This window comes from Amblyomma maculatum, unplaced genomic scaffold (assembly GCF_055883805.1).
Source record: "Amblyomma maculatum isolate TAMU_Amacu unplaced genomic scaffold, ASM5588380v1 scaffold_13, whole genome shotgun sequence".
Lineage (NCBI taxonomy): Eukaryota > Metazoa > Arthropoda > Arachnida > Ixodida > Ixodidae > Amblyomma > Amblyomma maculatum.
In genome coordinates, this window is record NW_028146738.1 from 37031543 (window position 1) to 37103631 (window position 72089).

Genomic DNA, 72089 nt, shown 5'->3' on the forward strand with positions numbered 1-72089 from the left:
GCTGACCCGGAGAGAATACAGACACGTTCATACAGCTGGTGTCTAGCGTCGTCTCCACGGCGGGTCAAAGTAGTCTCTCTCTCCGCGGAGTCGGCCGCTGCTTTTTATAGGTTTTCTAGTTCACAGGGAACGGGAAAGCCCACACAGGAAATGGAGAGCCCGACAAGTCTGGGCAAGATGGGATGACTCAATCGCAGGTGGTCCGAACGCATCTCCTCCACCTCCTGCAGACGGGCGAGGGCGGCGCACTCTCCCCCGAGCTCCGGGCTTGGCCGGCGTTTGCACACACACGCACGCACACACATTTGGCGCGTGGCAGGATCACGCCGAGACTTGCCCGCGGGAGGAAGCGTTGCGCGGCCGATGAACGGCGTCGAAATGGCCGATCCGCTCGCGGTTCTGCCTGTTGCTATGCGGTGGCCGCGTCAGCTGTCCCACTTGTCGGTGGAGAAACGTAACAGACTGCCCCGCCGTGGAAGGGAGATCCCGAAGGGCAGGGGACTGCACCGCTGTCCGGAGGGATCGGGATGTTGCTGCTAGCCGGGGTCATCCGACTCTGTTTCTCTTGAGCCAGTCAGCCTGAAGAATTCCTTGGCAAGTCCGGGTTTCCAAGGCACTCTGCAACTTGTCTTCAGGAGAGATTTCTGACAACCCACAACATCACAACCACGCTAAAAACTCAACCGGTCAGCCAGCAAGCACGGCACAAACTTCACTAAGTTATGCCAGACTATTTCCCTCTTATGCCCCCATCTATATTAAAAAGCAGCTTAGCAGCACTTGGAACGCGTCCACAAATTTGCAAATCGCGCTTTCAAAAACGGCCCTTCAAACAAAAATAATGCAATACAATATGTTCAAAATCCTATGTCAGGAAGAAAAACACCAACTAGTGAATACAGGCTTCTTCTCACGTCATGGGCTCCGACTTAAGCCAACGGCGTTACCGTTGAGATCACCCTTTTCGCTAAAGCTTTGGCTGTCCGTCTCCCGGAACAACCGTACCTTCCTGTTTCTGTACCAAGAAACAGACGAGCACGAGTCACTCGCTTTTCTAAACAACCTATCCCTCTCTTTACGCTTGGCGCACCAGTCACGCGATTTCTCGGCACGGGCGCATTTGTGCCTTCGGGATAGTCGCTTTCGTGATAGCTTCAACTGGTTCCATTCTTTCTCGCGCCTGCCTTTCCGCTTTTTTCTGCGGCAGCACTGGAACACATGCTTTCTGCTTTCTTTTTGCAATCGTTTGAGTTTGCTCTCCTTACGATGGCAGCATTCTTTCTCGCGCCTGCCTTACCGTTTTTTTCTGCGGCAGCACTTGAATACTAGCCTTCTGCTTTCTTTCTGGGCCATCTCTGACAAGCTAGAGGTCAACGTTCTAGCGGTAACCGGAGCTAGTTGGACATGGTTGTCGTCGAAGGGGTCAAAGTGCGGCGCCGCGTCTGCATCGTGGCCAGCAGCGCATGACTCACTTTCAGTCAAGTCCGAACAGCAACGGCTGACGTCAGTCGCATCAGTCCCCCTTCTAGGCATTTGCTCTGGCGGCTCGCCACTCAGTGCGTCGCCAGCGTCGCCTCGCTCAGAGCTAACCGGAGCATGATCAAGCTCCTGCGACAGCTGGGGCGCTTCGGATTGTGTGAGGGTCATATGTGCCACGTCCGCGTTCTCACTGGCGTTGCTTTCGCGAATACAACCTAGCGTGGTATTGGGGCACGAACGATTCTGACTTTGCTCTGGTCGTTCACTGTCGCCTTCGCAAGTCTCGCTCTCTACAGCGGACGCGCACTCCTCGCCGGTCTGCCCTGGCTGATCACAACTCGCGTGCTGCGGAGTTTCCCTGATTGACACTTCGTTTTTCTGCGTGCCCTGCTCTACGACACAGCTGGTTTCGGAAACTGAAAGTTTCTCCTCTCCTAGCTCATTTCCATCTCCGTCGCGCTCTACACAAGCTTCTGCTTTCGACTCGAGAGACGGTTCAGTTACTACCAGTTCCCCACTCTCATTTGTATTTTGTATTGTATTGGTTTTTTTTTTTTGGCGCATAAGCAACTGAGGCTATCATGCGCCAAGAGCTAGGTTAAAATCTGTTCTTATTTGAAAAGGGGAAGAAGGTTCGTTAAAGTTTACAGTTTATTCAGAACGTCTGCTTCTTTTAAAAAACTAAGAACAGATGTTAAGTTTATTATTGCTCTTTCTCCTAAAAGTAATTTGGGATGGAAAGGGATGGCACGGTCATAAAAAATACTGAAATGCTTTCTCCGTAGTGTCTCTAGTTTTGGGCATGTAATCAGGATGTGGTTTACTGTGAGTACTTCTCCGCATTCTCCACACGTAGGCTTATCTTGTTTCATTAGTAAAAAGTTATGTGTGAGATGTGTGTGCCCGATGCGCAGACGGCATACTGTAACCTCCATGAAGCGTTCCTGATGAGTGCTTGTTTCCCATTCTTCTATTATAGGCTTTACGAGGTGCAATTTATTAATTCCTTGGTTATTTCATATAGACTGCCATATATCCTTTTGTTTTCGTTTAATTAACTTTATGCAATCCTTATGAGATATGTTTACTTTCTCTATTTCTTTCCTGCCTGCTTGAGCAGCACACACGTCCGCTCTCTCATTTCCTTCAATGCCCATGTGGCTTGGAACCCAACAGAATATTATGTTATGTCCTTTGGTTGATTAATATCTTTATTACATCGTGTATTATGTTACCGAGTAATGTCATGACTGCATTTCTGGAGTTTAGAGCTTTGAGTACACTCAGTGAATCGGTATAGATAACACTGTTCTCAGTGCCCTCGTACACAATTTTTGCTTAGCTACCAGGACAGCATAACACTCGGCTTCAAATACTGATGCACATTGAGGGAGTCGAATAATTTTTTCGGAGTTCCGATCCACTACAGCGCTGCCAACATAGGAGGCAGTTTTGATCCATCCGTGTAAAACTCCGTGCATTTGCTGTATTTCTCTTTTAGTGCGCGATATTCTTGTAATATATGTTCTGTAGGAGTTTCGCTCTTTTTGAACTGTGTAAGAGTGAGGTCACAGACTGTTGGAAAGTTTTACCATGGGGCCAGGGGCCTATTTTCTTGAGCGACATCAAGCAAGGTGTCCAGAATATGGAGCTTACGGCAAATGTCTTCAAATCGCATTATCAATGGTCTTGTTGTCTGAGGCTTATTTGAGAATATTGTTCGGGAGGGGCAAGTTGCGACAATCGGATAACAGATGTGTTTTTTCCGTGTCCTTATTCTGAGGACATATGCGCATGTAAGTAAAGCTCGTCTATCTTTCAGTGAAGGCGCGTTAGTTTCAACATAGAGGCTATGCACAGGAGACGTTCTGTATGCACCACAAGCAAGGCGGAGGCCTAAGTTATGCACTGGATCTAATTTCTTTAAATATGATTGCCTAGCTGATCCATAAACTATGCTTCCATAGTCCTAGGAGGAGCGCACAACAGAGCGATATATATGCAAAAGGCATGCCCTATCAGATCCCCAATGTTTGCGTGAAAGGACTTTTATAGTGTTTAGGGATTTGGAGGCTTTCTTCTTTAGTGCTTGTATGTGAGGGAGAAAAGTGAGTTTTTGTCAAAAGTAATGCCCAAGAATTTATGGTTATTGTTTATGGGCAATTTGATTTCATTTAGGTATAAGATAGGATTGGGCTGTATGCCTCGTTTGAGCGAGAACATAACTGCCATTGTCTTCTGCGGAGAAAATTTAAACCCATTTTCACTGGCCCATTTTGTTAGCTTATATATTGTTAATTGGATCTGTCTCTCACATGTGGACATGTTGCATGATGTGTAAGCTATTTGAAGATCGTCCACATAGAGTGAATACATTATGGAATTTGGTATTAGTTTACTAATCGTATTCATTTTTACAACGAAAAGTGGGGTGCTTAAAATGCACCCTTGGGGCACACCATTCTCCTGCAGAAAGGTTCTTGATAAAGTGGTCCCAAGACGTACTTGAAACGACCGATGTGACAAAAAGTCACTTAAAACCTTTAGCATTCTGCCACGTATGCCTATATCCCATACCTCCAAGTTGTATCATATGCTTTCTCAAGGTCAAAGAAAACGGCAAGGCAATGCTGTCGGTGTATAAAAGCCTCTCTGATAGTGTTTTCAAGACGCACGAGAGGGTCAGTTGTTCAGCATTGTTTTTTAAAACCGCACTGATGAATGTTTAAAAGTTGATGAGATTCTAAAACAAAAGTTAGTCTGATGTTTAAAACACTTTCAAAGGGTTTTGCTAAACAGCTGGTGAGAGCAATGGGCCTATAACTACCAGGAGATGTCGGCTCCTTTCCGGGTTTTAAAAATGGTACAACAGCTTTTTTCCACGCCTCTGGCAATTTTTCTACGACCCATATTTTGTTAAAAAATTTTAATAGTGCCGCCATGGCAGGTTCGGATAAGTGGGCGAGCATTTTGTAGTGAATTTGGTCAGGGTCAGGTGCAGTTTGTTTACCGGCAGTTAGGACATTTTTTATTTCTTGTAGTGTAATTAAGCTATTATAGGGTTCTTTTGTACCACTACTTGTAGGGAGTTTTTGTTTCTGTGCTGTGTTTTTGTGTTTTAGGAATGTTTGAGTGTAGTGTGATGAACTGGAAACTGCAGAAAAATATTCACCTAAAATGTCGGCCTGTTCTTGTATAGTTGTCTGTACTCCGGGGGCTGTTAGAAGGGGAATGGTAAATGGAGAGTAGCTGCCATTTAGCTTTCTAACCTGTTCCCACATTTGTTTTGATGTTGTTGAGCTGTTTATAGAAGTTACATTGTTCTGCCAGGAGGCTTTTTCGGCGCGGCGGCGGATGTAGCGGGCTTTTCCTCATGCTTTTTTAAACTTGCGAAATTGTCCTGTGTTGGGTATCTGAGAAAAATTCCCCATGCTTTGTTTTGTTCTTTTCTTGCTTGTTTACATTCTTTTGAATACCAGGTTTTGTGATTTTGTTTCGCCACTCCTGAGGACTGAGGAATTGCTATATGTGCTGCAGTAAGGATACAATTTGTGTAAGCATCATTTAGTTCATCTACATTATATTGTAGCATGCGTTGACGACAAAGAAGCGCAGAAGTGTGAGAGGAAGAAGTGCGCTAACCTCGAGCCTGAACTCTGACGCTGTTCGTAGAACCTTTGCCACGCCTTGGACCTCGGACGCAGCTGTAAGGGTCGCTGTTTACGCGACATCTAGTGGAGGTGCTGGGTACGATTTTCATGAGCTGGACGCCCCCTACAAGCCCAGGACGCACCCCTAAGGTGGAGACCCCAGTACACCAGAGCAGCCGCCGACTGCAAGGTCTGCCTCCCGAGTGTGGTCCTCTCCCTGACCACAGACCAACAAGGAGCGTTTCTGTCAGCACGATGAATCCCCCGGTATCGACAACTCCTGTCCTGCTCCACCACCAGCGGGATCCACCACATTTCCACGGCCTGCCCCATGAGGACGCTGAAGACCGGTTGGAGCAGTTCGATCGGGTGGCAGCCTTCAACGCCTGGAACGCTGACTCGAAGCTTCGCCATGTCTACTTAGCACTGGAGGATTCTGCGAGGACATGGTTCGAAAAACAAGAAGTCGGACTCCGAACGTGGGACACATTCAAGGCAGAATTCTTGCGTATGTTTACCAACACGCTTCGCAAGGAAAAAGCGCAACTGCTTTTAAATAGCCGTATACAACATCCGAATGAAACTGTTACGGCCTACGCCGAAGAGATGAAGCGACTCTTTCGACGCGCGGACCCAACCATGTCGGAAGAGAAAAAAGTGCGCCTTTTGATGCAAGGTGTTAAAGAGCAGTTATTTTCAGGCCTGGTGCGAAGTCCACCAACAACTGTCGCCGAATTCATAAGTGAGGCGTCTACCATCGAGAAGGCACTTGACATGCGCGCCCGGCAATACCAGCGCACTACAGTGTCTATGAACGTCAGAATCGTTGCGTGATACGATCCGGGCGATAGTCCGGGAAGAGGTGGCCAAATACCTGCGGATTCCTCCACAGCCACAGGTTGCTACAGTTTCCGATATCATCCGTGAGGAAGTACAACAGGCGCTGGGTGTTCCCGCACCCGTCACCGTGCCCGCACCCGTCACCGGGCCCGCAGCCGTCGCCGCGCCTGAACCCGTCGTAGCTACACCGCTGCCCCAGACCCTGAGCTACGCCGCGGTCACCAGCCGCTACCTGCCGCCTTCGACAGCATCCTACGAGCCTCGCGCACCGGTCGCCCATGTGTCTTCACGGCCGAGCGTACGCCGCCGAAGGACCGATATCTGGCGAACGCCCGATCACCAACCGTTGTGCTACCATTGCGGCGAAGCTGGACACCTGTGTCGCCGCTGCCCCTACAGGGAACTCGGCCTCCGTGGGTTTTCTTTTGATGCCCGTCGTCCGTTGCCTGGCCAGCAGCCACGCGAAATCGCAGAATACATTTCGCGTTCCAACACAGGCCCAAGCCGCCTCCGATCGCCGTCGCCTCGCCGTTACAGCTCTCCTGGACGCCAGGAGCAACTCCAAAGTCCCCATAGGGGAAACTAGATGCAGCAGCCTCTGGAGGTGCGGCTGCTACAGTGCGAAAATTTCAAGATCCTCCACAGACCCACGACAGTTCTTCACTGCAAACGTTCGTTACATACGGCCACCAGCAGAATCGACGCCGCTACGAAATTCCGCTGATCCTCAACGTAACCACGACGCCGACATTCGCCCCACCACTCCTTCAGAGCATCGAAGTCGAGACCGAACCCCACGAAGCTGTCGCCGCCCGACACAACAAACTGCCGACCTGCAGATCTCCGTTGATGGCGTAGACGTCACTGCTCTAGTCGACACTTGCGCTGATTATTCAATTCTAAGTGCACACTTCCCCAAAGCTCTCAGAAAGGTCACAACATCATGGGGTGGCCCGCAAATATGCACAGCTGGCGGACATTTAATTATGCCCACGGGAGTGTGCACGTCGAGGATCACTGTACAAGGGCAAACCTTTCTGGCGACGTTCATCGTATTGGCTCAGTGTTCCCGTGACGTCATCCTCGGTATGGACTTTTTAACCGAAAATGGCGCCATTATAGATCTGCAGAATAAGTCCGTAAGATTTTCAGTTGAGAATGCTATCGAATCCAACAGCATGCTCCCCGCTGCACTCCACATTATTGATGACCATGTTAGTGTGCCCCCACGTTCAAGCATCATGGTCTCCGTGGGTTCCCTCCCAATGCAAGATACAGAAGGTGTCGTCGAGACAAAACAGAAACTGCTTATTGAAAGAGGCATCGCCGTTGCCAGGGCAGTTGTTTTTGTTGAAAATGGCAAAGTTGATGTTCTTCTCACGAACTTCAGCAATGAATATCAATATCTGAACAGAGGGACAACAGTCGCATATCTCGACGCCATAACTGACACTAGTTATGAATGCAATTTCACCAGCGCTTCAGCAACAGAACCCTCCGACAACACTGAACCTCTGTACGATATAAACCCGGCCTTACCTCGAAAGCATCAAGAGAAACTACGGCACCTGCCCCGTCGCTACTCTAATGCATTTGCCAGATCATCACGCGTCGGTCGAACCCACCTCGCAAAGCACCGCGTCATTACAGACGAAGCTGTTCGACCACTCCGCCAGTCGCCTTATCGAGTTTCCCCTAAAGAACGTACTGCCATCCGAGACCAAGTGAAGGAAATGCTCGATAACGATGTCATTCGCCCTTCCCGCAGCCCCTGGGCGGCACCTGTGGTACTTGTGAAGAAAAAAGATGGCACACTTCGTTTCTGCGTAGACTATCGCCGACTGAACAACGTTACGAAAAAAGATGTTTACCCTTTGCCCAGAATAGATGACGCCTTAGATCGTCTGTGCAACACAAGATACTTCTCCTCCATGGATCTCAAGTCTGTATACTGGCAGATAGAGGTCGATGAGAGGGACCGCGAAAAGACTGCTTTCATTACACCTGACGGGCTATACGAATTCCAGATCACGCCCTTCGGCCTTTGCTCCGCGCCCGCAACCTTTCAGAGACTCATGGACAGCGTTCTTGGAGATCTGAAGTGGACGACATGTCTTGTATACTTGGACGACGTAATTGTATTTGCCCCGAATTTCGAGGAGCACCTCCGTCGCCTAGACGCAGTACTAGACGCCATCCAAACGTCGGGCCTCACTCTGAAAGCCGAAAAATGCCATTTTGCTTATGAAGAGCTGAAGTTTTTGGGCCATGTCGTGAACCAAGCGGGAGTTCTGCCGGATCCTGAAAAAACAGTTGCCATCGCCAATTTTCTGACGCCGCGGGACCAGAAAGAGGTGCGACTCTTTCTTGGGCTATGTGCATATTATCGACGTTTCGTGAAAAACTTTTCTAAAATAGCCGCCCCCCTTACACTTCTTACTAAGGCTGATATGCCGTTCACATGGGGCGACCAGCAAATGGACGCATTTCAGGAGCTTCAACGTCGCCTGCAGTCACCTCCAGTTCTAGCACATTTCGATGAAACCGCAGACATCGAACTCCACACGGATGCAAGCAATGTTGGTTTGGGCGCTGTCCTAGTACAGATACGGAACAGTGAACAACGTGTGATCGCCTACGCTAGTCGGGCTTTGTCTAGGGCTGAGACAAACTACTCTGCCACTGAAAAGGAATGCCTGGCCATCGTGTGGTCTATTTCGAAGTTTCGACCATACCTGTACGGCAGACCCTTCAAAGTGGTGACCGACCATCACGCGCTTTGTTGGCTGACAAGCCTTAAAGACCCTTCTGCGCGTCTCGCCAGGTGGAGCCTACGACTTCAAGAATACGACATCACTGTAACCTACAAGTCAGGTCGTAAGCATTTAGACGCTGACTGCCTGTCTCGTGCTCCTGTACAACCAGCTTCGGACGCGTCAGGTGACGACGACGCATTTCTGAGTGCAATTAGTTCAGACAATTTTGCCGATGACCAACAGAATGATCCCGAACTTCGCCAGGTAATCGAATTTCTTCAAGGTGCCGGCAGCATGGTCCCTAGCGCTTTCCGTCGTACTTTGTCTTCTCTGTGTCTCCGTGATGGCGTTCTCGTCAAGAAGAATTTTACAGCCAACAGTCGCCAATACCTCCTCGTTGTACCAGCAAGCTTAAGGGATGAAATTTTTCAAACCTGCCACGACGAACCCACATCCGGCCACCTGGGAGTCACTCGGACGATATCCAGAATTAAAGAACGGTATTACTGGCCTCGTTTGTCAAGCGATGTAACGCATTATGTTCGAACTTGCCGTGACTGCCAACGTCGAAAGGCTCCGCCTCTGAGGCCAGCCGGTCTTTTAAAGCCCATTACGCCACCGTCCAGACCATTCCAGCTAATACGGACGGACTTGCTCGGACCGTTTCCTACTTCCACCTGTGGGAACAGGTGTATTATAGTAGCTACTGACTACCTGACCCGCTACGCAGAAACCGCTGCTCTTCCTTGTGCTACCGCTTTTGAAGTTGAGAAATTTTTCGTTCTTCAAATTGTCCTGAGGCATGGCGCACCAGAAGTACTCATTACTGACAGAGGAGCTGCATTTTCTGCAGAGCTCATCCAGCATATCCTTGTTCTTAGTCGCACCAATCATCGTCGCACGACTGCATACCACCCGCAAACAAACGGCCTGACAGAACGTTTGAACAAGACCATTGCCGATATGTTGTCAATGTATGTGGACGTCCATCACAAGACATGGGACGAAGTATTGCCGTATGTAACATTTGCGTACAATACCGCCGTTCAGGAAACTATCAACATGACTCCATTCAGCCTAGTTTATGGCCGAGAAGTGACGACCACGCTCGACGCCATGCTGCCCCACATAGACGAAAGTCCAAATGATGATGTCGCCTCTTTTCTACAGCGTGCCGAAGAGGCCCGTCAACTTGCACGGGTGCGAATACAGCAGCAGCAAGGCCGAGATGCACAACGCTACAACCTGCGGCGGCGGACTGCAGACTATCTGCCAGGTGACCTTGTCTGGGTTTGGTACCCCATTCGACGACGCCGACTCAGCGAAAAACTCTTGCGCCGTTATTTCGGCTCCTACCGCGTTCTTCGACGCGTTAGTGAACTGGACTATGAAGTCGTTCCGCACGAGGAACCAGAGCCCCGGCGTCCCAAGCGTTCTGAAGTGGTCCACGTGGTCCGCTTGAAGCCTTTTCATGCCAGATAGCAGCCCCTTTTACCCTGTCCCTCTTTCAATCTATCATCGGGACGATGCCTTTCGCACGGGGGGGGGGGGGGCTAATGTAGCATGCGTTGACGACAAAGAAGCGCAGAAGTGTGAGAGGAAGAAGAAGTGCGCTAACCTCGAGCCTGAACTCTGACGCTGTTTTATTATTTTTATTATTTTTTTTCCGATGTAGTTATACATCTCAAAATCTAATATCTCTGCACCCCAATTCTTGGCCGATCCCCCTGTGTGGGTATGTGCCATCACATTAGAGGAGAACAACAACAACAACGACGCTGTTCGTAGAGCCTTTGCCACGCCTTGGACCTCGGACGCAACTGTAAGGGTCGCTGTTTACGCGACAATATTTATCTGGAGTAATTTTTTCTAGGCTGGCCTTCTCTCGGAACAGTGCCCAATCGGCTAAATGTAGTTTCCAGCGTCGCGGCTTGGATGGGATGATTTGTGGTGAAGATGTTAAGCTGATTAGTATAGGTAAGTGATCACTTCCGTATGGATTATCTAAAACGTCCCATTTAAAATCTGTAAAAATTGATGGTGAGCTGAGGGATAAATCAATACAGCTCATTTTTCTTGAACTAGATGAACAGTAGGTTGGTTTCCCGGTTTTAAGGAGACAGATATTATTACATAGTATACAATCCTCGATGATTTCACCTCTCGTATCTGTTTTTCTACTGCCCCAAAGGATGGAATGTGCATTAAAATCTCCTACTATTAAAAATGGCTCTGGAAGCTGCTTTAAAAATTCTTCTAATTCATAACTACTAAATTTAAGGTGTGGCTCTAAGTATATGCAGCACACAGTTATAGTTTTAAAAGCCTGTAAGGTTACCGATATAGCTTCAAAGTTAGTTTTAAGTTTGTGTTCTCGAACTGCTACTCCATTTTTTACTATGATTGCAACGCCACCTGAGAGCCTGAGAGCTTGCTGTCGGTCGCGACGGAAGACTGTATAGTTTTTGAGTATGTTCTTATGTTTGGGACCTAAATTTGTCTCTTGCAAACACAAAGCTAGTGGTTGGTGAGTGGCCAATAAGTGTTTTATGTCATTGATATTAGTTAAAAGTCCTCTGCAGTTACATTGTAAAAAAGCCATTTTTTATTAAATGAGTAGAGAAATCTATGTTTTGTTTTCAGTCCCTCTGATTCGGGGCTTTTCTCGTTTTTGTCGATCCAAGGAGCTGCGCCGTCCGTCTGACGTCGACGGCACAGGACTGCCTTGGCTTGTGTCCATCGCGTCTTCTGACACGCTGGACGCCCGTGCGGACCGCACAGGTGCGTTTGTATTTCCCCTCACCGCGTGGGGACAGGCCTTGAGGCCGGCTGACCTGGGGGTCTGCGCAGCCTGTTTTTCTGGTGGTGGCGCAGCGCTGGCCGCAGCCACCAAGGGCACGGATGGCCCTGCTCCCGGTTCACTGTGTGAAACCTGGGCAGGTGCCAGAGTCTGTTGTGGCTCAGTGCCCTGTTGTGCCACAACAGAATAGGCAGGTTTTTTTGGCAGAACACGATTTCGTGCTTCCCGGAAAGTTATGTTTTCTTTGACCTTGATGGTAATATTTCCTTTTCCTGTTTCCATATTTGGCATGTGCGTGAATAGGCAGGATGAATACCCTCACAGTTGGCGCACAAATGTGTTTAACCACACATTTCTGGGAATCATGTTCATGGGAAGCACATTTTTCACATCTCGGCTGGCTGCGGCAGGTCTGGGAGCCATCACCATAGCATTGGCACTTGAAATACCGGCGAGGATTTGGAATATATTTCCTGAGTTGAAGTTTCACATAGCCTATTTCGAGTGGTTCGGGGAGGATACTTTGTGGAAATGTCAGGACAAGATGCTTGGTCGGAATCTCTTTGTCATCACGCCTCATTTTTATTCTATAAACATCTGTTACGTTTTGGTCTTTGAGGCCTTCTAGAAGTTCCTCTTCGGTTAGGGATCTGAGGTCATCGTCAGAGATAACTCCGCAGACAGTGTTCAGAGAACGGTGTGGACTGATGGTCACTGGAATTTATCCAAAAGACTTTAATGTGGACAGTTTTTCATGTTGATGGTTATAGAAGATTTCCAACAGAAGATCTCCGTTCGGAAGTTTCTTCACGTTGTAACCCTGACCTATTACTTCTGTCAGTGTCTTGGTCACTATAAAAGGTGAGATTTGTCTAGCCGTTTTCTCGGCGTTGTCACTGTGTACTACATGAAATCGTGGGAACCTGTTTGGGTTTTTCAGGAAGAATTTAGAGGTTTCGTCGGTGCGACCCCTTTTTCGGGATCGATTATGTGAGAGTAAAGAAGCCATAAAATAATGTTGATGTTCGGCCAGGGTGGCGGCCGCCCACCACCGAGCCCAACAAGGGGACGGGACAGGAGCTTCCGAGAAAGTCCAGCCCACGCCAGCCTTACACCCTGACTATAACCAAATATGGCGTAACACATGGTGGTTAGCCACACAAGTTAACCCTTGCCGCCTGGAAAATGCCAAAAAAAAACCAAGAAAAGAGGAGGAGACACGACGATGCCACGCACGACTAAACGTGGGTGCTCGGGGTCCGTGGTGTCGCACAAAACACACAAACACCTGCTTTAACAGGTGCCCCCTGCGGGGCCCACTCTCATTTGATGGAACTGTATTTCCTACAGCTACTTGGATCGGCATGCAGTTCACCTCGCTTAACGGCGTCACTTCGGACTTCTCGCCGATTAAGCCTGTGCTAACCGTCTCAGCTAGTGGCTCGACCAATGTAACACGATGCTCTTCTGTTCGAGGATCGGTCGGCACACTACTGCGGTTACGTTTCTCGGCCGCTTCCCCAAGCTGTGTCTTACACTCCAGTGCAAGTTCGATTTGCTCCGGAACTTCCGCACTGTCTAGCCATTCGCTTACAACTGCTTTCAACTGATACGCCAAATCAAAGTACGCCATGTTACAATGTTTCTCACTCTCATATCTTTTCCGAAGATCCTGAGGCGTTATCTGATATCGTATCAGCAATGGCTCTTTTAGTGCATCGCAGTTTTTCAAGCGGTCGCTACCAACGTCTGCGCCCAACTATGTCGCTCGAAGCGTTTACTTCTGCAGACATTCTCGAAGTCTGCCAAATACTCGGCCACATCCTCGGCAATGAGGAACGGTGGCGGGCCATCTCGCGGTATTGAACCGTTACACTGAATGGCATTGCAAGCGTTAATCCTTTCCACGCTCATTCTATGTGCTGAAATCTCCAGCTGCATCAGTTTCCTTACGCGGGCATCCTCTTTCTCGTAACGTTCCCTACGTTCACGTTCACGCTCCTCTTTCTCTAGCCTTTCCTTACGTTCTTCAATGATCTCAAGGTATTCCAAAACCTCGTCATCTTCAGCTTCCAACGCAAGAATAGCCTTTAACACTTCTGATTTTCTGAGTTTGTCTGACAAATCCAGACCAAACTCCTCCGCAAGCTCCAGCAATTTCGGTTTGCGCAACGACTTCAATTCCAAGCCCATGGCTGTTCCGAGTGCTGCCTTCTCTACTGCCCACTATTGCCTTGCTGCAATTAACCCAACAACAACGACAACACAATTACCAGCTCTGTTCTCTACTTAACAAAAGCCTGGCAAAACTCAGTAGAAGAAAGTCCCGCACTCACCAAACCTCGCAACCAAGAATCCAACGCAGTCGTTCCGCTGCAGGCAACCAGTCATCACACAGGGCTCGTTGCACTGCTCCCGCCTTTCCGCTGAGCTGCTTGTTGCACGGGTCACGCCTCAGACATCTCCGCTCTTCCCACCAGATGTTGCACCTCGGTCAGGCCTGGCTCGTTTCACCGACCACGGTCACTGCTTGGTCGTGCTCGTACCTCCGCTGTTCCCGTTGGACGACGGTATCGCCTGACTCCTCCGACCACGGTTACGGCTTGGTCGTCGTCGTCCCACCGCTGTTCACCAATTGTTAGGTTTGGGTCGCGAGTGCCTGAGTAGCGCACCGCTGCCACCAGTTATTACGTGCGGCTCGCGGCCCCTCGGTAGCGTTGGCCTGGCGGCTCCGTCGAACGCGGACGGCATCAACGGTGCCAGCAAAGACGAGGCGTCTTCCAACGAAACAACCTTTACTAAAACATCATGAAGGATCGGGCAGAGAAGCTGACCCGGAGAGAATACAGACACGTTCACACAGCTGGTGTCTAGCGTCGTCTCCACGGCGCGTCAAAGTAGTCTCTCTCTCAGCGGAGTCGGCCGCTGTTTTTTATAGGTTTTCCAGTTCACAGGGAAAGGGAAAACCCTCACAGGAAATGGAGAGCCCGACAAGTCTGGGCAAGATGGGATGACTCAATTGCAGGTGGTCCGAACGCATCTCCTCCATCTCCTGCAGACGGGCGAGGGCGGCGCACTCTTCCCCGAGCTCCGGGCTTGGCCGGCGTTTGCACGCACACGCACGCACACACATTTGACGCGTGGCAGGATCACGCCGAGACTTGCCCGCGGGAGGAAGCGTTGTGCGGCCGATGAACGGCGTCGAAATGTCCGATCCGCTCGCGGTTCTGCCTGTTGCTATGCGGTGGCCGCGTCAGCTGTCCCACTTGTCGGTGGAGAAACGTAACAAGTGCTAAAACCTGGCTCCTCATCTCTCTGGTATATGAAGTAATCAATTACAGCCTCTGCATCCCAAATGTCCATATATTTGAACCTTTGAACAACAACAGCATCTGGGGACTTTACATGCAAAGATTTGAAAATACGCAAGCAGACAGGCTAAAGTGCCACCCCAAGCTAACCTCATAGTGTCATTACGTGGTTGACTGCTGTGATTCACTTAAAGTGCAGACATGTCTGAATTGTTCTTTATATGCCACAGAGCTAGACAATGATAATGATGGCAACAGGCAGGTGCAGTACCTCGGGGTGTATGCGGTGCCACTGTATGTTGCAGATTCCATTTCCTTCTAGATAACAGGTTCCAAATTTACAAGAAGTGGCTCATACATAAATGTAGCCCCTAGTCCAGTGTGAAAGGCACCCTATGTTTCCTTGGTATGGATGATCAGATTGTTTAGGCTTTCTGAGAAAATGCATCGCATAAAAGGGTTGCCTTTTTTCAGTATTATTTGCACTCAACAATGTGCTAGACTGCATTATGCAAAGATAGTCCGCAGTGTGCCTCTCCCTTCTTGCCACCCTGCTCAAAGATATCTGTTGTCTGTCTCTAGCAATGCATCCGTCTGTTATTTCAGGCAGCTAGGGAAAGTGACACTATGCACAGGCAACTGTAATAAGCATACGTATTGCGTCCCCACTAGCGCCACAGTGCCCAGCGCATGAGAACACTTGTTGATTTTTCGGTCTCAAGGGCCACTTCAAAAAGTATGCAACCGCAAACTAACTCAAATGCAAGACCGAGTCCGAGAATTTGAGTTACATGAAGATGTTTCGTCATGTAGCAGTGCTGAGCAAGTTTTGACTTTGCAACGTTTCGCACGTAGCGGAATTCATATTCAAGTGCATGTCGCGAATATCACTTTGACATATCTTGTCGATTCAGGCTTGTCTGTTTCAATTCTGTCGGTGCAAGAATACAGTCGATATTTTCAAAGCGTTTCACTCTTATCTGCTCCGCATGTCACTCTGTTCGACTGCTCTCAACTCGCGATTTCCGTGCTAGGTTGTTTCCAGGCAGACGTTCAGTTTAAAGGCCGCACTGCTTCACTACGTTTTTATGTTGTTCACTGAGGAACTTGTCTGATTAGTCTGGACGGTATTCAAGCCTTGGATCTTCGCATTGAGGGTTCTGCTCTTAAATGCTTGCACACGTTCGTTGATCTGCTGCCTCCTGCCACAGCACAGCCCCGGTCTCCTGGCGTGCTGCCTCCTGCCACACCGCAACCGTGGGCGCCTGGCGTGCTGCCTCCTGGCACACTGATACCCTGGACTTCTGGCATACTGCAGCCTGCTGAGCTGCAGCAGCCTTCCCCGAGGACGCAGGCTAGGTGTCCTGGCGTACTGCAGCAGCCTGCGAGCCTGTTAGCAGTGTCGCAGTGCGGCGTTCAAAGCGAGAGCGCCGGCCACCGGCCTCGCTCGAAGATTACCCGGCCCATTAGTTGGGACTGACATGGACAAATATGTAAATACGTGTAAATACGTACACTGTGCATGTCTTGGGATTTCCCTACTAACACCTACTAACAACTAATTATTAAAAAAAAATAAGGGTGGGAGTATAATATATTCAGTTTCATTTTTGGGTTGCATTCTTTATTCCCCAGGGGAATTTCTGTTATTTATTATATATATATATATATATATATATATATATATATATATATATATATATATATGTGTGTGTGTGTGTGCATAAATGTGTATTCGTTCGGGACGGCTGGAGTTTGGAGTCTGCTTCTACCTTCGAGAAAAGCAGTAGCTCTTCTGATGCCATAAAGAAACAAAAGCTGCAGTATTTGGTGAAAAATTTTATTGCCAACAGCATTCAGGAAAAGCTCGTGATTTGCTTTTTAATAAGCGTGGATATTTGACTGACTATAGAACACATGTGTGCCACATGTGGAAGATGGGCTTGAGGCTTGGCTTCTTTTGGCAACCTCTCGATCACTTCATGTCTGCGACTGGTCGGATATGCGGCGGGTTCTATCTTGGTCAGCTCTACAAAGACAAGTTTTTTTTATTAAATATTTCATTTTCGCCTAGACTTTTATATTGCCGGAAATTATAGGGTGGAAAGGTGGAATAAATAATGTCTTTGCGCATTGCCACCAACGGCACTATCACATCAATATATTATATCCGCCTGACTTTCATGCGACCCGACTGAAAACGCATTAGCGCTGGTAATCAGGATCTGTGAATCGGCGAGAAAGGCGCGATCACTTCGTTTTGTTGGAGTCATGATGTTGCAATTTGCAGCCGTAGCTCACTCAAACCTTATCCTCCCGAAGTGCGGTCTTGCATGCTAATGCTGCAATTAAATAATTCTTAAAGAGTGCGTATGGGGAATTCCAACATGGCTGAACAGTTTCCGCGATATTTACATGAAACCTACAATAAGTTTAATTCATAGAATACAGCTTAATGTTTTCAAACTAGATAAAACTTTTACTGCAAAAGCGACCGGATATTAATTGATGTCACCTCATTTATTTTTGGTATTTAACAAAATAGCATTATTTAAAAAATTACATCATCAGCCAAGAGGACTATTTTGACAGCCGAACTCGTAGAAGCTTATAAAACCCGTTGTAAATTTTTAAAGCTTGAAAGAAGTTAGCTGAACACCTCATGAGCATGTGAGCAACAGGAAATAGTCTGCATGACGAAAATACAACTGCTTGCCCAGAAAGGAAGCGCACAGTGCAAAATGAATCATATGGCAGTTTGAAATGGCTCATTCTGTGGGCATCACATATATAATTCCAATATCCACAAAATCAACGCGCTGGCTCGCTTACCTTGCCAGCATACCGCACCACTCAATCATCAAGTTTCACATATAGACATGATTACAGCAGCACAAACAAAAAAAACTTGGCATAAATCTTGTACTCAGTCCTGGCACCAGCTTCGACTAGGCAGCAGCGATGAGGCTTGTACAGCTTCTGATCGCTCCTATGGTGAGGGGTGCTGCAATATTTATATCAGTGATAGCATTTGATATTTAACTGGGTTGCATGCATCCGATTGATGTGAGTCGGATAATCGAATTTACCGAACAAAATCAGCACTAATACCTGTCCGACAAGTGCACCGCCATGAAGTGACAGGCCAGCGTTTTAGTGTAGAGGAGACCAAGGACCTCGGGCTTCGGCGAAACGAGCTTCGACTGTCGCAGCCAGTTTCCAGATCAGCTGATAGTGCCTCCCTGCACGATCAGCGCAAGGCGCGCTCACCAATTACAAAATATGCATTTGCAATAACAAAATGCACATAAGTCTCAAAACAATACATAATTAGTTGCAGTACATTATTGTATAGAAGAAAATCAGCGCTAATTTGACTTACCTGATCGTTATACATGTCAGTGAATGCACCTCGATACGAAGAAGTGAAAGACGAGCGTTTTGGGGCAGAGGAGATCGGACCTCGGACTGCAGCGAAAAGAGCTAATTCCGCCGCAGCTCGTTTCCAAGTCAGCTCAGCACGTGTTCCTGTGCAATCAGAGCGAAATGCGCACACATTGATTATAAAAAAAATTGTACTTAGTAACAAGATGCGCATATATATACGCGCTCCAGAAGCAATTGCAGTATATTGTATTGAACAAAATCTGTGCTAATTGGACTTACCTGATCGGTATAGTGAGTGTCCCTTCATAATAGGGAAGGCGAGCATTTTGGGGCAGGAGATACTCAATGACCAAGACCGCAGCAAAATGAGCCAGTTCTGCCACCGCAGCTAGCCGCAGCCTTGTTTCCAAATGGCTCAGCACGTCTTCCTTGGCGATCAGCGCACACACCAATTATTTAAATATATTAAAAAAGGTGCAAGAAGTATATAACAAGATGAGCATATGCTCCAAAACAATACATTATTATGTGCTGTATAATATCGTATCGAGCAAAGCTCCTCTGATCAAGACCGAAAGATCATGTACTTACGCATGTTTTGGTGAACTTCGGCACGAAGAATCTGTACAGAGAAGCTGCAATAATCAGCTGCATATGTGGGCTTTTCTTTTCAAACGCCGACTGCTGCAGGAGGTTGAGACCGATTGAATTTGCGCGAAATAAAAGCGGACGATAAAATTGGGCAGTAGGCATCGCGCCTACATGGAGGCTAGCTCTCGACTGAGCGGCGCTGCGTATCTTATCTCACGCGGGAGGTGTTTTCCCGCCATTTGGACACGTGACCTCAAGAAGGGGGGAAGTGGGGGAGTGGGAGAAGCTCAAAAGCAGAGAGAATCTGTGTGCGGCGCATGCAATTCTTTTTTTTTTTTCGCCGCTATTTCTCTCCGCTTCGGCATTCCTGTCGCCCCTGCAGTAAGGTGCCTCGATGCTTTTCGCCTCCCCGTGGTTCTTTCCGCTTTGCTGCAGGGAGAAAAGATGGACCGATGGACTCGGTGGGGCAGCGGGTCCCGCGCAACGAGAAGCAGTTTTCTTTCTTCTTCACGTCCCCTCCCCCCTCCCTGGTTGTTCAAGACCGTCGTTCAAGAAGCGTTGATGTCGTTTCTTTTTTTCTACAGCTTCTGTGGAGCCCTCGTCTTGATACCAGCGGCTGTAGTTCTTTGCATGAAGAAAATATGGCTTAATGTGAATGCATGTAATGTTCTTTTAACAGATTATCTTCCACACAAACCAAGTGTGGGGCAGTAGGTATACCCATGCCAATGCAAAACCAACAGTGGTTCCTGCCGGACTCCAGGCCAGCTTTTCACGCAACAGCACCATGGGGAATGACGCCGGTTTTCCCAAGGGGCCCACACCTAGCTTTCCCCAATATCTACAACCCAGCGGGGGAATTGATGCGCCAACACATCTTGCTGAACAATCGCACTCCGCAGTAGTGAGTAGGCGCAGAAGTCACCGACATCGCTACAAACACAGCGACCACCGTCAACGGGGGGGTTTCTTAACCCTCACGGAGCGAGAAAAGCATCCAAGTGGGCGGACCTGTTTACAGTGCTGAACAGCGAGGATATCAGTCTGTACGCTGTTGCGGAGACCCATCTATGTGACCTAGAAGAGCCTCCAATACATCCGGAATGGAACTGGGCAGGACGCAACCGCTCTGGTGCAAACCGCAAAGGTGGTGGTGTGTGTGTGCTGTGGCAGAAAAATTCCACATGGGCGCAAATGGCGGGCGTCTGTGATGAACATATCTGGATATGCGGAAGCATCGTCGGTATCCCGGTGCTTGTAAGCGTCGTGTACCTCAGGGTTGCACACGGGTGACACGAAGTTAATGACAGTGTCCTGGAGTGCATCATTGAAGACGTCAAGCGATGGGCTGCATAGCGCGAAGTACTCTTGATGGGAGACTTCAACGGACATATACAGCCTATCGAAGGATACCAGGACCGGAATGGTGAGCGACTGATCGGATGTGCGCGGGAGCTTGGAAGTAGCCAACCTTAGAGCTGACTGTGAAGGTGAATTCACCTGGTGCGCTTGCCACAGCCGCACCACAATAGACGATGCTCTAATAATGTCCCCGAAACTGGCAGCGCACGTAACGCAGGTCCACATCAACGAAGACAGACGCTTCAGCCTAGGCAGCGACCACAACCGACTCCGTCTATCGTTCTCATTTTCCTCTTGGCACAAAAGACTTACAGAACCGCGACCCAACCCGTCGATACCAGCCCACATCATACGAAGCTGTGGCCAACCAATTCGAAAAGAGCTAGATGCCAACACAAGCCACAACATATGATGCGTATGTCACCGAGCTGAAACGGATTATGCGCCAGCACGTGCACACCAGCTCGAGGGGTGGCACGCAAAGGAAGCCGTGGTGGGACCTAGAGGTGAAACGGCACTGGGAGCGAGGCGAACTGCGAACAGGGCACACCGTAAGCAGCTCAAACAGCGCCAATACTGCTAATGGCCCGACTTGGCTAACCCTAAATTTTGTCGTCATTTCCGCCACACTCTCCAATGCATTGGGAATGGCAAGGGCCTCTCCTAAATTGTTTCCTTCCTCCATGTTTCTGCAGCTTTGCCCAAACCATTGCCTCCTCTAGAGGAGGCGATGCCCAAACATGATGCCTTCTGATCCTCCTATATTGCGCTCGGCCGCGTGCCTCATGTTACTGAGCTGCGCTATACCCGTCGATGGCATGATAGCTCTTCTTTCGGAACTATCAAGACCAACAACAGTCGCGGGTAGAATTGCGTATGAAGGGGCTAATAATGGTTCCACATTAAACTAAAACGGTGCGCCGATGACACCGAGAGAAAACGGCAATTGCGCCTCGCCGATCAGTTTGCGTCGACCAGCTGCGGAGGTGTAGCGAGATCACTCGGTGGCGGCGTGCAGAGGTCTCTAGGACAGCACTCATTGGACACTGTGTCTTGAACGTGCCGCCCCCACCCCACCTTAGTGCTAATAAAAGATCTCATTTTTGATCTCGCCAAGTTGGCAGTAATGCGATGGGATATTTTACGACTCTGTGCTAATGAGTGTGCATGGGATCGGTGCACAAATAAGACTACTGATTAGGCAAGTAGCAGAGTGAACGGACGCGAATGAATAAGAGGAGCTGGAAAATGGGAGCCATTAATCATTAAAGCTGTCGCGTCATACCTTCAAAGACCGAGCTGAAGCCTCCTACCCCATTTTTTTGTCAGAAGATTTTGTCAGAAGATTTGGGGTCACATGAGGCATACAAAAAGTGACATAATAGCTGCGTGTTCATTTGCATGATAGCCACCGATCGACTGCTGAAACTGGTGGCTCTCTAGTAGAAATTGAATTATTCGTTATTTGGCAGAAAGTTCTCAATTTCATGCTTATTTTGTTGTGCAATGAATCATTGAAACAAGAAAGAATGATAGCTTGAAATTTGGCGTCAACACTTGCTTAAATTAAAATTAATAACATGAATGCCTGTGCAATGAAACAACCTGTATAGTTAGGGCTTTCTAATGTTCCAGTTGAGCCTCTTTCACATCTATGGCACTAAAAAATGAAGGAATGTTGGCAGCTGTTACTGCTTTACAATGAACTCACATAATGGGGCTGTGCTTGCCGGCCACTGAGCTATGCCTCATATAGGGACTTGGTTGAACAATTCAATTTTAGTTTTAAGGTAAAGGTGAATGGCTCCAACCAAGTTTTTGGTTCGTTTTTTGGTTGGAGTCATTGACCTTTACCTTAAAACTAAAATCTTGACGAATGACACTAGTACTTCCTGCCGCCAAAAAAACTAAAACTAGGAAAAGCAATCTTCATGCTCCCGCGTGCTGGTAGGCACTAGAAAACTGAACAGCAAGTGCAAACATGCCGACGGAGCCAGTGGATGTAACCGGCCATTTTGCATCGATCCAGTCTGAAGGTGACAAAACGACACTTTAATGAGCACTTGCCGGCATTTCCCTTCTCCCTGCTTTTTTTCCTTTTTTTTTTGCTGTACTTTTGTGTTGCTCTTGGATTTCCCCATGGAGCATGCCATGAACCTGGATATGATAAGGATCAGCTACAGGTGCACATTCTGTTGGAAGAAGTGCCCGGCTAGAAGAAAATTAACAAATTGTTTTATGAAATAGTTCTTCAGCTGATGGTAAATAAAGGTTTTATTTTGTAAACATGCTTACCGTGCTCTTTTTCATGTGATACAGTGCTGTGTGCATGACTTTTACAATGAAGCGACCTGTATTATGAATGATTTTCGAGGTCGAAACCACTTCATTACAAAGGCATTTGATTGCACCAGCATTGCATTTACCGGAATGCATTACTACAGCCATTTTCAGTTCTGCTGCTTTTAGTGACATCACATATAAATAAGTTTATCTCTGTACTTTCATAAAGTTTTCAGCAACATTTCAATAAATTGACATCCTGGTGCAGTTGCTCCATGGATAAACAATCGACTGCTGAACCAGAGGACCCAGTATCGAATCCTGGCCGCTGCAGTCGCTTTTCGATGGTGGCAAAAAGCAAGGAACTCTTGGAGCTGCTTGGAGTGTTTGTCGATTTAAAACTGCCCTTTCAATATGTGTAGCTGGGACATGCTATTTGAAAGGGTGATTATAGTGAGCCTTCTCTTGACACTCTCTCCTGCCTCTATACTTTGTATACAGGCAGGTTATGCAGATGCGTATACAGATTAAAGTTTGCCATAGTAGGATGCAACTTAAGAAAACAGCAGTTGCTAACTATGCTGTGACTGCTGGCACATGTGTGAGCCATGATGGTGGTGTTTTATACAGTAGCATATATCATACAGCACATGGCACCTAAGGTTTTTGTTTTTGTTTTAAATTTTGGTGTCGGCTTGGCCCAAATTGCTAAAATTTCATAATGTGGCAGCATGGGGCAAGGTAAGCTTTGCGACTCAGTTTAGCATAGCACTCGCATCACTGCAGTCGACTTTCTAACATGTTGTGCACAGCATTTATGATTCTTAGAAAAAGTGGTTTCAGTCCAGCTAGCATCTCCATTTATTGGAGCCTGTATGGAGTCTGCACCTTTCTACCATGTGTCGAGCATTCAGATTTGCATTAGTATACTCTTGGCACATCCGCCTAAGAAATGTCTCATGTTCACTAATTTCAAATGGCTTGGAACAATATGAATTGTATTTCGTTTTTTTACTGTAGTGCAGACCCCTTTTTGTTATGTTGTGCACTTGATGCATATTGTAACGGATGAAATGGTTTTAATACAGGTGAACTTCGTATGAAGGACGGACGCACACGGCTCAGGAAAACCTGGATCAGTCTGCGCTCGCCTCGCTTCTTCCGCTTTTTCTTCTGCGGCTTCTGCTGCTTCTCAGTGCGCCGCTACGCGGCGTAACAACCCTCCCCGGGCAAACGATTCTCGTCCTCGAGAAAATTAGGTACATCGAAGATCGTAGAACTTCATGTGAGCCACGTGAACAACTTGTGTCTTGCGGGATCGGCGGTTACGCGTCGTGACTTTGGCGATAACGTAATTCACGTCATTCAGTTGGTCCAACACGACGAAGAGGCCATCATACTTGCAGAGAAACTTCTCATATAATCCTCACTTGCGAAGAGGCGTCCAAAGCCAGGCGTAGTCTCCAGGGGAGTAAGCAACTGCACGATGATGCAGATCGTAGTGTTCTTTCGAGCGGCTTTCAGAAGCCAGTGTGCGTAAACGGGCTATACGACGGGCCTCTTCGGCAAGGCATAGTATCTGGGAAACAGATGCATCGTCGTTGGGGGAAAATGGGAAGAAGGTGTCTAAGAAAACGTGGGGATTTCTTGCATAGAGTAAATAGAAAGGAGAATAGCTGCTAACTTCTTGATTTGCAGTGCTATAAGCGTACGTCACATACGGTAGCACTGAATCCCAGTTGCGATGATCAGACGAGACGGACATGGACAGCATGGTTGTCAAGGTGCGGTTGGTGCGCTTGGTGAGACCATTGGTCTGCGGATGATACGGTATCGAGTGTCGGCAGTGTGAACCACAAAGTCGGAGCATTTCTTCCACGATATCAGCAGTGAATTGCCGACCACGATCACTTATAATAACCTGGGGTGCGCCATGGCGAAAAATAATGGAATGCGAAAGAAATGACGAAACATCAGCAACCTTTGCGGTAGCGAGAGCAGCGGTCTCTGCGTATCTGGTAAGATAGTCAACGCAGACAATAACCCAGCAGCAGCCCTCTACAGTCTTTAGAAAATGACCGAGCAGGTCAATTCCAATCTTATCAAAAGGTGAGGTAGGTGGATTGATGGGTTGTAAAGGTCCGGCCAGTGTGGTGGTGCATGCCTTAAGTTGTTGGCATTTTTCACATGTCACAACGTATTGCTTGGTGGTCTTATAAATTTGTGGCCCCAAAAAACGCTGGCGAATTCTTTGCAGGGTACGACAGAAGCCTAGATGTCCAGAGGTAATATCATCATGCATGGCATGCAAAGCTTGTGCATGGAGACTTTTTGGGACGACCAAAAGGAGGGTAGCACCGTTAACTGAGTAGTTTTTGAACAAAACACCATCTTTGATAGTAAACTGCGTTGACTCCACTCTTTCTTTTGCCTCTTGTATAAGAGGCTGTAGTGACCGGTCGTTGCGTTGTTCTCGCCTAAATGTCACCATACTAAGAAACGTCGACGTGATTGAGGCTAAACACCCATCGAAGCCATCTTCATCGTTAACGGAAGTCGGCAATGGGTGCCGTGACAAGCAGTCTACATCACTGTGATGTTGTCCACTCTTGTACGCGATACCAAATTTGTATTCTTGGCGTAATGCCCAGCGCACCAGACGACCAGATGGATCGCGAAGTCCGATGAGCCAGAATAGCAAATGGTGGTCAGTAACTATGGTGAAGTAGCGTCCATAGAGGTATGTCCCGAACTTGTGCACAGCGAACACAATTGCGAGGCACTCCAATTCGGTAACTGTAGTTCCGTTCACATTTTGTCAACGTGCGGCTGCCATATGTAATGTGTTCAGCCCCACTATGCAGCTGCACAAGCACCGCCCCAAGACCGACGCCACTGGCGTCAGTCCGGACCTCCGTCACAGCAGAAGGGTCGAAGTGGCGCAGCAGTGGTGCTGAAGTTGGATAAGACTTGAGCAGATTGAAAGAGGATTCGCACTCTGGGGTCCACACAAATCGCGAATCCTGGCGCAGTAGACAGGTAAGGGGATGGGTAATTTTCGCAAAACCGGCAATGAAGCGACAAAAATTAGAAGCGAGGCCAAGGAACCTCCAAAGACTTTTCAGTGTGCGTGGAGTTTCGAAGTCGCGTACTGCAGCAATCTTCTGCGGATCCGGCCTGATACCATCCTCGTTGACGAGGAACCTAAGAACTAAAGTTAGTCGCTCTCCAAAATGGCACTTCATCGAATTCAAAATGAGGCCCGCTTTGCCAATGCATTCAAGAACTTGATGGAGCCTCTCATTGTGCTCTTGGAAGGTCTTTCCAAAAATGATAACATCATCAATGTAACACATGCATATTTCCCATTTGAGGCCACGAAAGATAGTGTTGATAAATCGCTCGAACATCGCGGGAGCGTTGCATAATCCAAAGGGCATTACATTCAATTCGTATAAACCATCTTGTGTTACAAAATCAGTCTTCTCACGGTCGGATGGATGTAGAGGAATTTGCCAATAGCCAGATCGCAAATCAACAGAGGAGAAATTTGACGGCGAATGCAGACAGTCGACAGCGTCATCTATGCGAGGTAACGGATATACGTCTTTCTTTGTTACCACATTCAAACGATGGTAGTTTACACAAAATCGCTAAGAATTGTCTTTTTTTTCGCACCAGGATCACAGGTGCGGTCCACGGACTAGAAGATTCTCGGATGATTTCTTTGTGCAGCATTTCGTCCACCTGTTCTTGAATTATCTTGCGCTCTGCCGGGGAGACTGTAAGGTTTTTGGCGAATAGGGGGTGCGCTTCCTTTGTTAATTGTGTGCTGTAGCCGAGAAGCTGGGAAATGGCTACCCGATCCATTTGAGCAAAGTCGAACACTTGGGCATGCGTTGTCAAAATGTCTTGCAGAATACGATGTTCACTAGATGGGAGCGATTTGTTGACCATGCCCTCAAACTCGGCACAATGTTCAGACTTGTCTTTCGCGGCTCCTCTGTAATCTAAAATAATTCCAATGGTATGAGTCCCATAATTCTCAAATCTCGCAAGTGTCAAACCAGAAGGAAGACGAACAGGCTCTTCTGACACGTTCACAGCCCAGAGGTATGCGCGACCATCCTCCGCCTCCTCGACCCCGGAGCGTGGCACCAAAATATTTTTTTTCGCTCCATTCGAGACGTCTGGCTCGACGAGTATTGAATGTTTACCCATGAAGGATTCAGATGGCTTCACGGGGAGAAACGTCGCTGTCATCGCAGGCAGCAGCACATCTTCCTTCAAGGCAAGAACTCCTTGATGACTCTGAGACATGTTTTCTACTAATGCGGGGATCATGTTCACCTGCAAACAAATTTCACCGGCACTAAAGTCCAAAGTCGCACCACCCTCGCGCAAAAAGTCAACACCCAAGATAACGTCATGCGTGGCACGTCTAAATACAACGAATTCTGTCCTATAGCCCTCGTCACCAATTACAACTGAAACTGAGCACAGGCCAACCGGAACTAAAGTTTCACCCCCAACTCCTCAAAACGTAATGTTTTCGTAACACGCAAACATAACGTTCTGTTGGAGGTGGTTTTTAAATGAAAGGCTCATAACGGACACAGCGACAGCAGTGTCAACCAAAACATGTTTTAACATTGTCTATACACACTGACACTTTGTTCTTTAGCATGACGATAAGAAGTATGCGTGGAATTGACCGTTCGGCGACCTTACCTCCATCGGTCGCACCACCTAGTTTCCCAGCGGTGGAGAAACAAAGTGGCGACGTGGGGATGGCGAACGGGGTTGGCGGTGCTCGTTGGACAGGGGGTCGGGTAATTTGACGACGCGGGCAAAAGCGGAAGATATGTCCGCTGCCCCCACAGCCGTAACATACGGTTGGCAGGTGGCTCTGGTAGTTCACTTCGGGATCCCTTGGAGGCCGAGATGGGGCGACAGAAGCGCGACGAGGAGCACCACGAGGCACTTCATCCGGATGGGCTGGACGCTGCTGGAAATAAGGGTGCGATGTTGGTTGCAGGGTCCGCTCCACGCCGTTGTTGCAAAATGGTTCACCGTGATTTTGTGCAACCCATAGCGTACGTTGTTCCCATGATGATACGGATCTCGATGTCGAGTGGTAGGGTACATCGAAATATGTACGTTGCCGCTGAATATCCAGCTCCTCGCGTATAATCCTCCTGACCATAGAAGTGATGTCTTCAGCCTCCTGAATGTCGATACCGGCAAAAGTGATAGTTTAGTACTGTATGCTAATAAGAATGTGTGATATATTAGAGGCACAGTCCAAGAGACTGGTAAATAAGTGAGGACTACATGTATGTAAATGAACTGTATGGGGAGCAGCAGATACTATAGTCATATGCTTAAAGGAAGAGCTTAAGTGTCCCTAGAATTTGCTATCTTCTACACACTATCAGAGATAAATTTGTTCTAGAAAAATGAGCCGAGACAATGCCATCCAAATTTTGCTTTTAGTTGAAATGAATTCTGTGACTCTTTCTGGCTATGATGATGTTTCCCCAGCAGCAGAAAAAAACAAAAAAAAATTACGAGGGTTCAAAGCTGCTGAACCATATATTGAGCGAAAGCATTAGCGGCGGGTGACCGAGCGTTCTTCGCTTTTCTTCTTCCTCAGCTCACATATAAAGCCCCACTTTAACCAAGCCATATGAACGCGCCTTAGTGGCCTATAGGGGTAATGTGAATGCCAGGGTCCTAGCAGGCTAATTCTGACATAACCGTCCCATGTGAAATGAGAGACTCAAGTTGGCAGCTCCTGCCGACCGCTTGAGTTGGTAGCCCAGCTCTCACTCTAGTGTCAGGTGGGGTTTGACGCCACAGCTTCACTTGGGTAAGAAGTGGCTACCGGCCGCGCTACGTTGAAGGCTCGAAACCTAGAGTAGTATTGCTTATGCAATAAAACTCATAAATTAGATTTGAAAATTTCCTTGACACTCAGTTCAAGAATATGCCACCAAACTGATGACTCCACAATCACCATATGAAAGCGAAAGGTGATGCAGCCTAGCCTCAAAGGTGTGCGAATAAAGTTTTCTTCCTGTGGCCCACCTAGGCCACTGCTTTGCTAATAAAGGGCCACAAATGGGCTTTATAGCATAATATAGATTTAAGTTTCAAAGTGGGATAGTATGAGGCCCTTTCCACAGTCATTTCAGCACCCCCCAAAAAAAAGTTGTCCACTATCGTGAGGAACTCTGCACGCGAGGCAGATGCTTGAGCCACTATGTAATCACTGTGCACCTTAGTTTGCTTACAGAAATGGCCAGTAATGGTGACAACTGTTTTTAATTTGTAGACATTTTTATAGCTTATAAAACCCTTCTCCAGGAGAATGTGCACCCATCGATGTGGGGCTCTGAAACAAAGAACTGCTTAGCTATGCTCTTGATTAAACTGCTTGACAGTGCTAAGGAGCATAATTCTGAGTGGTTCATTAAAGGACCATTGTGTTGTAAAGTCCTGAATGAGATCTTATCACTCCAGGACCTTGTTCACACCATGCATTAAATTGCCTATTCTGCAGAACAGCGGGCTTTCTTGTTCCGGTTGCCATTTTTGTTGGCAAGTAGGTGATGATCACATAAATACTAATTTCATTATTGAAGTCGTACTTAAGTTTCAAACTGCCACAGTAGAAAAGACAAAAATGCAGACTGCTGCTAGGTGTGTAGTAACCAATGAAATATTCCAAGTTTCTTAAAGTACCCTATTTCACCTAGCTGGGTACGAGGGTTTGGCAACTACAGCTAATCCATCTTTAGTAGGCAACATTAAGGATGGATACAGTGAGTTTAATTATAATGACAAGCGACGGCCAATACCTACCATGTTAGTGACTTGTGCTTCACAAATTGTGCTTATATATTAAATATGTGGCAGCCATTTGCTACACTACATACCAGGCTTTGCCCACTGTATCAAGCATACTGAACCTGTGCTTTTCGATCCTTTAAGTACAGTTTTTATGTGGACAGAACCAATGCAACCATAATAGAGTTGAACATTGAGCTAGATGGTCACACATCTCTTGGAAGAAGGTAGCAGAGCAGGTAACAACACAAAACATAAGAAGCACGCACAAACACAAGGACAACGCTGCACCTATATTGACCAGAACCCACACATCTTCCTTCACTTCTATGGCATCAAACAGAGCTAAAGGGATGTGTATGCAGGTTAACCACCAGGACTTCAACTCTAAATGCAAAACTTCGGACTGGACTAGGTACTCCAAGTGTATTCAGGGGATTGTTTATCAAATTTTCTTGCAATGTGGAAAGAAATATACTGGACGGACAGGAATATGTATCAATGACAGGATTAGAGAGCACGCTATGGCAATATCGGACAAGTCTGGCTCTAATATCGCAGTGCACTGCAATGACCGTTGTTTGTAGAAGCCAAAAATGGGTTCAGCTGATCTTCACTATGTTAAGGTTATGAAAAAGATGAAGGATAAGTTAAGAAGGGAAATTTATGAAGCACATGCAATCAGTGGCTCGGAAGACCAATGTGTCAGTATGCCTTCAGTGGTATTGTTGAAGAAGAAATTAGAATTTCTGCGCAAATCGGCAGGACGTTAAAGACAAGGAAGAAGTTGGCTGCAGACGTGAAGTGAAGAGAAAAGATGTGCGGGTTCTAGTCACTATAGTTGTCAGTACAGTGTTGTCCTTGTGTTTATTTGTGCTTCTTATGTTTTGTGTTGTTACCTGCTCTGCTACCTTCTTCCGAGAGCAATGCAACCAGTATAATTTGAGTTGCCAAACTTCAGGGTTTCTCTGGCTCAGTAGAGGCTGCAAAGTGGCAGCCTCTAGAATTAATCTGTGAGGCTTACAATATTACAACGGCAATTCAAAACATACCTCCACAGTTGAAATCATCAATACTTCAGCAAGAAAACGTAGCCCTACTTTGGTATTGTGAAGTGACCTCCATGTGGGAAAGAGAGCTCTTTAAATAATAGGCTGTGTGACATGTTGCAATAGAAACAGTATGAAGGAAATGACTGCACCCTTAGATTTTTATACCGTCAGGGTGGTGAAGTGGTTAGGGCACTAAACTCTGTGCCCAAGGCTGCGGGATCACATCCCTGCCTTGGCGGCCGCATTTTGACCGAGGCGAAAAGCTAGGAGCCAAGTGCTGCACGATGTCAGTGCACGTTGAAGAACCCCACGTGGTCACAATTTGCGGAGTCCTCCAATACAGTGTCTCTCATAGCCTAAGCTGCTTTGGGACATTACACCCCACAAACCTAACCAAACCAAACTTTAGATTTTCAACATGTATTGTGGACCATCTGCAAATTGTTTTAGAAGTCAAAAGACAAAATCTTGCACAGTAGTGAAACAAGGACGATACCAGTGTCAATGAAACATTTGGACATGACATCACAGACACTTGTAATGCCAAGTTTCCAATATGCAAGGATTAGGGCACATAATAATGCTCATGCCAAAAATTTCTAGTAAGATTCCTTGTATCTAGTTTTGTTGTGATAAATGCTACTTTGCAGTGCAACATGGAGCGAAACTGAGCACGAGTGGTGATGTCAGTCAGTGTGTACTACATTACTTATTTTCCTGAGTACATTTCACAACTGTGTTGCCTCCCAATGTTGGAAGCCTGAGTATTTATGTTTGTATTATACTGGCACTTAGGAGCCCTTTCAAGTAATGCTCAAGTCAGTGCGGCACCCTGCAGGTGTGCTTCTGCTGTGAACTGAACAGCATTTCTTTTTTATCCAACGACCCATACACCTACGTCAGTATGACTGGCCAGCAGTGCTGCACTCTGGTGGTATCTGCAGAATAGCACTGCAGGCTATATGCCAGCACAAAAGGTATTTCCGCGCATTCCAGAGATTCGACGAAGTGCAAGGCTGTTCACACTTATATGAATGTTCAAGATGATAAGCTTCAGATAGCACTGCACTATCAGACAAATGCAGCACTTTTTTCCTTCAATTCGCTTCACACTCCAATGGTGCAATCAAACGCAATGAAATGGATGGTAAAGTACTGCCACGAAAGTGCCCTCAGTCTCCTGCAATGAGAGAGCATGTGTCGTTCATGGTGGTTTCATAGCCTGAACAGCAGCAAACCCCATCACACACGACTGCCATGGCATGCAATAATTAATGGCTACATAAATTGCGTGCACTGAGAACCACGGTCTCTGTTTATTCTTACTATCTGGAGCAAAACATTGGCAGTATTGCAGAAGCAAGCAACTAACGTTTAAAACCGACAACATTCTCATGCGTATTAGAAAAACCAGCAATTGATACAAGTTTCGCGACCTTGAACTCTATCTACCCGTCCTTAGCTGTGAGCATACCCAAAGCGACCGAAAGAGAGTCGACATAGATCACTGTTTCTGCAGCACCGAAGCTGTTCGTTAATATGCCTTGATACCCCAACCAGCACGAGCAGAATTGTTGCGCTGCCCCTGACCAGCAGCTATTGATAATACATAAAATACAAAGGTAAAGCAATGCTGAACTATTGCAGCAGTACTGCGCGGCACACATATACCACTGTGCTCATTTTAGCGCCTTTCTCGATATTGTATGCATATCCTCAGCAACACCCATTATATCCTCTGAAGCATGGCTAGGACATCAGGAAGTTTGTTTACAATGCTGCACAAAACATTTTAATTGAATATGCACAATTTCGACTAACTCATGGGAGTCTGCCCTCTCGATGGTGGCATAAGGGAAGCAAACTGTTTCTGACGATGCTCTTAATTAAATTCAAAGTACGTAGCGGAAGAATGATCTGTAGGCGCAACGAAAGCAATGTTTGTTGCAGGAATTATCGGAAGCTTCTGACGTACACTACAGGGGTCATTCCCGCACAAAAGTTATGTTGTCAAAGTATAAGCTCACATTTCTCAAATCTCTAGCAACATTTTTGTGACTGTTTCTCACCTTACGAGGCTCCCCGAGGGTTGCTAGCATGCTGTTTGTGATGCGCGCATTGTTGCTGGTGCTCCGACGCCAAATGAGCCCCAGCCTCCAACCGAGGCAACTGGCTCACGACCGTGAGCAAGGCTGTGAGCGCGATGGCAGAACACTGTAGTGAATGCGAACATGCGTGACGCTATATGGCATTTTGGAACGTATCTGTTGCCACGGCAACCAGCGGCAACCGAGAACGAAGGAACTGACGTAATGTGACGTCTTGGCGATGGCGACGATGATGATAGTATCTGCCCTACTGAAATAGACCCATATGATTTTTATATAGGCCACATATCGATTGATATGGGGCCAAATTCACACCATATGGGGCATATAGGACTCGGTGCAGTTTATATGGGCAAGTTGTATGGGGCCATATGTGTCCATATTGTGCCCATATCCATATGCATTGGAGGACATATGGATCATATGGGCACGGGGGATATGGGTGCAGAGTTCACATGAGTGCCCATATATCAACCAAACCTCTATCGTCTATGGGTCATTTGTCATATTATGGCGAAAATGTACGTCACCTGGGCATCCATATGTAAACAACACAGTACCTTTAGGTATGATAAGGTGTCAAAATCACTCAAGCTTATCAAAACATATTACACAGTGATGATAAAATTTATTACTACACTGTTACATAAAGAAAACAGTGGAGCAATTAATAATAAAGTAATTACAGGCATGGTTGCTCAATCATACAATACTAAAACCCATTCTTGAATAGATGGTGCCTTTGGATGCTTGAAAATGGCCAAAAGCAGTTACATTCTGTTTATGTGCATGGAACATATGGCTTGAAAAAAGCTGTTCATTTGATGGAATAAAGTACGTCATTGCACTTTATGTACCATTATCAAAAATATACATAGCACAAAATTTCAATAAACCAATTCCTTTCTGAGATCAAGAGTAATGTTTGGCTTCCACATTAGTATGTCATCATTAAAAGCAGAAATCTGCATGTATACAACTCAAATATGGACAATTGTCAGTATTATTGGACAATTACCAGTACTTTATTAAACAGTAGCTAATGCTAAGATATAAAGTACACAGCTATAGCATGCATTGGATATACACATCACACATACAGCAAAGAAAGGTCAGAAAGAAGCAAACTTTCCTGGACTGCAATGAAAAATAATTCTTGTTTAATTTTGCACTGCATGACATTTCAATATGTAAAAATTTAGCACTGGATTTTTACCAATTGAGCAAAATTGACTGAAAACATATGCACATTATTTTAACAACAAACAAAAAGGCACCATTTTACTTGTATTTTCTTGCTTCAGTTCTGCACTTATACTAAGTAGGCAATCTGCAAAGTGCAGTCATATATACAATATTGACTCATGAGCACTTAACAGAAAAATTAGTTTTGCAATCATTTTGCAAGCCACCAAAGCATCACATTATTCAAGCATTACCGCAGGCTACTTTGGGGACACAAAATGAATATCAGCCTTGGCCTCTATTGGCACATGCAGCCAATTTCAAAGGCATATTGGCTGAGCTTATGATGCTAGAGACAGTTCACTTTCATTTTGTTGTCCTCTTTGAGCACAGAAAGTATTCAAACAGTGCAGACGTGCACCTTGTCTGTGCATGTAAATTAGATTAAAAGATGAAGTAAGAACTTCAAAGCCAATTAATAGAATAAAACAAACAAATATTTTAAATAGTAGAATTAAATTATGACATTGAAGGAGATGTGAACTTATGCTCGTGAAACAAATGGTCTCTAAATCACACAATGGGTCAATTTATTTCAGGCCACTTTTTACAAATTATGTGCACCTAAATGTTACTATCGTATCATACATGCTGTAATGTTGCTGTGAGGAATAACAGCATTATTGCTTTGTACAAAATGAGAATTATCAAGATAGAAAAGTACCAGGAATGCTTTAAAAGCTCCGCAACATGATATATTTTATGTTCTACCTCCCAGGCATTTACAATAAGAATTATGAACAGGATGTTCAGCACTTGGATCTGTACAGAAAGCAATCCCCATGATTTCTAACTGGCACATTGCCAGAGAGCTTTCTGAATGGAAGTCACTAGTTTCCAGCATGAGGTGACATGTAACAAGAATGTACTCAAACTACTATAATGAAAGAGCCATCAAGCTTATTTCACTCCATGAATTGATGTTATTACTAAAAAAGTTGTATGACATTCTTTCAGTTGTATATTCACTTGCCTGAATGTTCTCCATATAGCACTGTTTCCAAAAATTAAAATAAAATTAAGAATCACCTCTCCTCCCATCACACTACTCCTCTTTAATGAACAGCTGGGCCATGTCCGCTACTGCATGATGTTCCATTAAAGTGGTACAACAGTCCCTAAATCAGTTTTTTACATAATCAAAATCTTCCATCTCTTAAACTGGTCCATTTAGTCCTCCTTAATGTTGTCAGTGATGGCTATGATGCACACGTACTACCTACAGAATACCTGATATTGTGGGTACAGTATAAATATTTGATTCGCCTTGAAATGAGCATGCTCCACCAAAGAAGATGTGCTATCAAGCTCAAACTTTTTGAACTCAGTTGAAACATAGCAGCTGCTGCTGCTGCCCAAATGCATCTTATGCTTTATAGTTTAATACCTCTAATGCTAGCCATCAGCACTGGGCAAATTACAAACACTTCAGGACAAGACCTCATTCCAGACATCTCAAATTATCCTTGATATGCACCAGAAACAGCTGCTCCCCATGAGCTTATTTTCTAATGTTATTGTTCCATTTGATTCTGTGCTTAGGAAGCTAATGAAGAAGCTGAAATTCTAAATGAGAGCAGCCTAGTTAGCTTCCAAAGAAAAATGATAGAAGTATATCAACAGAAAGTGCCATGCAGATTTGGGGAACTAACCTAGTCTCGCTCGACTAAGTTGAGAATTGGAGCATATGTAGTTTTCACTGCGACTGAATGAGATTAAAATACATGGCTTTACTATATCAGTGATTTTCATGGGTACCAAAGAATACACCAATGAAACAAAGCACTCTGAAACATGTGAAGGAAGCCCCGCAGTGCTACCATTAGCAATGATCTTTGCACAGAGAAGAATAGTTTGATCATTTGGAACGGAAGCACTGGTTGCTTCCAATATTCTCTTAACATAAAAGTCGCCTGCCTTGCACTGAAACATACTACTGTTTTTTTTTACTTGTACGGTACTTTTCACTATGGAATATTGTTCCAAGATAATAAAACCGGAAGTGCTCTTGCAAATATAATACATGACCAAAATATAACTGTAAGCATGCAGCTTCTCGATTAGAGAGGGAAGGTGCAGCTTTTGGCTGGCCAAACATCCATCCAGTTCCAATACATCTGGTATGCTTTGTTTTTGGGTGGTCAACAAATGTCATGCACAAAGATTGCACATTAGAAGGCAATGGCAGTACTGATAACAGAATATGTAGCTCCTGCAACATCACTACTCTTTCAACAATTTGCTTGGGCACACCTTTAGCTGCATTCACCAATTTAACAAATGCACCATTTCCACTCTCAAATGTGAAAGCTGAATGTGCCCAAAGAGGTCCAAAGTTGCGAACAGCTTGTGCCATGTGCAGAAGTTGATGGACATTGAATGTCATGCATCGTTGTCCATAGAGGTTAGGTGCTTGTGAGATGAAGCTTCTCAGAGGTGTTCTAAACAAAAAATTGCATATAAACATCAGTGTAATTGTACATTTACCAATGCACTCAAGGTGACTACAGTTATATAACTGATATACCAGCAGTATGCAGTGTAAACCTAATTGTTAGCATGCATGAGTTTTGATTTTAGGTCAGATACATTGAGGTATAATTTCATGTAGATCACATGTAAGCATAACCACATATTTGCTTATTGCTTTCACTTCACCCCTAACAAACAGTCACATGATACACCACTTTGGTCTGCTGTTAATTCAAGCAAGCATTTGTTAATATTCGCACCGTCTGGGATCCTGCACTGGCCTTTATGGTTCCGGAGATAGAGTGCCTGTGGTTGGCACAAAGTGCAAGAGTGTAGTTAAATGCGAGCCATTTTTTAACTGCCAAAGGTGTAAACAGTAATGTTGATCACTACAGCTTCCTTTAAGCAATAGCTTAGACAGCTCATTCAGTCTAAAAGCCGTTTTTGTAGTAGTTGGCACCACGTGTCAGAAATTAGAGGCTGCATAAAAATTATGGTAATTTGTTCTTCTAGTGATTGACCATTGAGTGCTAAATAATAGTAATGATGAGGTAATAAAATCATTATATATATATATTTGTTGAATTGACTGAATAAAGAAATAAAAAATTGAAAAACTCAGGCTATATGAGACACACACTAGAAAGGGTTGTGGTAATTTTGACCACCTGGCATTCTTTAATGTTAACTGACATCTGACAGTAAACATGTACCTTGCTTTTTGACTCAACTGAAGAGCAGAGTTTGCAGCCAGAATAAATTTCCACATCCTTATGTGTAGCAGTATAGCACTCTAGCCGATAAGCCACCACGGTGGGGATTATGCAGTATAGTGCATATATGTTATAGTGTGGCACACAAAGCCCCACCCACTATTTCAGTAACTTTGGGTCAATACAGCCAAAGTGCTCATACCTGCATGATCAATTTGATGAACCGAGAGCTCCTCCAGCAGCAAGGTGAAAACTGCTTCAGCCAGGAGTCAGAAGTGCCGAAGGTATCTTGGAGGAAGAATATGGCAGCATCAGGGTAAGCAGTAAAATAACAACCAGTTGCGCCAATCATGGGCTTTCCAGTAGCACCTCTCTCGAAGTGAGCGGGGCAAGCGTGTGAAATGATGTGGAGGACGTATGCCCAGCAAGCGTTTATTGATTTCTTCAAGTGTCTTTGGGCGGCCTGCAAGTAGCAGAACAAATTAATCACTTATAACACTATAGCTTCACATAATCTACAATGGGTGATCTCTTAAAATTTCATCTGCACAACCTCCCAATGCACAATGTAAACAAGCAGATAAAAATATGAGCAAAATTCAATGCTCGATAGCTGGGCATAAGTAAGGACAAATAATTCTTTACTAAATATAGTGAAACATATTTGTAGAAAAGGAACCATCTAAACTTTGCCACATAACTGCATCATTCATGTAAAAATAGTTTGACATGTCACAATACTGCTTTTGCATGTGTAGACACATCATACGACTGAATCTGCTGATAATTTACATGACTAGAAGGGCCGGGTGGCAATATGAAGCCTATATGCTGGCTTTCCTGGACAAAGGACGTTTTTGTTTTTAAATTACCCGACTGATTCATACAGGCTAGAAATGGTGACAGCATTCATTTAGTCAAGGCATTTTTCATAGCTTAAAGGCATAAAGAAATATGAAAGAACAAGAAACAAGCAATATAATTGGCAGGTCCACTACAGTCAAACCTAGTTTATTGAGCATAAGCTTGGGAGCATAAGATGCTTTGGCAATGAGTAAGCAATAGTGTAACTATATTGTGCTTGTCAGCAGCTATCCGATGATATATATCGTACCATATTTGAATGCCTAATTCCAAATAATTTTACTAATCTATTTAAATATACTTGCTCTCATCAGTAGCTGTACCTAATGATGCCATATAGTTCAGTATATGCTTAATCATAACTACTACTTGCTAAATTTGTCACTGGCAAGTAACTGCCTTCTGTACTTACACTCAGTACTAACCGTATAGTAGAGTGAGATATACATTAACTCACTTGGCTTAGCCAACTGCTACAAACTGAGTCCAATTTGACCTGAACTGGTGTTAAATGTCAAAGCAGGACAGACAGTCGATTTCCAAGTCTGTAGCCTGGATTGTTTATGACAGGCCAATTATTGAATGTTTGAAAGCAGGGCAAGGTTTTTGAGCAATATAAAATCTGTCACACTAGTGATAAGATTAAGCCTGCAAGACAAACCTAAAATAAAACTAAAGGTGCTGTTTATACTAGTATAACGTTAGAGGTCCATACAAGTGATTGTCATGCAGCATGTTCAAAAAATATGCAAGCCAAATAAATTTGCCAGTCACAAATGCTGGATCACTAACCCATAGAAAGCTTCTTCTTTTTAAGTTCATTTGCGCTTATGGTATCATAAGCTACTAGCAACTCAACATACGAGCATTGCTTCCTTATCAATGATATGGTACATGTCAAAGCATGAAGAACAAGGTCTAGTTTCCCTACACACTACTGTGAGCAAGCAGGTGCACCTGCTGTAGTTAACCTGTTAGGAAGCAAATAAAGAAAACTGTGCTGTACTTATCAATGTAATAGGCTTCTTGACTGTTCGAGGAGTCCAGCCAGTAGTCAGTGAATTGCCTTGTCACGCGTAAGAGCACACAATGCATGTACTCAACAGTATGACCCCATACAAGGTCAAAATATGGCAGCTTTTGCAGTGGAGACATCCCTTTCAGTCCATTCACAGGAGATTTTATCTTGGATGCAAGTCTCATATCTCTCAAGACACCTGCCATTGTTCTTTTCACATCAGGTCTTGGATTGCTGTACAGCCGCCGCCCTGAAGAAGTAAAAATTATAAAGCTAATGAATGAATCTGCTGTACTAGCAGCTCAATCGGAGCCATCTACGGCATGCAGGATTTGCTTAGGAATGTAAGCAGGCTCTTAACAGGTATTTCCATAGAACCTCCACTATTATCACTCTTCACTTCGCTACAAGTTAAGCCTAGCAATCTAAACATATAGCCTAAAAGCACTAGTATGCTACAGTAGAGACAATCACTAACCGTAACAAATAAGTGTCTCAAGGTGACTTAGAGGCAGCAGAATTCTGAGCAAGAATTGATTAATTCTGGCAAGCAGGACAGCCTTCGGTGAAGAGAGTGGCAACGGAGATAGTTTCACAGCTACTGACATTTTCTAAAAAATGGCAGTAGCATGATTCTCCTAATCTGCCATTATAATTCCCATTTTTTTTTACCTGTTCCTACATTATGTTCCTTTATTCAAAAGCACAGAATGCCCTCAGCCCAATTATTATCAAAAGGTGTGAAATTATTGGCAACTTGCTCTAGTTTACACATAGCTCCAGGTGCGATTTGCTCATTTGTCTGCTACTCCCAATTACACTAAGATGAAATAAAGCATGCCAGTATAAGCTACCATGCACTGTCACGCCCAATATGAATTGCAGCTTATGATATATTTGGGGTTTAATTAGTGCAATGAGCATTCATAGGGATGCTGAAAAGTGGTGCTTTTATTGTTCAATAAAATGCGCAAAGTACCCTAAATTTTGTGCAGGTTAAGTATTCATTGTACAATTACGCTCATTTGTTACAATACAATAACCTGAGTAGATTTACTGTTGACATGTTCCAGGTCATATTGAGCATGGCAGTACATGAGTGGTTTGCAATATTTAATACTATTTTTAAAGACACATTTGAAATACTTTATAAAGCATGCATTATACTCACTACAATTGAACCTTAGCAATTGAACATAAATTTCCCACTTCATTTTAAAGTGTGCCATAAGTACACTTACCTTCCTGGCTTTCTCCACAGGCTAGACACCATGGACACCCAAAAAAGCCATTAAATTGAACATGGTTGCTCACAGCTGCTCTTGCAGGTGCGTCCACACACATACACACAGGATAGATTTTTGTGGATATTGACATCGATGATGATCTCCACAGGAGTTCCCCAATATTGTTCATTGCTTCAATAAATTTACCGAGGAATATTTTCATATCTGGATGCTTGCGGCCAAACCACAGTCCTCCTAGAATTACATTTTTGTATCTGTGGGTCAAAGGGAGCTCATTCACAACAACTTGTATAGGCCATATAGAAGAATTTGATGATTTATAGAGTGGACTGCCATCAGTGTTCATGATGACTGTGAAGTCACTCCATCTTAGCACCCCTCTTTCATGGAGGTAGCGACATGTAAGACCTTTTGTAAAGTCTTTCATTGCACGAGAACTTTCTTCTGCTTGTTGCCTTAGTTCACAGAGGCGGTCATACAGCACACTTGAGAGCCTTGAAATCAAAGCAGAAAACTGCTTCCTCACATCTAAAATAGTGAAAAATGTTCCTCCACTCTTCATGTCAGACACATTTGAATTTGTATGATAGCTACAGCAGGACAGCCTCTTTTTATCGTCGAACACATGCATCAATCCACCACACTCACTGCAGCAGTAATGATATTTGGCCAGTGAGGCGCACTTAGCTGACCACAGCTTTCTAAATAAATACTTGGAGTGAGGTAGGCCGGTGTTCTGAAAGCCGAACAAAGCTTCCACAAGCTTCATTAAGTCATCAACTGCAGTCCAGGGCAATCCATGTGATGCAATAAAAGACATTATCAAAACTATAGCTACTGCCACTGTGGTGTTTGATCCAGGAAGAGTTTTCGCACCAATGTCTCCCACACATCTAGCCAGCAGTTCTGATTCCTCAAAAGGTGGCACGGTTTTGTGACTATGGTGCTCTTCACCATTACCGGAGCCATCTTGTCTGCTTGCGGGCGCATCTCTGTCATCCTCACTGTCAGAAACTTTCGTGCTCACCATTTCGTCATCCGTGTGTTCAGCATGTTCAGGGCTGGACTCACTTGTGCTGTCACTGTCAGAAGAGCTCTCTGTATAGCTTTCATTTCCTGGAGGCGATGAATGACATGGATTCAGCACCTTCAGTCTGAGCAGCACTAGGTGTGAGAGAAGAGGCTGCAGATTTGTTGTACCATAATGTTGAGCGAGGGACAACAAAAGAGGGCCCAGGACTCAAGTAAAGCTTCCGCCATTTCTTTTCACCTTCTTGGCTCATGCTGACAGCGACGACTTGCGAACAGTAAAGAACCACGATGCGACAAGTTGGATATGGCACGCTCGTGGCTACAAATCTTAACTACAAATCTTACAGCTCTGAAGAAATCCGTCAATGGCGTTCAGCTAAACCATATGCAGAAGACTAAGGTCATGTTCAACAGCTTCGGGAAGGAACAGCAGTTTACATTAGGTAGCGAAATACTAGAAGTAGTAGGCGAATATGTCTACTTAGGACAGGTAGTAACCGCAGATCCGGATCATGAAAAGGAAATAACAAGAAGAATAAGATTGGGATGGAGCGCATTTGGCAAGCACTCGCAGATTATGACTAGCAGCTTACCGGTATCGCTCAAGAGGAAAGTATACAACAGTTGCATCTTGCCTGTACTCACCTATGGGGCTGAAACGTGGAGGCTAACCAAGAGAGTTCTACTTAAGTTGAGGACAACCCAGAGGGCTATGGAACGAAAAATGGTAGGGGTAACATTAAGAGATAGAAATCGTGCAGAGTGGGTAAGAGAAATAACTCAAGTTAACGACATTCTAGTGGAAATTAAGAAGAAGAAATGGACATGGGCAGGACATGTAGTGCGAAGAGAGGATAACCGATGGTCGCTGAGGGTAACAAACTGGATTCCAAGGGAAGGAAAGCGTAGCAGGGGGCGGCAGAAAGTTAGGTGGGTGGATGAGATTAAGAAGTTCGCAGGGGTCAAGTGGATACAGCTAGCACAGAACCGGGTTAAGTGGAGAGATATGGGAGAGGCCTTCGCCCTGCAGTGGGTATAATCAGGCTGCTGCTGCTGATGATGATGATGATGAAACCATCGCTACTAAGCACGACTGATATATGCCACGGCACACACGCTTATGCTGGGCACTGTAAAGATGCTCCGCTGTTTTCCACGATTCTAACTCAGCCTGTCGCTCACCGAACCTTCAATTTATTACCTCCTGACGCATGTCTTCAGCGCTGCACGTTGCCGTATATGAGCGCAGCGGAGGAGGGGGGGGAGGAGAGGCGCTGAAGATTTAGCCCCCCCCCCTTTGTTTTGTGTTATCATGCACCACCAGCTTGTCCTCTCCATCGCCTTCATCGCATGCATACGACGCTGCTTCCTTCGTTCTGTGGTTTTTTTTTACCTAGCTCGTTTAAAGTCACGACCCAAAACCACGTGAACCGTACGAGCTGGCCACAGTAGAGAAAAAAATGACCTCACCGAGCACCGCTGCTACCGCACACCTGTAGCTGCCGGCACCTTCACTCAATATAGGGTTTTAAACCTCCCCTCCCCCTCCCACCCCCTTCCTAGCCCTTTAAACCCCACTCGCTCTCTTCCACTTTCCTGTACTCGTCTCTCCTTGCCTCTCAACAAGCCCTGCGTCCCCGGTGCAGGAGTCAAGCTATCTCCGACGCGTCAGGTGTCTCAAAATTAAAAAAAAGTGATGGTTGGAGAAGTTTGAAGTCTCGAGCATCGGATGCCAGCGAGGGGAGAGCGGTAGGGAGGGATTCAACAATTAAGCAGCTGCACCATGGGATCCCAATGTTGCAGCTGCTTAATTGTTAAAGCCTCCACCGCTCTCTCGTCGCTCGTATCCAGTGATGCGTTCTCTAAACTTGAAACTTCTCTAACCATCACTTTTTTAATTCCCAGAAACACGACGTTTGGGAGACAGCTCGACTGCTGCACTGGTGACTCAGGGCTTGTTGAGAAGAGGCAAGGAGAGACGAATACAGGAAAGGAGAAGAGAGCGAGATGGGTTTAAAGGGGTATGAAGAAGAGGGGGGGGGGGGAAGGTTTAAAAGCCTATATTGAGTCAAGGTGCCGGCAGGTGTGAGGTAGCAGCGGTGCTCGCTGGGGTCATTTGTTTTTTTATCTGCGCGTTGTGGCCAGCTCATACGGTTAACGTGGTTTGGGGTCATCTAACTGAAGAAAGCGCTATTCTCGATTATTGGTCTCGGTCTCCAGCACAGATGGCTCTTGGACGTTTTCTTTTCTTCCATAGTATGAAATGTTTGGCTATAGGGTAGGTATACGTGTCGCGCGTTCTCTTAAGAAATTCCTTACATATCATTTTTATGTTGCCGGAGTTTTCTCTTTATGCACTTGTAATACTGCAGGTGAAGCGCAGTATATAGTGTATACTTCTTTTAACACGTTGGTCGCGAAGCCGCGAAAATTCGCAATATAATCGCGTATCGCAATTAATATTTGGGCTCAGGCTCACGTCAGATGGGTAGCTTTCCTTTCAAGAACAGCTTATTATAGAGTGCACGATAAGCAACCCGCTAAGTCTGCTCAACACTTTATTATAGTTCCATATCGCACGCCGCGCGACCGCGAAAATTACCGCAACCGCCGCAGCGCGGAATGGTGAGCACTGCACGGGCCTGAATTTCCGACCGGGCCAGGCGCCGGCCCAGACCCATTGTTTGAAAGAAGCCCAAACCCAGCTCGGGCCAGTCCGGGCCCATGGCTAAATGCCCGGGCCCACGCTGACATGGAGCAGGCCCGACTGGGCCCGCGCTTCCGAGACTCGGCTTGTCCTAGGCCCTGCAAAGTAAGCCTGCGCGGGCTCCTTAAAAGACTGTACTACCAAGGCTTTTCGTGTAATCAACCCACTCCTATCTAAGTCTCGAATAGGACTGATAAGGTTGTTGAAATAAATATACAATATTGCTCAAAAGGTACACATTAACAAATCGAGATAGCATAACAATCTGACAAATATTCTCTGCAGAGAAGGGCATTTAAAGTACCGACAGGAGCAAATGCTTGGTCAAGCAATTTTTGGCATGCCATTTTATCGAATGATATTGTCGTCGATGTACGTTTAAGAGCTATGGATTAAAGACATTTTAAATATAGATCGATACTTGGGAAAGTTATTTGCTTAATCAAACACAGAGACGTACTGCCCAAGGCAACTATGCCACACCAACTTGTGTGAGTAAGGCTATAGGAAAAGAAAAAAAAAACTATATTCTTGTGAAGAATTCGTGGCGGTGCTTCAAAAAGCTCCATAGGGAGAAAAACAAAATGCCTGTTTTGTGCATACATATGCGATTGAAGACCCCCTGAGCTATAAAGCAGAGCGCGCGCTTATCCAATGACGTTTATCGCAACGTACAGCAGTGTTTTTTTTTGTTTTTTTTTAAAGAGGGGGTAGGGGACGAAGCCAGGCAAATGCTACCTTTGTACTGATGCATCAGTTGCTGCCTGCCGAGCAGTCGATTAAAGATCCTTCTCCGGCGGCTCTTATATGAGGCTTCAAATGTCCAGTCTTTAGTGGTAACGCAATATAGAAATTAAAACGAGTGTGCTTGATACAAGACAGTGTGGTCATTTGTTGCTGAAAATTGCCAAAATAGTGGTGTTGTGCACTTATAAACACGTATCGCAATTATTTTTGGGCTCAGGCTCACGTGAGATGGGTAGCTTCCCTTTCAAGAACATCTCATTAATGAGTCCACGAAAAGCAACCAACTAAGTCTGCTCAACACTTGACTATAGTTCCAGCATGTCGCACGCCGCACGACCGCGAAAATTACCGCAATCGCCGCAGCGCGGAATGGTGAGCACTGCACGGGCCGGAATTTCCGGCCGGACCCGGCCCAGACCCATTGCTTGAAGTGAAGCCCAAACCCAGCTCGGGCCCGGCCATGCACATGGCTCCATGTCCGGGCCCACGCTGACACGGAGCAGGCCCGAACTGGGTCCGCGCTTCCGAGACTCGGCCTGTCCTACGCCCTGCAAAGTAAGCCTGTGCGGGCTCCTTAAAAGATTGTAGTGCCAAGGCTCCTAATTGGGCTAGTTGGTTGCTATAGGTTCGGATGTAGCAGATAGTGCACGAGGAACCGCACACTACTTTCTGCATGGGTCTTTCAGGTGCGCGAGGCATTATGTTGGAAACGAGCTAGTTGTAATAAACTTACCAATAATATATGTATGCCCTAAGAGCCGCGAGTAATTATCTCTGTTAGCTAAATTGCAGCTGAACTAGCGATTGTAGACATGTTGTTAAAATGTTTTTTTCCTTCGGTCAGGGACCAGCAGGGACAGGCTAGTCAGCTACAATAGATGGATTTATTGAAAGGAAAAGGCAGAGAAGTCGGCCGAATAATCCAAATCTGGCCTGCTACTCTGCACTGGGGAAGGAGAATGAGAGAAGAGAGAAGGTCATGATGGGTGACGATGTGGGAGAAGGCATATTAAATATATATACAGACACAGCAGCTTGCTTTATAAGCGCGAATGAAGTCCGCTGGCGTTCAAATAACGGCAAAGAGCACGCACTGCCTGGACGCCCTTCCCCTTCTCCTGCCAAGCGCCCAGCAGCAGTTCCTCCGACAGAGGCCTCTTGTCCAAACGCTTCAAGGAAGCAGCTAGCACATTTCTTTCGTTCGCATATGCTGGGCACACCAATAATACATGGTCCACAGTCTCTGGGATGCCACAAGTTGAACATTCCGGTGTGTCCATCTGTCCAATTAAATGTAAGTACTTGCGCGTGAAAGCCACATTTAAACGAAGTCTATGTATCAAGCATGCCTGATGACGCAGAATATCACGCGGAACATTAAATTGAAATGTTCGATCGAGCCTTCTTAGACGGATGTGTCGGGCGTCTGGTTGAGCCCAGTAAGCTGCTGTAGCAATATTCATACAACTCTTTAGAAGACACATCGTATCCGCTCTTGAAAAAGGCAAAGCTGTTTGGAAGCCATTGATGAGTGCGCTTGTCGCTTCAACATCGGCCTGCTTATTCCCATGGAGGCCGCAGTGGGCAGGGATCCATTGAAACATTATCATGTGACCTTGCAGCTGGGCAGTTGTGATGAGCTCCATAATGTTTAGTGCCAGGGACTGATAGGTAGTGTGGCGTAAGAAGGTTTCCAAAATTTGTAATGCAGTCTTCGAGTCCGTGAATATACACCATTTTTGAGGTGGTTCTCCACATATGTAGCGAATAGATTCCCGAATGGCTACAAGTTCAGCAGCGCTTGATGTAGAGGTATGTCCCAAAAGGAAATGCAGAGTCGTTTTCTGAGCAGGTATGACCACATCTGCAGCGGATGCCTGTGCTGACACAAATCCATCGGTGTATACGTGAATATAATTGGGATATTCTGACCAGATGTGTGCCAGAGTAAGTTGTTTAGTCCACTAATTGGTACCATTGATTTCTTTAGTATTCCGGGAACACAAAGGTGCACCAAAGGTTTATCCATCGTCCATGGTGGTTGGGTGGGACGATATGGGAGGGCATATCCTGTCGGTACTTGCGACTGATGGCAGCGGAGTGCACTTGTAAAACTGCAGTCCGGTCACTCATCCAGAATCTTGCTGAGTGGGTGAAAACGGTGTCTTGTAAGTGCTCGTAAATATACACGAAGTGGTTCGTGTGACAAGCATATGGACATTGGGCGAGCATGTGCCTCTTCAATTGTGCCTTTGTTAGAGGTGCATCTGGGCAGTCCAAGGCATATTTTCAGTGCCTGCGCTTGCACGCTCTCTAAAGTCCGCCAGCAGGAAATGCTCATACTAGAGAGTACTGGGAGACTGTACCGGATGTAGCCAACAAACAGAGCCTCGTAAAGCCGTATTAAGGAGCGCTCAGTTGGACCCCATTTGATGCCAGCTATGTAACGAAGTACATGGCAAAATTAATTAGCCTTTTCTTCACCATAACAATATGTTTCGACCAAGATAGTCGGTGGTCAATAATTACTCCCAAGAATGTGTGTCTAGAGACGTATGGTATTACGACTCCATGAAGGGTAATCGGGTAGCGGCTGACAGATTTTCCCGTAAACGCGATCACTGCATACTTTTCTGCCTCTAAAAATAAACCTTGACGCCGTAAGTACATAGATGTTGATGACACAGCTCGTTGCAGTCTCGCACGTAGTTGTGGACGCGTCGAACCAGAGGCCCAGATGTAGATGTCGTCAGCATATGCACTTATGTGGATGTTAGTTGGCAGTTCACTCACCAGGCCAATTAGCGCAACGTTAAAGTTGGGCTTAGAACTCCTCCCTGTGGAACTCCACGACAGACCTGAAAGCGGGTAGTATCTCCTTCAGGCGTAGTCATGTAAACAGAGCGGCCGCTGAGATAGCTTACAATCCACAAGTACAGCCGGCCACCAACTCCCACGTCGTCAAGTCCATCAAGAATAGTTTCATGGAGGACGTTGTCGTAAGCTCCCTTTATATCTAAAAATGCAGCAGCTACTAGTCGACGGTGACGCTTTTCGTGTTCTACTGTCGCCAAAAGGTCGATGACGCTGTCAATGGAAGAGCGTCCGCGGCGAAATCCAGTCATCATATTCGGATAAAGATCAGTACTCTCTAGATACCACTCAAGTCTCGCCAGCACCATGCGCCCCATAACTTTTCCAAAACAGCTTGCTAGGGCAACTGGCCGGTATGAGGTAAGTTCGAGAGGAGGCTTTATAGGCTTCAAAAGAGCAACCAGGCGGCTAATTTTCTTGTGTTCAGGAACAGTACTAGAAGCCCATATATCATTGAAATAACTAAATAGTGCAGTTCTAACATCCTTGCCTACAAAGTCAGCTACAAAGAGATTACAGAGCACTATCGACTAAACAGGTTAGAATACCCACCGGCAGATAGGACACTAAATAAGATCCAAGAAAGCATTTGGAGGCGCTTACAAACAAGGACTTTTCCGAACCCAGCTACTTTAAGTCAGTGGTACCCGCAGCAATTCTCAGATAGGTGCAAACTATGTCAAGATGAGGCGGATCTGTTACATATGATATAAACGTGTCCAAAAATAAAAAAAATATAATTGAACAGACAATAACGGAAGACTTTTGGGAGACTCTACTGTTGAGCTCACATCCTGAGACTCAGCTAGGTGTAATCCAATTGGCCGAACACGCCGCCCGGGTCCAAGAGTTCCAGGCCGTCGTGTAGGCGGGTAGGTTGACGTCTACCCTGTATCTGTTTGAAATTAGTTTTTACCACCACCTTCGATCAGGACTGTACTTCATGTGTAATTGTTTAGTAATTACTACTATGTGCACACTTTTCATGTGATCATCCACTCCTATATCTAAGTCCCGAATAGGACCGATAAGGCTGTTAAAATAAATTAATGATATTGCTTAAAAGGTACACAATAACAAATCAAGGCAGCATAACAATCTGACAAATATTCTCAGCAGAGAAGGGCATTTAAAGTACCGACAGAAAAAGCAAATGCTTGGTCAAGCAATTTTTGGCATGCCCTTTTACTGAATGATATTGTGCTCGATGTACGTTTAAGAGCTATGGATTAAAGACATTTGAAATATAGGTCGATATTGGGGCAAGTTATTTGCCTAATAAAGCAGAGAGACTTACTGCCTAAGGCAACTATGCCACACCATTTTTTGTGAGTAAAAAAATATATATTCTGATTACGTGTATGATGGTATATTTCAGCAACTTTGTTTCCTGCCTGCTAGTAAAATTGTTTATTTTACTCACGTGGTATATTTGTGTGCTTATATAATTCGCTCATACGTCTGTGTCAGTAGCTAATAATTTGTATTCTTATATTGTTGTAACTTGCTTATGAGTGCCAGGCATGCTACTGTTCACATTGGTTTTAATACCGATTGCTGTTCTTCTTTTCCTTTTTTTCGTTTATTGTACCCCACTCCCTACTGTAATGCCCTCGGGCCCTGAGGTTACTGAAATAAATAAATAAATAAATAAATAAATAAATAAATAAATAAATAAATAAATAAATAAATAAATAAATAAATAAATAAATAAATAAATAAATAAATAAATAAATAAATAAATAAATAAATAAATAAATAAAAAGAATCCTTGGCGGTGCTTTTGGTGCATGCATATGCGATTGAAGACCCCCAGAGCCATAAAGGAATGCGCGCTTATCCAATGGCGTTTATCGCAGCGTATAGATGTTTCTTTCTTTTTTTTAGAAAAGGGGGGGGAGGCGAAGCCAGGCAAATGCTATCTTTGTACTGATGCATCAGTTGCTGCCTGCCAAGCAGTCGATTAAAGATCCTTCTCCAGCTGCTCTTACAAGGCTTCAAATGTTCAGTCTTTACTGGTAACACAATATCGAGAAGATACTAGAGATCGAGTCTGCTTGATCCGACAGAGTGTGCTTATTGGTTGCTGAAAAATGGCAAGCTAGCGGTGTTGTGTACTTTAGCAGGCGCATGCTGATGGAAACGAGCCATGTTCTTTGCAGCGCTTCATAAGACCTGCACTGTATAGTAAAGAGCGCCTCAGGGTATTGCGCTTTTTCAACTTTTTGGCTATGTCGTTGCACGCTGCCGGGCGTGTTTGTCTGAAGTTACTTGAAGAAACCACTAAATGCCGCTGATTAAATTTGATCTACAAATGAGCTTTCTCTTACTCGGAGTTAACAAATGTACTGGTAGGGGTTTATTCATAAACCACTTCGACGATTTTAGTACTCATGTTCCTATGTTTCCGAAAGAACAAGCCGTATAGCCAAGCCCTAGCCCGGCCTGGCTCCGCACGCTTCTGCTTCCAATCCCTGGCCCGCAACTTCAAGCCCGAGCCCATCTCGGGCCCGGAAAAAAATTAAAGGTAGGGGATAGAAGGGGGGGGGGGATTTAAAAGCCTAGATTGAGTCAAGGTGCCGGCAGGTTCAGGTGTGCGGTAGCGGTGGGGCTCGCTGGGGTCATTTTTTTCTTCTCTAGCTAGCTCGTACGGTTCATGTGGTTTGAGGTCGCCTAACTTAAGAAGGCGTTTTGTTTCCTATAATTGGTCTCGGTTTCCAGGACGAGCGGCTCTTGGAAGTTTTTTTTCAGATAATGGATTGCTTGTTTATATGGTAGGTGTCGCGCATTCTCTTAGGAAATTCCTTACATATTTCTATGTTGCCAAAGATTTTTTAGGCACTTGTTTTGCCAGTTTTCAGTCTAGGAGCAGTATACATGCAGTGTAGACCGCTTATAACGTAGGTCGCGGGACCTCGAACGTTGCACTGAAAGCGGTACCGCACTTTTTGACCTGAAGCTATACACGCATCTTATTAATAAATGGTCAAAAAGCAACGCGACCGCGTAAATTACCGCGACCGCCGCGGCGCAGAACTGTGTATGCGCAAACGCATGCTCAGTTTCGCAAAGGCGGTGATGCTAACCTTAGCAGTCACAAACGCGGTGGGCTAAAGCATCTTCGACTCTTTTAATTCCTACAAATAATATGAGGATTCTCGGAACAAGAACATTTAGTTGGAACACAAGCTGTGCGGTGAGGCTGATAGACGAATCCTCATTTAGTGTTTAGTGCACTGTTGTGGCCGCCCACGACATGTACCTGCTTCCCAATAAGCGGTTACTTTATAAGTGGTATCCACTATATTTTGTAAATAATGGCTAAAGGTATCTCTCTAGATGGTCTTTGAAAACATATAACCCGCTACGCGATGTTTGCTTGTTACTCCTTCCTTCTTTTTTTCAGCATATAGGGTGGCGGCACCATCATTATCGTTACCCACGAAAGTTTATTCTGCCGCCCCATAAATATTGCCCCGAACATTTGAACTGAATCACGTTCACTTTAGAGCGTTTACCTTTCCTTCAATATCATGGATTTCATGGATTAATTTTGGGGCAACACTAAGTGAGCAGAACATCGAAAGTCCTTGCCTCACATTCGGTTTATTTCAACTCGTCACCTCCTAGGCTTGACGAAAGGAGGAAGCTTTTAATGCTTTTAATCAGGAAAACTCGTATCGTTGGTATTTGCAGGAACATGCGCACAAATCATAACGGAATGTCCTATTGAGATACCATAGCCGCCTTAGGCTATGGAGATACTCTCCGTCTTGTACTTGTTCAACTGTACATTTTTGTTTTTGTTTTGCAATCCTATGCTATGATATGATGCATTCTTTTTGTCGTATTGTTGTACGAACCTCCCCTGCAGCATGGATACTCTTTATTTCCTGAATGAAATAGCTGGATTTATTTTATTTGAACGTGGAAGTAGGCTAGCGCTGGATCATCTCTAGTGGCATGAAAATAATTGCGAATTTGCGATCCAAGGAATTTATTTTGCATTCTAAGGACTGTCTCCTCAAGGGCACCTAATTAAGTGTCATGCAGTGGGCTTCTCCCCCATCGTATGTATATATGGCAATTAAAGTTTCTACCATCACCAAGTTTTGTTTCCTCGCGTCTCAGTGGTTAGGAATAACACGTCGAAGCTCTCCGCTTTCTCTTTTTCTCACTCACTTTTTCACCGCGTTCTGTCACTCTCTCCACATCTATAACCTTGCTGCGCTTTCTCTTTTCTCCTCCTCTTCTACTGCACCGCAGTCCTCCGTGCTCTCTCCACATAGCTCTCGCCGAAACGTGTTATCGCTCTCCGTTAGGAAAAAACCTCTCCAAGCTCTCCGCTTTCTCTTCTTCACCTTCGCCCTTCCGCCGCATTCTTTCAGTCTCTCTCCGATCCGCTTCCTCTTTTCTCCTCCTCCGCGCTCCCGCCGAAAGTTCTTTTCTCGGTGTACTATGAGGGCTGCTGGCGCGCGTCTATATATACCCACGCAGTGTGCTTTGCCAGCAAGTGCCTCTGCTGCTTGTGTCGTGAAAATGCCTGGTGAAGTGAGGGTAGCATACGTCTCATATCAAGGCGGGTATAAGGCTGTAGTTGATGTCTCCTTAATCAAAGATTTCGGCCCGGTCGCTGAGTCAGCTAAATGCAAGAGAATCTATTGGAAGGAGACAATCAACGACGAGGTGCAAGAATCCTACTACCCCGGCGACGTTCTGCTTCTTGGATGTAAGTTTGCATGTGCTCCAAGTATATTGCTGTACTTTTTTGTCTCGATCGTACTATTACTGCCTGCTGATGTAAGTAAGTAGTGTAAGTTTACGGCCCTTATTTTATTGTTCGGCAAAAGGTGATGGAGGCGTTGCATAGAATTTTGATCGGTGCCGGCCCGCCGTCAGTGCTGTGCGTACGGTCAAACACAACCACGCATATGCACCAAAGTACTTACCAGGAGACCCTAACTCTTGAATAAGCTAGGAATAACGGAAAGCTAGTAAGCATGCTCAGAGTAATTGCCGCATCCCCCCCTAACTATTCTTGAATATGGGAATAACGGACAGCGAGTACAGTATCCCGGCCCTTTTATCGGATCATTTCTGCGTGTGCGCATTCGCGCACTGGCATGAGGGCGCTTTTCTTGATGGCTTAAATAGTGTCTTAAGAACGTGTCCAGTGCACTATGCGACTGATTGCACGTACATTATCTGGCTCACAGCACTCCGCTGCACTGTGCGTGCTGACGCGGCAGATTATTATCGGTTATTAATATTATAGGGATTATTATGACGCAGCATATTATTATTAGATGTCGTAGTAGCAAACAGTTTGACCTGTTGATGGCCGTGGAATCCTATTTAGGCATTTTTGCTGCCCCGGACGGTGACACGAGCCGCGTGAGTCTTCTCGCAAGCAAATGTTTACTTTGCACGGGTGGCGGAGCTTGCCAACTAGAAGTGCGGCCGGTTTATCTGCTCATTATATATGCTCATATTATTCCTCTCATTCAAATTCATTTTTAGCTAGCCTGAGTGACCTCGTCCAGAAAATGGCAAAAAAGCGCATTGCCATACCAGACAATATATTTTACGAGTCTGACGCTGGGCGGCAGCACCACTGAAAAGATAATAGAATATGTATATACATTCCATATTTCATTGTAAAGTGCTGTGTAACGTGTCCTTTAGTTAGCAATAAGTTTAGCTCCCATAAATTTCTCTCTTTGCATGCCACATAGGCTAGCACAATTAGCAGACAAATGACAAAAAGGGAAGTGCATCTGTTGAGCATTTATTTGTTGCCATTAAAATTTATCCACCCGGTCACATTCAGTTTGGTCGTCTGCTACAGCATATGTCATCAATATTTAAGGAAATATAGGCTTCTGGAAAATAGATACCTTGCAGGATGGACGAACGAGGACAGTATGTATGTCGGAAAGCAGGAACATTGTTTAGCTGAAAGGGAAGAGACATGTCAGAGTAATGAAGTATAGAGCAATATGGAAATACAATGGGTGTGATGTGCTGAGAAGTGTACGGAAAGGTGTATTAGCACCAGAGATCACTTTCAGATGTGGAGAGTTGTTCCTGAAGTCGGAAGTACCAGCGGTGCTAGAAATAAACCACGGATGCGGCAGTACTGGGTGACATAAAGTGGAGATCATTGAAAGCTTGAGAAGCATAGGATGAATGCTAAGAAGGATTGCTGTGGAGAATGGACAAAACCGACTGGCAAAGATGGTATTACTTGAATATTTGTATAGGAATTGTGCGGACTTGCAATGAGGGAAGAGAACTATAAAACTGACCAGTAAGTGTACAGGATTCCAGAAAAGCACATATTGAGCTTATTGAATGAATGGTCAAAAATGTAAGGTGAGAGCAATGTAAACGGGGAAAAAAGGCGATTGTTGGCATACATAGAGAGCTTGCGCTTAGGCCACAGTGGCTGCCATTTCAGTGTGCAGGCAGGGTACATCACGTCAGGATGCATGGCGCACGCGTCTAATCAACGTTTAGTCCCTGCTTCATCCTGCATGATTGAAGCTGCTGTACTTCAATGCTTCTGGCCTAACAACAGTGTGATTCAGTGGGTATGTGTGCAATCTGTGTGCACCAGAAAATACCACATGTTTCTAAAAAGTTGGACTATCCCTGAATATTGACACCTGTGTATCAGTGCATAAACTCTGATGTGGGGCAGTTTTTTTACTGGAGAAAAATTCGAAGCCTATAGATCCTTTAAAATGCAGTTATCTATTAGCGGGCAACATATACATATGACATGCGTGAGCACGCTCGCTAACAGTCGATGCACTATACTCAAAACGTATATATACCGAGGCTCTTCAAGCAGTTGGTTTGAAATTTCAATCTTATTCTGCTTGTAAGCGATGGGCTATAATTTGAACTAATGGAATCGGTACACCTATGACTTTTTCACCAAAGCTGGATTCTCGGTTGGGCACATTTGCAGTAGCGATTGCAATAACAAAATGTCTCTGATCACCGCGCCACTTGTACTGTGGGTGCATGTCTTTCATTTCTCCACAGTTTCATATCTGAATTAAAGCAACTTAAGTCCTTCATTACAGTGGTGGCTCATTAATTTTAAAGGCACAGATCAGCATGCACCCAGTGCAGCTGCTATAAATGCGTTGCTGCTGTTAGGTGATTTTGATACTTAGGCATTGCTTCATGCATTGCTTCGTGTCTTTGCAATCTTATTGCATTGTTTGTTAGCTACTGCAGAAATGAGAAAGAAGGTCCCCTTGAGCAGTGTTCCTGTCTTTCTGGAACGTTTTAGCAAGTAGTTTGCAAATGCAGTGCAATTCACCATGCATTCACAATTAGAGCTACTAAACAATACTAGACAATGTGGAGCCAAACTCTGTATGTAAACTTCTTCACAGCAAAGCTTCACATGAACAAACATGTATGCAGGGGCATTCAGAATGTAATCATCTAATAATCTTGAAAACTGCTTCGGATGGCACACAACTGGAGGTAACAGCGCGGAACGTGACGGGAGCACAAGATTAGAAGACAACACAACGAGCACTGACTTTCAACAACATTTATTTTGGAAAACCCACAACTTCTTATATCCTTACGCCACACATCACGTACAAGTGACTTGCTCATCTCAGCATAGTTATAGAAAAAAAGCTAACCATCCCTACTGCTAAACAAAAAGAATTCGAGCTGCTAAATGTGCAATCTTTTCCGTGAGTGTTCAGAAGTGAGTGTACCACGCTGTGTGCAAGAGAAGGTTATGCGGCACATGTATTTTTTTTTATAACTATGCTGAGATGTGCAAGTCACTTGTACGTGATGTGTGGCATAAGGGTATAAGAAGTTGTGGGTTTTCCAAAATAAATGTTGTTGAAAGTCAGCGCTAATTGTGTCATCTTCTAATCTTGTACTCCCGTCCATATTCCGCGCTGTTATCTAAAGATGCATAACCAACATGCCCAAGCTGCTATTCTAGGTACACAACTGTACTCTGCTGTGAGCTCAAGACCATGAGTGCATGTGACAAAAAAACCACAAGCATGGCACAGAAGCCCGGACGGCCTAAGTGCCTCCTGGGAGCATGGCCTCAGATTAGTTCTCCTATAGACAAAAAGATACTTTTAGAATGTCACATCAGTGCATGGGCGATGACAGGATTTTGTTGTTTTTATCTTGTGGGGACAAACACATTCATCCTAATGAGGGGGGGGGGGGGGAGTGCATTTGCCCATGCGTCATGCTGGCAGAGGCACTGACGGTCATGCGCCAACACCTTTGCCAGCCAGATCAAGATCTTGGATTACTATAGGTTCCGAGATAACACATGTAGGTATTTGTGTTGGTTGTATAAATGTTTGTTGGTGATTATTTGATAAAATAAGTTAGTGAATTCTGCCTGGATGCTTTTATTTGCTCAGAAGCTGCATGGATGCTTGAGGATGGTACTTACTAATCTATACTTTCTGTATTCTGAAGGTGAAACGCAGTAAAAAAAACTGCTGCTTCTCGAAAAAGGCTCCCAACGCCTGAAAGCTCGGGTGATGAGCTTATTGAGAAAAGGCTCCTAAGAAAAGAGCAAGAAAACAGCAAGTCCCTGCGAAGAAAAATCAGAAAGCTGGAAGATAAGCTAGAACTGGTTGAAGGTCAAAATAGCCGCCTCCAGGATTTGCTGCACAAGAAATTTGGCAAGTTATAGACACTTTTATTTATATTTAAGCAAAATGTTTTGTTTTTCAGTTTTAAATGTAATGAGGTAAGCGTGGAATTATTAGCATTCTGTTTGATATGTGCTGACAGTTCTGCATTATATATATATGTCCCTGCAACATGCTGTAATAGCCTGTCATTTCCTAACCATTAATTTTAATGTCAAGTGTTCAATTTCAGACAGGCCAAAATACTATTTGTGCTTGGAATCTTGTTCTAAACTTTATTGTCATTTTGTCTGCACCAAGCAATGTTTTCTAGCAAAAATGTCAAGAATAAACAAAGTTGTATAGTTACACCGGAAGACACCAGACATAGTCGCCGCTGGGCACCATCTGTGTTCACCGAGTAGATGCATTGAGTGACCTTGAGTGTAGCTAGGAACTGAAGTGAATCGGCGACATTAGCTGTGGGAATAAGTTCTCTACTGGCATCATCGCAGTCAGTTATTACTATACTTGGTTGAAGAAAGACACTGTGGTGAAAACGGACGACTAAACACCCTAAATAGGGATCATCCCTTATAAGCACCATAACATAAACAAGTGGCCAATCGGTATGAGATTAGAGTAGTTTTTCTGCACCTTCCAGTTGGCCAAATTGTGTCCCCGTGTATAGCAAAAAATTGATTCGTCCCAAAGTATTGGCACATTTCAGTGTCTTATTAAGCACAGATCATAGCATGTCCTTTGGGTGTGTGCAGTTGTGTATGAGTTCCCTTTATCTTGCGGTAAGGTATATGTTGGCCAGACGGGCCAATGCATAAATGTATGTTTGAAGGAGCATTTGGGGGCAATATCATCCGACACTTACTCGCCCGTGGCTGTGCATTGCAGGAAATGCAACGAAGGAAAAAATAAGAAAGGTAATATAGACAGGCTGCTATCCGCAGCTCTCACAAACTAGCATTGTTTTCCATCATCGGGATAGGCTAACATAAGAAGTTAAGGATGCCTACTGTATCAGGAAAAAAGGTGATAGATGCATCAGCCAGCCTTTTCTTTCCCTTGCATTATACCTAAATAAAACTTGAAACGTAATGTTTTTTTTTTTTACTATCTGGCGATTCTGCGCAGGTGCATCGGTTTGTTTCTCTATATATATTTTGTCTGTTTGTTCAATAAACTTAGTTGTGAGACTGCGCTTGTCCTATTCTTTGAGTGTTTAGTTGTCACCTTTTTTAGTGCAGTAGATTTTTTCAACCATGCCTACCAACTCGTCCAACTTTCTACCTTATTACTGTACTTGTATTCATCTTGCAGCTGTTCATATTGTAGGCGTCGATTTACCTTTGTTCCTGCAGCATATAAACTGTTGTGTCTGCATTTTGAAAGTATATTACTTGCTGAAAATGTGAGATGAATAAGAGCAGTAACTGACTTCGCGGCTGCCAGGAGCGGAACAGATTAACACAGCTTAGGCCTCTGATTTGTTCATCCAGCACAAGAGGTGCTGGCGGCACCCAAGATCACTTTGCACATTCGGAGCGAGCACAGATGATGCCAAGCAGTAGCGCTGTCTCTGTTGTCTTATGGTGTAAATGTAGACGTCAATGTCACTAGCTGCTACAAATGCATAGCACCTCTGAGGGGGCCATGTGGCCAGAGAGGGTATGAATATCTAAATACTAGGTACTGTTCAAGAATATGTTCTGCATTGAAAATTACGTACTCTTACGGCACGCTTCAAAACTACTTCTGTCATTATGGTGTAGTAAAATTGCTTTCTTCAGTTGTATTTTATTTCTTTTTGTACAGAAATTTGTGACAGTTATGTGTAGGGAATAGGATAGAATGTAACGCTAGATAAAGGGGGGGGGGGGGGCTAAGAATGCTGAACCACAGAACCTCTTCTCCGAGGATGTGAGAAGGGAGCCCAAACCATAAAGTATTGAATGTTGAGTGACAGGCATGAAGAGAGAAATGAAGAGATGGGGACCACACCTGATGTTACTTTCTTTAGCTTTTGTTTTTGTCAGACTTTGTTGAGCTGCAAAAACAGGAATTCCCCTTCACTCTGTGAGGTCTCTTTCTACAAAATAAGGCATCACTCTCGTGCTAATCACAGTGATCACACCTTGTTTGTTTTTTTAGTTTGGTGTAGTTAAAATGACATGGGGCATTTGCAGAAGTATAATATGGAAATGAGAAGGGACTTCCAAGGGTGGGGGGAGGTTGCATGCCTTCTAGCCTAGGGCCCTAATTTTTGTTAATCTGTCCCTGAGAATGCTGCAAGTTACAGTGGCTGAAGATGCATAAAAGTAAAATTTGCATGGCCTGCTAATGCACCTTCCAATTTTAAAATGTGAAACTAAAAACAATTGCAAAAATCGCTGAATGCGTGCAATCAACGTTATTAAAACTTATGCCGGATATGTTGCTGGGCTTGTTAGTAGTTGTTGAGCATTATGGTATCGCAGTGCTGGCAGATGAGGACAAAAGGGCAAGATACACACACATAACTTTCAACTTGATTTTGGATGTTTTGTTTTGAGCTTTACTTTTGACAGAAGGGCATCAATGCGCAAACACACCTAAAAAGCAGATATGATAATCTCAGCAGCCACATGTGTTGTTTTCTTTTTTTTTCATGAAAAATCGGGGAGAAAATTCAAAGGCCGGGCCACAAAACCGACACCGCACAAAAATGCTAACGGCGCTCAGAACAAGGCATAGAAGCAACTAAAAGCTCATGGCAAGATGACAAGTAAAAAATGGCAATGAAGAGCCAACAATTAACAAGGCAAGGTTCATGAAAAGATGAAGACGCATGAAAAATAAAGTAGGCTAACAAATAACATGCCAAAAAATTCCAATGAGGCAAAAAATAAAAGCAGGGAAAAGAAATGCATAAATGAGGCAATAATTAACTGCCAAAAATTCATTGACAGCTAAAATAGGCTAAAGGATGATGTGAGATCACATTCAACAAATGAGGTAACAATTAACAGCCAAATATTCAAGCAGTCGCAGGTTTTGGCCGTTAGTCAAAAACCTGCTACTGTTTAAATTTTTGGCTGTTAATTGTTACCTCATTTGCTAATTGTCACCTCACGTCATCCTTCCAAAAGCTGGCAAGGCTATCAACACGGACAACCTTCGCCCCATCTCTCTAACTTCGTGTGCGGGCAAACTAATGGAGACGATGGTGCGTGACAGGTTGTCCGAGTTCATGGAAAATCAACACATCTTCGCAGACTCCATGTTCGGATTTCGCCCGTACAGGTCCGCACAGGATGTTTTGCTACAACTTAATTGGGACGTTCTTGATCCTGTCGAATGCCCTCACAACGACAAGGTCATACTCGCCTTAGACTTGAACGGAGCATTTGACAACGTTACTCATGAGGTAATACTCACTCATCTTTCACAAACCGGTTGCGGACGCAACGCGTTCAGATACATTCGGCAATTTTTGACAGATCGCCAATCCTACATTAAAATCCAGGACACCGAACATGGCCCGTTCCAACTTGGAGCCAGAGGAACACCACAGGGTGCAGTGCTGTCTCCTCTCTTATTTAATCTGGCTATGATGCACCTGCCAGCCCAGTTGGGTGCTGTCGCTGGTGTGCAGCATGCGCTGTATGCCGATGACATCACCCTGTGGGCCACGCAAGGTTCTCTTGGAGATATTGAGGCCAACCTGCAGCAAGCGGCAACCATAGTTGATCGTTATGCTCGCCGCTGCGGCCTTCAATGCTCCCCTCAAAAATCTGAATTTGTACACATACGTCCCTCACCAAAGTGTACAGCCAAAATTGAGCTTTTTTTAGAGACAGGATCAATTCCTGAACGAACAGAAGTCCGGGTACTGGGGCTCTTCATTCATCAACATAGACGGTCGGACACTACCTTGGCGAAACTCCGTAAGGTGGGGGACCAGGTGGGCCGCATGGTCCGCCGGGTTTCTAACAAACGTGGGGGGTTGCGGTGCAAAGACGCCTTGCGGCTGGCGCATGCATTTGTGTCCAGTCGAATCTTGTATTCGACTCCTTACCTCCACCTTCGGAAACAAGACGAGGATGCACTCGAAGTCGTCCTGCGCAAAATTTTTAAGAGAGCCCTCGATCTCCCCGTGAACACCTCCAACCATCGTCTACTTGGCCTGGGCATGGTGAATACGTTCCGGGAGATCCGAGAGGCTCACTTAACCAACCAATACACACGTCTTTCTAAAACACTGTCGGGTCGCCGCCTCCTTGCCCGGCTACACATCCAACATACCACTCTTATGGAAGATCGTGTACGCCTTCCTTTCGAGTGGAGATGCGCCCTCCACGTACGCCCTCTTCCTAAAAACATGACACGTGAAGACCACAATGGTCGGCGCCTGGCGCGGGCGGAAGCCCTGGGCCGCCATTATGGGTCGAAACCCGGCATTTACTACGTGGACGCCTCCGGCCCCCACCATGGGGGATGGTACACGGCCGCAGTGGTCCACCAGTCCAAAACTGTTAACGGGCTTACATTTCGCGCCCGTGACATAACCCACGCGGAGGAGGTCGCCATTGCGCTGGCAGCTACTCACACTGATTCTAAAACAATTATCTCCGACTCGCGAGGGGCCTGTCGGAACGTCGAGCAAGGCTGGGCCCCATACTTAGCCTACCGACTACTTCAAAATTGTACCTATACCGGGGACCCCGCTTACCGGAAAATAGTATGGGCTCCTGCTCATATGGGTCTCGAAGGGAATGAGGCAGCCGACGCCGCCGCCCGCGCGCTCTCTTTCCGGGCTTCCCATCTCGACCCCCTAGATCAGGATCTCGAATTCGAACCCGCGTATTCTTTTAAAGACATTGTTCTTTACTATCAATCTTGTCTTTACCCTCGCCCGAGTAAAGGTCTATCTAAGACGGAGGAGCGGCTTCTACTCCGTCTGTATACCAATACTCTGCTGTGCCCGGCAGCACTAAAACATTTTAATCCCTCCTTCACGGGCAGTTGTCCGCACTGTGCGGAGAAGTCTTCGGACATCTACCACATGGTGTGGGCCTGCCCATCCAACCCAGCTATTCCTGCTCACCCCAACCCCATTCGGGAGGACTGGGAGGCAACCCTGCTCGGCTGCTATGACCTGCAGGCCCAAAGGGCCTTGGTCGAACGCGCCCGGGCAGCGGCCGACGCCACTGGCGTCCCGTACTAGGGACCCCACCCAGTATCTGTAAGGGCTGATAGTCAAAGATCCGGCCCATGCGTACATCCACCCCTTTTAAATGAATAAACTTTTTTCACCACCACCACCACCACCACCTGAGTTTAGCTCTCATTGAACTTTTGGATGCTAATCATTGCCTCATTTATGAATTTCTTTTACCTGCTTTTATCTCATTGAAGTTTTTTGGAATGTTATTTATTGGCTTATTATATTTATCATATTGTTACGAAGCGGCAAGCCGATGAAGACAGGAGACAGAACATGACCGATGACGATGGTAGATGACGTTTATTGAATGTTCGCGGGCCTAGCGCGAGCGCTCCTGCCCGCGCCACTGCCCGCTTCTTCTTCCTTGTCGTCCGTAACATAACCCGGGGCCACCGAGCGATCGTCCCGATCGTGGACGAGGAAGTTTAGCGATGTTAATGATTTTATGGCATGATGATGGGCGTGTCTGGATGCTTGAAGAAGAAGAGGAAGAAGGAAGAATAGAACGGCTTGCCGGTAGGATGTCTGATGCGTGGGTGATCCGCCTCCATTGGAGCTGTCAACCATCCGTCACCAGAGTCCATGGGACCGATGGCTCGAGGTCACGTCGGGCAGCTTGGGCGGGGGTTGCGTGTTCGTGTCCATCGGGTCCTTCGGGTCATTCGGGTCTTTCGGGTCCTTCGTCTCGGTTCTGATTGGTATGTCTGTTCTCCTTGTCTTCAGGTCCGGGCTGGGGGCTGTGCGGTGGTAGTTGTTCAGGTCTGGGCTTTAAGGGCTGGGACGAAGCTGCTCGGCGACGTCCCTGAGCCCTCGGTGATGGTCCCGGCTTGAAGATGGCATCGATGCTCCAAGGCGAGGATGGGGATGCCGTACGCCGCACCTCCAACCAAATGTTACGAAGCGGCAAACCGATGTAGACAGGAGACAGAACATGACCGATGACGATGGTAGATGACGCTTAATGAATGTTCGCGGGCCTAGCGCGAGCGCTCCTGCCCGCGCCACTGCCCGCTTCTTCTTCCTTGTCGTCCGTAACAATATTTATTACGTGTCTTCACCTTTTCATGAATCTTTCCATTGCCAATTTTGCCTTGCTTTTAGCCCCTTTAGTATTTTGCACGGCATTGGTTTTGTGGCCCGGCCTCTGACTTTTCTTCCTGCTTCTTTTGCGAAAAAGAAACACGTGGTTACTGAGATTGTCATACCTGGCTTGTAGGTGCGCTTGCACGTTGATGCCCTTTTGTCAAGTGTAAAGCGCAAATCAAAATGTCCAAAATCAAGTTGAAAGTACAGCGCAGTTATGTTTGTGTCTCTCGCCCTTTTGTTTTGTCCTGGTGTGCCAGTGCTGCGATGCCATGATGCTCGATTATTGAAACATTTTTTTAAAGGTGCACTTTCACTCCCACCCTCATTCCTACCCTTACAACACGGTTCAGGTGTCCACAGAGCAAGTGTGACAAATAGTGCGCCTTTCCCTTCCTGTGAACCAATTAAAAATTAAAATATGACCAAATAGAATTTTAAATATAATTTTCTGTAAGATAGGTCATCATATTCTTTTTGAGTTAATGGACAGGCTTTGAAAACAAAAACTTGAATTGATTACATTTTTTTCTTCTTTTCATGTCCTGTCCTTGCCCCAGCTATCCTTTGTTTTGAGAGTGCAATTCATTTCACCAGAAGGTAGGAATAATAGTTGAGGGGTGCACTTGCAGCAATGAGAATGGAGAGCACAGTGAGGAATTAAAGCTAGTGGATGAGCTTATTTTTCCATCTGTGGTGGTGAATGCATAAAGTGCGTAAGAAGGAACCATTCCAGAAAAGCCACATTGCTGCTGTAACAAAGTGAAAAACATCTCAGGTCAGTAGATATGGTTCACATAGTTTCAAATAACATGTATACAGCTTTGTTAATAGATAAGTTTTGTTATGATCTCAGTTTAAGATGTGGCCTCCAAGTTGTTCTTTGCAAATTTTAGTGTGAACTAGAATTTATGCGGAATATCAGATATTTGTGAAAACTTTTGAACTTAAATTTTATATGTAGGCCCAGGAGCTTGCATAATATAAGCTGGTATGTATTGTTCATTGATAGTTTCTAAGCAGTATTCTTGGCAGTTCATTTTGGAACCTAGCTGTTAAGTGTTGAGAGCAACCTCGTGTTTTCTGTGAAATAGGTGGGCGCTGTTCCTTTTCTGTTCTTTAAGTTGGCAGCCAAATTATATTTTATTTTAGATGCCGTTGCTTGTCCTTACAAGTTGACAGTTGATTGCATATTTTTATTTCAGAAACTTGGGCAAACAAGCTCCTGACTCACAAAATCGATGTGGCAGCAGCACAGAGGCTTTGGTACCAGACGAAGGCAGTGCTAGCAGCAGTGGCAAGCCTGATACAGGCAGTCACAATGCTATTCATAATGAGGTAATAACATGCTGGCTTCAGTTATCTATATATATATATATTTCTAGTGTAACAAAGGGGTACTTTACAAAGTTCTTCATGGCTATATCCTCATGGCTATATCATGCACAGAATGCATAGCATCGTGGCTAGAGATTATGGAAAATGTTGTTCCATCAGTACTCTTAACAGTGCAGATTTGCCATGCTATATTTCAGCAAAAGCGAGTCTCAATAGTAGTATCTACTACAAAATACCACTGTTCACAACATTTTTTCACTCGTGCCCTGTAATTGGCTGTTTTACAATTGTTTCTTATTGCAGCTGCGGTGATTTTTTGTTTATCCATGTCAAACAGGACCAGACAGTTTCACCACGATGGGCAGCAATACCTACTGAACTGCATCTACCACTGTGGGGATCAGAACAGCAAAAGCAGAGTTGCTCCTCATCAGTGCTGCACGAGGAGCCCATGCCAGATGTCAGTATTGTCAGCACACCGCATTCTGCAGGGGTTGAGCATACTAGCCAGGTGCAGTTTTTTAAAAGAAAATAATCCGTTTCATAAACTCTTCTGCTTTCTTTTTAATAATTTTGCATTTAAGTGTATATTTCAGTCTATACTTCCACTGTAGCATTCAGTATACCTTCTTGAACTCTTCAGCCTTGTGAAACTTGCCTGATCTGCTTGTACATGATGCAAATCAAGAAATGCAACTTACCAATCATTGTTGATAGAAATTGAGCAACCTGTGTTTTGCACATTGTAATTTTAACCTTTCAGGGCTAAGCATTAAGTCGAAAGTGTGGTGCAGCTTTTTTTTTATATGCATACCTAGCATCCCGCAGCATTTCTTGGTGATAATATGCAGCTGTCAAAATTTTGCATTCACATGGTAGAAGTGGGGTTTCCTGTATTGATCGTATGCAATCAGCACATGGTTGGTGACCAAACATCAAATTTTTCAATATTCTAATTTTATTCACTGCAAAAAGAAGTTATGCAGAATTAGACTCTATCCACTGTACCAAAATCCATTGCTATTGTGTATACTATCATACAGTCAAGCCCTGATATGCATAATATGGCATTTGTGAACTACAAAATGACACAAGACTGTAGAAGCTTTCCTGTATTGATACATTACTGTACTATTATTAAAATAGTACAGTAACTTGTCATGATGGATTCCTTTAGTACAGATCTCTTGAGGTGTGCTATACTTCCATCCACCAATTATTAGGAATCCTTTGTGGGTTCGATGTGTATAGTGAAAAATTGTTACTGCCTAAACTAGGCTACAGCTTACTGAAGTGTTTTGTGAGAGCCATCATTGCTATGTCTCCAGTCTGTTCTGTAGTTTTCCTCTTTGTCATCTATTTCTCTCTCTTGATTTGGCTGGTCTTGGTTTTAACCTGACCCACTTAGGTGGCAAGCCCAATAAGGCATGAAATAAGGACTTGCTTGGACTCTAGGCGCACAAATTGAAAGGCGGGGTTCCTTTGATGGCTATCACTGCAAAAACAGTATTTCATTTGGGAAATCGTTTTCTTAATCATTAACGCATCACTTAGTGCTTTTAGTGTGGCCATCAATAGCAAACTTAATTTCGCTAAAAGCACAAACTATATGGATTTGTCAAAAATGGTTAGTTATATATTTGTTGAGATTTATGCTTTGTTATCTGCTGCTTGGAAGGTATATGCTGGAAAAGCAGTCTTCATGTAGGTTATACCTCTTTACACAGATAGTTTCAGTGTCCATTGAGTTTATTGTCATGGCGTGCAGTTGGTGTCAGTCATTGCCATGCAGTAGTTTTCTGTGGGCACTAAGCTCAATGGAGATTGACTTAGTTGAGGTTTTGCCAAATGGCTATTGCAGCCTTAAGTGCAATGGAAAGATTAGCTCCCAGTATTGGCAGGTTTCATAAAATAGGTGGCTGCACTGATTTTTAATCTAAGAAAGATTAGCAGAATGGAGAACCATTTCGTTACTCTGTGGGAGTGCTTCTTTAGTGCATTAAGACGACATAGTTTTGATATGGAAGTATAGGCGACTTTCTACCACATTGCAATGTGTCTACATCACGATTCCATCAATGCAGAACTCACTCAGCAGATTGTGCAGCATAGCAAGCACCTTTAATTGTAGTCTCAGGAGTGTCTGGACAGAAAGGAAGCTCTGCAGCATTGCTGTGTGCCAACAGGACGCAAGGGGGAAACAGCGCAAGCTAAACACGGACAAAAAGGGAGGACGAGACACACACAGCGCTGTTTCCCCCTTGCGATGAACCAACTAGCCCGCAACGTTTTGACCAACAGGACGAAAAAGCTGGGGTGAAAAAGCAGGATAAAAAAGCACCGCTATAGCACTACCTTAAGCCCGAAGTAAAGGCAGCTTTTGATGAAAATACTGGCAACTGGCACGTTAGCTACATAACCAGTGGTCATATGTTTGTGGCATTTTTATAGTCGACCACTTTCCAGTTTAGAATTCCAAATGGTATTATAGGTTTTCTCCTTTTAAATTAATGACTATGGCAATAATTGTAATCATTGCAATTGTGCTTGCAATGAAACTGTAATGCTCACTAAATCACACTTTGTCATAGTCAAAGCTGCATTTAAAGCACTGTTTTTTTAGTTTCCTTTATATTTTTACGGTGTTCTGGTGCAGTGTATTTTTAGACATTTAGTGTTTCCTGAAAAATATTACATGAAAAGAAGAGCTATAGCAGTAATAGATGAGTGAATTTGAGAAAGTGGGAACCTAGGTGCAAGAAAAAAAATGAAGCAGCAAGCCAGGTCAAATGAACCATTGATGAAGAGAAAGTTAATACACACTATCGGTAAACTGCAGCTCACCAGTTTAAGGATTGAATTGTATTACTGGTAAAGTGAAAACAGGAACATGCCCATGTCTACTACTCATAACTTCGAGTTTCTGGCACACACACTGACTTAACTTTGCAGGGCATAGATGTGAGCAAGCTTGTCTACAAAGCAAAGGAAGTGACATTTCACAGCAGGTTTCAGTCTGTGCTCACATTGCAGCAATACTGCATAAAATTAAAAGCAAGTAACAAGCACATTCACCTACACAAAGCAGTTGCACACTAGGATTTGTTCCACAGCATAATGCTCTGGTGCTGTAAACTTGGCTCATAATCTAAAAGGACATTGCCTGCTTAGCTGAAGTGATGGCCATGCATAGATGGTACTGGACTCTGGCTTCCTGAACTAAGCAGTTGCAAGTGAAACCATTCATCCAGCAGTCAAAATGACTCCTCTTCAGAGTATGAATGAAAATAGACGAATGCTGCTTTCGTTGCATTCTGTGTGCCTGCACTTCACTATACTTATGAACTTTGTGCCATAATTGCTGTATAGTAGCTGCGAAAATGACAAGGACTATGATCATTGGGCTGTGCCAGCTTTGCTGTATAAATTGGAGCCCATATGAAGTTCATATCATCATTCTTTGTCAATCCGCTATCACTTTCTGTAGACAGTGCCAAACTTTGAACCATTAAAGCAGTTTTTCTGAGCGAAACACTATCACTAATAGGTCTTCAGTGTGGGATTGGCAGTGTATGGCTTCATTCAGTGCTTCTGCCATACAAGCTTTCTGAGCAACTTGAGCTAAGATTTCAAAAACGCTATTTTGCCCTTATCTGGTTATATTTACTTAACTCCTACATTATTTCCTGTAGCCCCCAAGTGAGATATGCAAGGTTTTAGAACAACTTCAGAAAACACTTGCTTGCACAGGCACTTTTTGTTTGCATTTTAAAGCCTATAAAATACGAAGGAACACTTGATTCGGTGCTTGAGCTTTGCTGTTATGCAGCTGTCCAGCATATGTAATGGGCGGGCAAGGTCGGCAGCAGTATGACTGTATAGGTATGGCGACGCAACAGTGTTGTAGATACTTGGGTCTCTAGCCTGTGTCATGGGAAGGTGCAAATGCATGCTGCAATGACTTACCATTGCAGACTGCAAAATAAAGAAAAGAGCCTTTCCATTCTCATTTAGAATGCTCAGTCAGGAACATTCATTTGTGCCATTGTGCAGTAAAAGCAGGAATACCAGTTACCTACAACTGAATTATAATTCCGTTGCCATAGCCAACCTTGTTCACTCATTGAATGCTTGAGAGCAGCACAGTAGCTTGGCGCAAGCATCTGGTCACATTTGTTTCTCATATTCTGCGAAAGATATATAATATAGGAAACAATTCAATGATTGGTTTCCACTGGTGCTTTACAAGTTTGAATATCTGGCTCTGCAGCAAATATTTACAACTTTCAGTAATTAAGCTTAAGTAATCAGTCAGTTAATGGGGAATTAAAAGTCGGCCCAAATTGCTGTAGTCTATTGTCAACATTAAACATCCAGTACAGTTGTATCTGAAGTGCCTTTAAATTTTAAATCTTGGCTGTAGTTATGCATGTTATACATGCCTATTGCTCAACGACTACTGCAGTTTGCCATATTGCCACTGTGCATCTGCATGAATTTTAAAACTATTAGTGAGCATTAAGGCTGCCTATGTGACAACAGTATAAGAGATAAGTTGGGATCCAGTGGAAGCATTACTTCCAGATGGCCTATTCCAGTGTTTCTCAAATGGGGGTCTGCAAAGACATTTTGAGGTCTATGAACACACATCTCCCACCTCAAAAAGAAAGGTTGTCCAATAGATCTGTGCTCTGGCCTGGAAAGACAGTTTTGCAGGGTTAAAAGCATGGAGGTTAAAAGCCAACTAGTTTCTCAAAGGCAAGGCACAGGAGAGAAGTAGAAATTGAGATTGTGCATATGAGAGAGGGAGAGAGACAGCTTTTTGTTGATGCAGGCATCAGTTAAACTCGAGCTCTTGCTGCACTGTTGGATGGGGCTGCAAGCAAAACATCTGGAGTGGGAGAGCGAGCAGCACAGTGTTGGAAGGAGTTCAGTCCTTTCCAGCGGCATGCATACTTACATGCTGCCTCTGCCTATGACCTCTACAGCTGTGGCCCATTGGCTTATCAAGTGCCCATTTTTAGAGGTCAGTTTAGCCTTGACCCTATCCCAGTTTGGTGTTCTCTTGGAACTGCAGCAACAGCAGTCCTCACAAGATGCCCCACCCTTCAGCCAAGTTTCAGTGGTTTACAAAAGGTCCCCGACCCATCCAAGAATTCTATGTATTCATTCATGTTTTCACTATTTCTTACACATCGGAGTTGTAAGGGTTGCTTTTCTTCGTGGCTGTAGACAACACATAGCTAACTTCCATATCAAGAGTGAGATCTTTTTTTTTCCTTTCTTCATGTCTATTGTGGCCCATCTATAAACATGTGTGACTTCGGATTTCAATTTGGTACGTGTTTCACTGCTTTTCCTTTCTTGTAGGTGTCAAATGTGCCTGAGGACGAGGTACCTGCACTGGCAACAGCAAACTGCCAGGTAGGGGATTTGCATATGTTTACCACACTAATGCTTGCACAACTGTCTAGACAGAAATACCTAGGGAAGAAGTCATAACACCCAGATTAACATGTAACTCTTTAATATGCACTGCTTTGCTTTGTTTTGTGTTTCTTGCTATGCCGTCCCACTTAAAAACAGGGAAAGACCGGTCAAGAAATCTATGCATTCATTCATGCTTTTACTATTTCTTACACATCAGAGTGGTAAGGGTGGCGTTTTTTTTTCGTGGCTGTAGACAACACATAGGTAACTTTCATTCCAAGAGCGATATCTTTTTTTTTTCATTTTTCATGTCTACTGTGGCCCGTCTATAAACATGTGTGACTTCGGATTTCAGTTTGGTACGTGTTTCACTGCTTTTCCTTTCCTGTAGGTGTCAAATGTACCTGGGGACGAGGTACCTGCACTGGCAACAGCAAACTGCCAGGTAGGGGATTTACAGATGTTTACCACACGTATGCTTGCACAACTGTCTAGACAGAAATACGTAGGGAAGGAGTCATAACACCCATATTAATATGTAACTCTATGTGCACTGCTTTACTATTGTTTTTGTTTCTTGTTATGCTATCCCACTTAAAAACGAAAAGACTGGTCAAGAAATCTATGTACTCTATCTATCTACTATTGCTTACACATCAGAGTTGTAAGGGCGGCTTTTATTCATGGCTGTAGACAACACATAGCTAACGTCCTTACCAAGAGCGATATATATATATATTTTTTTTCATTTTTCATGTCTACTGTGGCCCGTCTGTAAACATGTGTGACTTCAGATTTCAGTTTAGTACATGTTTCACTGCTTTTCCTTTCAGGTGTCGAACGTGCCTGGGGACGAGGTACCTGTACTGGCAACAATAAACCACCAGGCAGGGGAATTAAAGAGGATTACCACTCCTATACTTGTAGGTGGGAAGAGGCTATAATGCCCAGATTAACTCTTTTTAACATTTTGTTTTGTGTTTCTTGCTATGCCATCTCACTTAAAAACTGGGAAAGACTGGTCAAGAAGTCTATTATTCATTCATGTTTTTACTGTTGCTTATTACCTACTGCTTGGGTACGCATGGAAATAACCACTTATTTCACAACATTTACCATACAACATATATTAAAACACTACTTGGCTAGTGATCAAACTGTAGGGACATAAGCGGCTCATTTTATGGCACATACAACATCATCCTACAGTCGCTCCTACCAGGGAAAGCATAGAGGATTATTTATTTTGTTTATCAATATCAAAAATAATGAGTCGTTTGATACTCCAAATGCACCAGTTTGTGTCTTCTACGATCTGCAAATTCTCCTAGAATCTTTACTGAACTGTTCAAAGCCGATTTTCTTTAAAGGTGCTACATTAACATCCTTTTGAATTTTTTAGTCTAGTGAAAAGCAAAATTGTATTTTTGCACTCCAAATTTTTTTGTAGGCAATCTGTGAACAAAGGTTATTATTAGGCCCCAAAAAGTGCCAGTGGAGTGATTTTTGTAACTGAAGATGCATCTGTTTTTCATTGTTTTTCAAAACATGGTAAATTGGTGAGCAATAAGAGGCCTAATCAGTTTGTCATTACATGTATACCTTGGAAAAATATTTATAATAATTTTGAGCTCAACTGCCTCATGACTGGCAAATATCCTCCCAAGAAATATTAGGGAAATCGTCTTTTTCTTAAGAGTACTGTAAAGTGTAGATTTTATTCTTTAATGTGCATATTTATCTTTGCATGAATGCAGAGGGTAATGCTTTTTTCTGTTCCATGCAGGTTCACCTCGGCAAGGGAGTATACATCCCAGTAGAGAGATGGCAGTGGCTCCTGAAACAATGAAGGCGCTTTGGCCTGTGTCAGACCTCAAAAACAGTAGTGTGACAGGGGCCCCATGTCGCCGCTTTCTGAACGCGGACTTCATTCAGCCTCCGAAAAAAGCCCTAACCCCTCACAAGTTGGCAGCTGTAACAAGTAAGTGTCTGAACCTTGACCTAATTATCTTTTTTTCAGTTATTTTCATGTTGTTTTAAGCAGCACAACATCTTTCACATTTGTAGAGAATATGAATCCCTTCATATTGTTTTGGTGTTTCTTGACTGATTTCAACAACTCATTTGTTTGCTTTGCAGATGGACTTGCTGCATACATTAGCAGAAATACAAGTGATGAGCTGCCTCCAAAAGCGAATGCAGAAAATGAATAGATATATTGCAGAAATGCTAAAAGACATGAACAGATGAAAAATTCAATCATGTATATTGGAATACAAAAAATAATGCCGAAAATTGCAGTTATTACCAACCTTCTCTTATTGTATAATGTAGAACACCTGCACAGAACACCTGAAAAGGCATTATATGGCCATGGATTCCAAATCCCCTATCCTGCCCAAATCACCTATAATGCCCGTACCGCCCATAATGCCCGTATTACCTATAATGACCATATCGCCCATACTGCCCTTATGCCCATATGCCCATATTGCACATATCACCCGTACTCCCCATATGTCCCGCATAACACATATCCCCCATATCCAATAATATCATATGTTCAAAATTCGTATGGAAGATTTTCAGTAGGGTGCTCTCATCTGGGCTGGAAAAGGAATGTCGCAACCTGCCCAAGCAATAAACAACTAGCATACATTATTTGTCATATATTTTCCGGCAGTGCGGTGGATTTCTTGTGCTGCCAGGCAAGCCAGAATGAAGAAGCATTTCATTCGAGTGCCTCCCATCGTGCGGCCTTAAGAGCGGCAATACGGTGGTTTTCTCGTGCTACCCAAGCATCCTTGGCCGACCATTTACGTGCGGCCGACGTCCAGCAACTCGTCGGCCCGTAAGTGGCCGCCAGCCATTTCGGCGAGTAGTTCGCAGCGGGCTTTAGATTAGGTCAGTTGGGAAAGAGCGCGCCCGCGCCATGTAGACGGAGCGGACCCCTCGCCTATCCAGCACAGCGGCGGCGCT

General features: G+C 44.8%; 1 protein-coding gene, 1 long non-coding RNA gene and 1 pseudogene across 2 annotated transcripts; 1 reads left to right on the top strand and 2 right to left on the bottom strand.

Moving 5' to 3' along the window:
• Nucleotides 1-16002: 16002 nt before the first annotated feature.
• On the bottom strand, nt 16003-37814 carry LOC146172577 (uncharacterized; annotated as a pseudogene).
• A 1271-nt stretch (nt 37815-39085) lies between these two features.
• Nucleotides 39086-43788, bottom strand: LOC146172578 (uncharacterized). Its single transcript, XM_084585810.1, has 3 exons — nt 43665-43788; nt 40025-41146; nt 39086-39099 (listed from the first exon to the last, which is right to left on the bottom strand). Exons 1-3 carry the CDS (start codon nt 43786-43788, stop codon nt 39086-39088), a joined length of 1260 nt encoding a protein of 419 aa, XP_084441936.1.
• Nucleotides 43789-63546: 19758 nt separating this feature from the next.
• Nucleotides 63547-69106, top strand: LOC146172579 (uncharacterized). Its single transcript, XR_014702579.1, has 3 exons — nt 63547-63680; nt 64018-64140; nt 69051-69106. It is a non-coding gene; the product is annotated as an uncharacterized LOC146172579 (long non-coding RNA).
• The last annotated feature ends 2983 nt before the right edge of the window (nt 69107-72089 follow it).

Excerpts from the sequence above, each read along its gene's own strand:
- LOC146172578 (XM_084585810.1), bottom strand. The coding sequence starts at position 43,788 with ATGGGCCCGGACTGGCCCGAGCTGGGTTTGGGCTTCTTTCAAACAATG. Across the intron at positions 41,147-43,664 it reads TCCGCGCTGCGGCGGTTGCG|GAAATGAAAGCTATACAGAG; the intron begins GTAATTTTCGCG and ends CATCGCCTCCAG.